Source organism: Emydura macquarii, unplaced genomic scaffold (genome assembly GCF_026122565.2).
Source record: "Emydura macquarii macquarii isolate MOO-44397 ecotype Brisbane River unplaced genomic scaffold, CSIRO-AGI_Emac_v2 contig_320, whole genome shotgun sequence".
In the NCBI taxonomy this organism is placed as follows: Eukaryota; Metazoa; Chordata; order Testudines; family Chelidae; genus Emydura; species Emydura macquarii.
In genome coordinates, this window is record NW_027130457.1 from 3,025,319 (window position 1) to 3,097,407 (window position 72,089).

General features: G+C 39.1%; 1 long non-coding RNA gene across 1 annotated transcript; it reads right to left on the reverse strand.

Annotated features, from left to right (window-relative positions):
- Positions 1 to 33,236: 33,236 nt before the first annotated feature.
- Positions 33,237 to 54,829, reverse strand: LOC137167176 (uncharacterized). Its single transcript, XR_010924039.1, has 3 exons — positions 54,657 to 54,829; positions 49,323 to 49,391; positions 33,237 to 33,574 (listed from the first exon to the last, which is right to left on the reverse strand). It is a non-coding gene; the product is annotated as an uncharacterized lncRNA (long non-coding RNA).
- Positions 54,830 to 72,089: the final 17,260 nt, after the last annotated feature.

Sequence of the window (72,089 nt, forward strand, 5' to 3'; positions counted from 1 at the left end):
GCACAACTCCCTTTCCCGCCTCCAACTAGGGGATATTCCCAGTCAAGTTAATATTTCCTGCTCTGAGAACTTTTTCTTGCATGTGAATATCTGTGCTTGTGATACTAATAAGAGTATGAAAGGTACTTAATTATCCTTAGTATTCTTTTCCCTGTCTCCAATTCACTGCAATAATCTGCCTTGTCAACCCTTTCCCAGAGTAAACAAGCTATCCGGATAGCCTTTCAGTGCCTTGCACAATGGAGCCCTAAACTCAGCTGAAGCCTCTAGGTGCTACTATAATGCCAGTAATGAAATATTAACATCCTTATTTCTATGTTTTCCCTTATTTAAAGGGCTATATTGGAAAGTGCTGATGAAGAAACAGAAGCCAACTCCTCTGACTATTATAATCTAAAGTTATCTGTGAAGCAATCAATCCATGACAACTGCAGTCATTAGACCCCAGCAAGGCAAACTGGTGCTAATTTAAAGATTCTCAGTTGTGGCAATCAACAGCTAACAGGAGCCAAGACAGTACAGCTACTGCTGGTGTACAGATAAGTAGTACAGAACTGCAGTAGGTTGCACTTTACTTGAGGCTGTTTGGGTCTCCCGAGATGCAGATCAGGTTGACGCAAAGCTGCAATATAAGCTTCAGGAGCAAGGCATCATAATGAGTTTGGATTTTCTTCAAAAATAGAAGCAGCTTCAAAAAATTCCACTTTGTTCTTGTAGTGTTTCTGTTAACAAATTATGTGGCTGTTCTGCATCTTAAATCTGTCTGAGTCATTTCTAGCAAGCCTATGCCCTGCCTCACAGATCAGCAGCAGTAGTCAAGCAGCTCTTTTTTTTCTACTTCACAATCAAGCTACACACTCTTTGTATCTCAAAATGCAACCAGTCCAAAATTGTTGTACTTCATCAACTCAGGCACTTCAGATATTCACATAGTCAACTAGAGGGAAGCAAGAAAGATTTTTGTTGTGTTTTATATCTTAGAGAATTCCCACTTCCCCATCCATGCACTACTCATCCGCACCTTTATAAAGAGCCTTCCATAAATACACTACACATTTATAAAGAGCCTTCCATAAGTAGTATCTGAAAGCAGACACAAGAAAATGAATAACAGAGCTAAATAGGAATGCGTGAAACGCTCGAGAGAACAAGGATGTCTTCAGCATGCTTTCCAACAGAGACACAGGGAATTCAATTGCCTCAAGCAAAACTGACAAGCTATCTCTAACCTGTATTTAGAAATTGTTATAAATCAGTACCCAAGGACCAGAGGTTACAAGCAGAACGAGACAAAGTTTAGTTAACAAGCAAGACCACGGACATATCAATTCTTAAGGGTTATCAAAGTTTAATTTTAAATTAAGTTCAGAGTTATAGGAGAAGCAAAGTGGCTGAAAAATGAGATATATGATACAGTTCTGCACTGATGAATACCTTTGCCACACCAATGTGTCATTGGGATTTCTTCTTGTTTGTTATGGGTTCACTCTTGCCAAGTGCCAAAAGCCCTTGACTCCTATTAAAGTCAGTGGGATTTGAGGGACTTAGCACCTGGCCTTATTGAGCTTTATGCTTTGCTGTGTATCAAGCTACTGAACTCTAGTTAAGGCTGAATATTGGCCCCTTGATTCCAGGTAAAGGTAATGCTCCCTAAGTTCCAGTACCATAGCGCTCATGCAATTCTCTCAGCATCTCTATCAATGAATCTAAATCTGCTATGCTAATTTTAAGACTTTCATGAATAGTACTCATCAGTCACACCACATTCTGTGGTCGCTTTTTGATTTAGGGAGGAAGTGTCAATTAAGCATTAGGATGAAGCCTGCAAATTTATTTTTACTTGTGTTTTAAACTGGGATTTGAACACAACTCTCTGGAAAATACAGATTTATGCATGGATTACCTCACTGGTCTATCAAACGTGGTATCCCGCCTCCAGCAGCGGCCAGTCCTTTATATTTGAAAGTTCATTAATACACTTTCTGTATGAGTGGAAATCAGTTCCTGACCACTAAGTGGCAATTGGTTCATTGCCTGAAACATGAAATATAATATAGCTGATCTTATTTGAACATGAGAAGGGAGAACATACTGCTCTAGGGAAAGCTAACAGAGTCTCTACCTGCCTCCAGACAAAAATGTAAATTCATATAACAACCTCCTGCAATGGTCTGTTTTATTAACAAAGTAATTCCAAAATTTAATTATGTGCATCCCCAAACTTAACCTTTCTTCCCAGGTTTTAGGGTGTGTATACACTGCAGTAAAACACCCCTCACTCTGGCTGGAGCGTGGGCTCTTGGACCCTGTGAGTGGGAGAGAGTTTCAACTTGAGCCCAAATGTCTACATTGCAACTTTATAGCTGCACAGCCCAAACTGCATGAGCCTGAATCAGCTGAGATGGGCCAGCTGCAGGTGTTTTACTGCAGTGCATGTATGCACTCCTATAGTCCCTTCCCTTGGAATTTGTACTCTCTCACGTCTTTGTTGCCTACGCTAGGGGTTAGTTCTACCTCCCTTATATTCAGAATGGAGTCCAACAAGCCACATCCCCCGCAATGAGTTAGCAGTAGTGATTCTGCAGCTCCTTCAGGGTTCCATCAGGGGCAACAAAAGATACCAGATATTATGTTTCAGCTAATTAATTTAGTAGTCTTAGATTTATGGGAGATAACTATGTGGGTCTCTTGACAGAATTATCTGACTATATCTCACTTAATCATTTCCTTGCCAATTTGCCTCGGGCACTGGTGCATCTAAGTCCCTCCTATCCTCTGTCTGTGGCATATAATAGTCTAATCTCCTGTGGGCTGTAACACTTCAGTCTCATTTCAGTTGTTAGTTTAGTATGCAGATGATGTGTGGTGTTGGTGGCCTGATATATACAGGAGGTCAGACTAGTTGATCCAGTGGTCCTTACCGGCCTTAAACTCTAACTATTGTAATAGGAGCAACTTCAGAACATAAAACCATGTGGAGTTGCCAATATGATGTACCAAACCAAAACCACAGTTATATATTTGATCTTTGGTCATTAGAATAACTTTTAAAGAAAGCCATAAGTGAAGCTAAAGTGGTCTTTACAACTGGAACCACCTTGCACCACCTAAAAAGATAGAGCTACATATAGACACAGAAGCCAAGTCATGAATCACATCTAACCTGAAGGTAACAGAAGTTAATTGTAAATCAGAGTGACAAAGTAGACATCATGTAATCAGGCTTAATAGAGTGATGGGCTGACATTAAAAAAAAAAAAAAAAAAGGTAAGTTGGGGTCTGAAAAAAAAAGGAAGGAGGGCTCATGCCTTAGAGTTGCTTAGCATATTTTGGCCCCAATCCAGCAAAGTACTTAATTTTCAGCACAAGTACTTCAGTGGGACTACTCACATTCCTAATTTTAAGCAAGTACTCATCAGGATTGTGTCCATAGTGCTCAGCACCTAGAGGGCTTGAATCCAGAGACAGCTCCTCTTGGCAATGAAACTCATTAAGTGTAGCTGGTTGAAGTGTTGTACTTTGATCCTGAAAAAAATATACCAACTCAGCTGCTTAATTTATATAAATTTGCCAGTGGGAATAGGAGGTGGTGAAGAACTAGTATTGTTTCAGGGATGTCCTCCCCAGACATTGTTTCTTTTTATAAAGAAACTACTAATTTGGGGCAATGTGGGTTTACTTCTGAAAGATTAAAAAAAAATCCTTTCCAGAGTGTTATGAAAACCAAAAAATTATCACTAGAACAGATAGTTTAGCAGTACATCCAGAGAGTCCGTGAATGCCATCAGTGAAATCACTCCAATAGCAGTCATTGTAATTTGAGGGCAGCATTTTAACGAGGGGCTCCAGAGGGCATCAAGAGCACATCAGTGTTCTAACAGCACTGAGCCAGACAAGCAGGGCCTATAGCAATACCCAGCATCCCACCCAAGCATACGTTTGGAGGAGGGAGAGAGTGTGTATCAATTCGGGCCAGGACCCCGGGAAATGTCTAACTTCTGCAGAAATTCCTGATAGGTTTATAAGTTGTGCAGGAGTCCTACAGCTAGCTCAGTTTCTTTTCTTGTGGTGCTTTTAAAGGACCCCAATTCAGGAAAGCACTGGGTAAACTTTAAAACGTGTTTCCGTCCAATTTTATCTGAGGGAACTAAACCATGAACTTAAATTGAAGCATATACTTAAGTGCCAACCTGAATAGAGATGCTTCCTGATACAGGACTTATATGCATATATCTCTTCCACACAGAAATTATCCCCCCCACCTCCTCCACACACACACTTTTTAACAAATAAGTGTTCATTTATTCATGCAACAAAATTCAATGTATTCCTATGCACTAGCTCTCCTGGAGACACTTAAACAAGTTCCTAAGTCAAGCTGACTAAGGAAAACAAATAGACAAAACATAACATTTCTTAAATTGAAACTGAGTTTTGTTGCTGCATAGCTTGATTTTTTGGGGGAAGGCGGGAGCTTTGTTTTTTAAAGGCACATACCTCATAAGTGACCTGTGATATCCATCTCAAACAGTCTCCTCTGGCAGAGTCCAAATATGCAAAATATCAGATAGAAGTTAGATGAGGAGGTAAAAATGGTTTCATAATAGAAAATGTCTTGCAACCTTATGAGGGTGCTGTTTGGCCTCCATAATCAAGGAGCATACAAATAAGGCATTATCAAAAGTGTCATATCTGGGAAGGTAAACACTGTAGGTGTGCAACTGAGTGATAATCGGATTATTGCTGTGAATAAAAGGAAGCATAGACGACTTCTATACAGCTCCTGTTACAGTCAGCATTATGGAGTTGTGTAAGTACATACCCTGTTGAATTGAAATGAAGTGATTAATTTTTAACTGTGCTGCTGTCATCTCCATTCATCCTGAATTATATCAAATCCCATGCTGAGTTATTTGCATTTTGGTGTTTTGATGTGCACAGATGTCTCAGACTTGTGGAAGGAATGGATTGAGGCGGCTCTATCTGAAGCACCAAGCCTGTTGCAGAGAAAGATCATTGCTGCCTATGAACATACTGTAGACGACATTGTGTTATGTGCACGAGGTTTAGATAATTTTCAGAAATCTGGGGCCTGGCTGGCTATACTAGTTCAAGCACTTCTATGATAAATAAATACTGTAAATTTACCATCATGTGACTCAATAAAAAGCTTTCCAAATAATTGATTTTTAGGTTCAACGGCAATTTAAAAAAATGTTTTCTGGGGACAAACCAAATATGAAATATTTCAAAATGTTCAGCAAATCAAAAAGCTGAAAAAAATAAGTTTCCAGTGAAACAAAATATTGTTTCAATTTTAATTTTTTAAAATATATTTTTGAATTTAAAAATAAATTTGAAGATGCTTTTTTTTAAAAGTCACTTTGAACTGAAATTGAAATATTTTGTTTAAAATAAAATGTTTCAATTTTTTTGGAATTTGTCCTCCACATAATATTTGTAAAAACTGATATTAATTAGTGAAATGTTTGTGTCGCTGAGTCTGCATAGTTTGCTGAAAAAAGTTGTGTCAAAAAATTTCACCCAGCTCTACTCTATACATCAGTTGGCTGAGTTTAGAGTATAAAAAAATTTAAGCTCTGTTCAAATACTGTGTGATCAAGACAAAGTGAATGTGTAACAATTAGGTGATCTCTGAAAATCCTTGCCACTTACATGAAGCAACATAATACTGAAAACTGCCACCATCAGCAAAGGGAGTGAGTTTGGGAGAGTTTTCATTGATTTTAAAACCCAAATGTTTAGTCACTATAGTCAATATTCAGCAATAGGAAGAATATTTTGAGCTATTTCTCTCAACTTGTTTAATATTGAGTTCCATGGCTTTTTATTTTACAGTCTCATACAGAATGGGAATAATAAGTGAAAGGAAAGATAAAGATTCAAATCTAGCAATAAACTGTTTCTCTCAAACATTAACCTTGAAACATTATAGGAAAGAAAGAATCCCCAATTCATAGTCCTGAACATGCAGGAAGAAAGACAACATCCAATGGATATTGTTTAATTAATTATTAATTCATCTGGGAGCTATCCCACTGGCAATAATTCATACAGTGCAGGTCATGATCTCTCCCTCATTTGTTTCCACCTATTTCTGAAGGGCTGCCAGCAACCAGCCCCTCCTGGTCACCCAATGTATCCTCTGCTGGTCCCAGCCCATTTCTGGCACCCCACTGCCCTCCCCCATATGAGAGTTAATGGTCTGGGAAAAGGGGACTGCCCCCCTGCTGCACCAGGCATTATGAGCTCCAACCCTGTTCTTCAGTTTCTTTAGGGGATGCTTTCCCCTAAGTCTATTTCCAACTCTGGAAACCCAACCTCGATGGAATGAGTACCAGCATTGTACACCTGTGTGCTGCTAAGTATCTCCTGATCTAGCTCCACTGGGTCCATGAACTGATCTGAGGAAGACAAGAACCCACCATGCCCCAGCCAATCTGATAGTGATGGAAAAATCCCTTTCTAGTCTCACGAAAGGTAACTAGTGCAATGCCCACAACAGACATAAAACCTAGTCCTACGTTAATCCAGGCATGAGAGATGGCTTCAGCCAGACAGGACAGAGTGTGTATCTATTTTATTTACCACGGACACATAATGAAGGGGCCAATGGCTTATCTGAGCCACACCAGCAAGCCATCGATTCAGGAGATACACCTTCTTCCCTGCCCCCACCTTCAGGTTAAGAGAGGAACTCTGAAAGTATCCTTTGTTCTCACTTGACCAGACCAAGGCCGCCATTGGGGCTGCAAGAGTTGTTAACCACAAGATCCTAAGAATAGTAGAGGACAGCTTTGCTTTGTCCAGGAAATTTAGTTTCCAATTTTAGTGCTGATCTTAAATGTCAAACAGAGTGTGGAAAACAGCATTAACATTAACAAATAAGGACCAACAATCAGACATGAGACTCAACAGCTACAATTCCCCAATTTTCCTTTCATGTGTCGGCTGTTGCATGATAAGAGTAAAGAGTGAGACAGCGAGAGCATTATCTCTTATAGCAAGTGTTGGAGAATTGGTCCTTTATTTACTAACTTGACTATTTAAAAAAAAAATCCTCATTATATATCTATGTGTGTTTATGTACATTATATCCTTTACGTGCATAAATGAAGTCTTTGAACTATATTGTATTTGTAAATCGTTACTTTTTCATTTTCCTGCCACAACAGCTTTGCTGCGTTCACAAATTTTGATTTCTAATCTTAACTATAAGTACTGGCATTGGTTGTGCGTCTGCCCTTTTGATTTCCTTCTATGGAGTCCCTCCTGTCACAGTACCTGAAGTAAATGAACATCTGGTCTCTTGTGGCCACCTTGAGGGCACCCCCATTTTAGTCTCAGGCCTCCATCTGTCACCTGTCTCAAGGCAGAGTCCCACAACTCTCTTCCTCTAGACCAGGACCTTAAACTGCAGAATCCTGCAATTCACTGTGATTATTTCAGCAGGTCTGATTTTAGTTTAGCATCTGAAGGCCTGTTCTCTCAGGGGTAGTGGCAGGGAAACCCAATGACCATCCAACTCTTATAAAGTAAACTATTCAGAACAAAAACATTACAAAAGGAAACATATATTGAAAACAATAAACAGATTATTTGCAGGTCATTCCAAATGGGATCCCTGATACTTTTATAGTATTTAAGGCTCTTGGTCACAATTTTATGTCAATTCCTGGATTGAGTGAGACCCTTCTCCCAGATCAGGGGTGTCTCTTTACATAGTTTTTGTAGTTGTTGTTGTTCTTTATTGGCCATGCTTCAGTAGTATATACTGTTCTGCAGGGGTAAAATTCTCACAGACTTTCTGCATTAGGGATGTGCATCAATTAATGGGGGGAGTGAGAATGTGACTTTAGTTCCTACAGGAAACTTTTTAGCTCACCCATTGAATCAGCAATGCAATCACTATCCAGCCCATAAAGATACGCATAACATTTATAAAGTTGATATAGAGTCTTTGAATATTTCATGTTTCTAAAGCAATGCATCTGTTACCCTTCACCCCGTTCATTTTTATCACAGAGCTCCTTGCACTCTTGAGGGGGTACCAAGTACCAGAACACAGAGATCCTTTATGAAATGGTGTAGTCTTTGTTTCTGCAAAAAAAGTCTTACCTGCTGAAAACCACTTCTAATATACTTCATTCATTCTCATAGCACATAGTCCAGAATGATATCATCTTTCATATTAGCATCTGACATTTTACAGTTTCAGTTAGCTCACTCATAAAGCCACTATGTTTTTTTTATTAATACAAGATTTCATGTATAGAACAAATCAATAGATATACTACCACTCCTATAACCCACTGTTGCAAACTTGGATATCACTCTTGATGAGAGTTTATATAGATTATTGTTGTATATTTGTTTCTGATCCTACCCACGACATCCTATGTGTTTTTCCAAGCTTAAAAGGCACATTGCTTGCCTTGAAGCTCTAATACAAAGAGGGGAAGGGCATTAGTATAAGACTCCCCAGCCCATAATGCCCCTCACAACAATGACCAATACTGCAGCACTTCCACCTCAGCTTCCACACAATGCTCTTTGGCCTCCTCCAGTCACAGATATGACTTGCTGCAGTGACTCAGCTCTCTAGCTAAGTCATTAACAATAGGCCATCCTTTCTGGGGAATTCAAGTGCAAAAAAAAACCCCCAAACAATATACAAGGCCTTTGTCCCAGTCTCAAATTGGGCCCAGACTCTCCTTCCCTAGGGGTCTGTCATCTTTCCTGTAATTAAACTACTCTTCTGCCCACTCTTGTCTCATGTTTCACTTTTTCCAGGCTCTTTTTCATTTCTCTCAGTCCACCTGGGCTCTTTTGGGCTTCTTCTTGGTTTTTTCCAGAGCAACCATTCCCAGGCTCTCTCATTAACGTCTCTCTGCCTTATGCTCTCCTCTGGCTCCTCATAAACATTTGCCCTCCTCTCCAACCAGTTTTCTACTTCTGGGCTTCCTTTTTCTTAAGTCCAACATCCAGTGCAGGTGTAGCAGTGCATGGCTAATCAAACAGGGCTGATTGACCCAAGGACTACAAAGAATGTTACAGCATTCATCTGTGAATATGGTGAAGAGACAATTATGGTCCTTTGCCTCCAATTTTTGCCAGCTAGGACAAGACTAGAAACCAAGAGACACTGTTTACATGTGTGCTCAAAATACCATTAGCTGAGAACATGTTTTTCAATCATAGAGTATTATACTATACCTATGGTGAAAAATGTCATATAACCACAAAAGTGTAATGTATAATAAAAAGATATATACAACACATGTTGTGTCCATTTTGCCAACTTTAAAAAGGAGGGGATAGAATGGTTACCAATGGAATAATTTTGCATCAAAAGATGGAAAGGCAAAATTTCACCCCCAACACTCCTTCCCTTTCCCCCACAGTCCCATAAGCATCTCAACATTTGCTTTGGTTCCGGTTATCCTACTTTAGTTTTCTTCAGGCTCCTTAGAAACCTTTGGCCAGAACCTTTGACCTGTTGTGCTCCTCAGCTTTGACATCAACTCTCTTTGGCTGATGCTTTGAGTCTTTGAGCTGCTATCACTAAATGTTACATTAAATATAATTTCTTAAGATCTAATATTTCCTGATCTTATTTTTCTTGTTGTTCATAGGTGTACTATACCATAAGCTATATACCAGAGACAAGTTAGTGTGGCTTTTTGAATTTATTAAGAGTCCGTATATATTTTCATTAACATTTAAAAAAAATTATAGGAAAAGAATTCTACAATTGGTATTGAAGCCAAAAATGTTTTACAGATGGTTTGTAAAAAAAAAAATAATACAGCAGATATTCATTAAGTATTCACAAAGAGATCACTTTTGCAAGTGGCAGTACTGTTGTATGCCTATACAATTATGTATTACAAAGAAATAACTCCTGGAAAAGGATACAAATCTGCTTAAGATAACTGTTAACTAAGATGCCTAAGATAACTAAGATAGGTATAGAATAGAGGGGATATAGTAAGAACATAAGAACAGCCATACTAGGTCAGACCAATGGTCCATCTAGCCCAGTATTCTGTCTTCTGACAATGGCCAATGCCAAGTACTTCAGAGGGAATGAACGGAACAGGTAATCAAATGATCCATCCCATCTGCCATTCCCAGGTTCTGGCAAACAGTAATTCCTGCCCATCCTGGCTAATACCCATTGATGGACCTATCCCCCATGAATTTATCTAGTTCTTTTTTGAACCTTGTTATAGTCTTGGCCTTCACAACATCATATAGCAAGGAGTTCCACAGGCTGACTGTGCGTTGTGTGAAGAAATACTTCCTTTGGTTCATTTAAAACCTGCTGCCTATTAATTTTATTTGGTGACCCCTGGTTCTCTCTGTTATGAAAAGGAGTAAATATCATTTCCTTATTCACTTTCTCCACACCAGTTATGATTGTACAGACCACTATCATATCCCCCCAGTCATCTCTTTTCCAAGCTGAAAAGTCCCACTCTTATTAATCTTTCCTCACATGGAAGTTTTTCCATACCCTTAATCATTTTTGTTGCCTTTTTCAGTACCTTTTCCAATTTAAATATATCTTTTTTGAGATGGGGCAACCAGATCAGCATGCAGTATTCAAGATGTGAGCTACCATGGATTTATAAAGAGTCAATGTGATATTTTCTGTCTGATTATCTATCCCTTTCCTAATGATTCCCAAAATTCTATTAGCTTTTTGACTGCCGCTGCTCATTGAGTGGATGTTTTCAGAGAACTAGCCACAATGACTCCAAGACCTCTTTCTTATGAGATAACAACTAACGTAGACCCCATCATTTTATATGTACAGTTAGGATTATGTTTTCCAAAGTGCATTACTTTGCATTTATTAACACTGAATAAACATTTTGTTGCCCAGTCATCTAGTTTAGTGAGATCTCTTTGTAACTCTTCTCAGTCTGCTTTGGACTTAACAATTTTTGGTAATTTTGTATCATCTGTAAATTTTGTCACCTTACTGTTAACCTCTTTTTCCAGATCATTTATGAATATATTGAACAATACTGATCCCAGTATAGACCCCTTGGGGACACCATTTACCTCTCTCTATTCTGAAAACTGACCATTTATTCCTATTATTTGTTTCCCATCTTTTAACCAGTTACTAGTCCAGGAAAGAGGAGGAGTCAAGTCACTTAGGGCTAGATTCACAAAGGAACATAGGCATGGTGATACTGAGCATTAAAATAGGCACTCTCAATTTTTGATGGTTGTGTATTATCATGAGTGTTAACCTCAGATGGGGAAGTAACATTGCTTCATTTTGTATAATGGGACATGGCACAAGGCAGAGAATGGGGACAAGGAAATATAAGTACATATATGAAAGCAGTAGATGTTCCAAGAGTCCAACAAATAACCAAACAAGTATGTATTGGTGTGTGTGTGTGTGTGTGTGTGAGCAGGGGGAAGTCTGGTGTTGGAAAGGGAATGCTCAGTTGCTTTTAGTGGAGAAAAGAGATCTGCTTTCATCTCTGTTCCCTCTACTTTAGCCCCTGCTGCCAGGAACTCCAGGCTGAAGGTGGTTCCAGGCTGTAAGGACCAGAACTAAAATACTTGCATGGAAAGCAAAAGATCATCTATGAGAAATTGGAAATGAAGAATTCATGGAGGGGCATTTCTGGGAAGGAATGTGATCCATTCCCAGACAGTTTGTAAAGTAAGCCAGAATTCCTAAGTGAATTGTTAGTACCACTCGAGTTTCTTCATGGCTTAAACATCTGCCAAAGTCCTTAATCAGCTTGTAAAGTTTGCAGAAACTCTTGTCACTGAAGAGTTCACAGACATCTTTAAAATCCTAAATGAATCTCAAGGGAAAAAAAACCAAAACCAACCCTACAACGTTGTTTTCGGGTTTTTTTAAAGCAAAACATTAAAATGTTCACGTTTTTTGAGAAAGCTACACTTTCTCTCCCCAAGGTTGTGGTTTGGGTTTTGTTGTTTTTTTTTATTTTTTTGGCCTAAGTGATAGATTTTTCATAATCAACTCCACACTAACAACATTTTCACAGACTGTCTGTGAAAATGTTAAGACCTGTAAAAGTTTTCTCTCATTCCTGAGAGATGCAGATGAGGTTTAATGAAATTCAATGTTGAATTGCTGAATCTGAAATATTGAACTAAACTGTACACAGTACTATTAGTGGTAGCTAATAAACTAATTAGCTACTATTGAACTTCTGAATCTCTTATCGACTAATTAAAGTATTCCTTAAGGTCCAAGTTTTCATGTAAAGAAGTTTAACTGAGGGGAATTGACCCAGAGAGATGCTATGAAATTAATTTACAGAGCGATTATCTTACTAGTAGTTCTTTTCTTTCCTGGATAGTTAAACATTTCTCTATAGTAGGCAATCTGGGAAATCTAATGTGTTTTCTTAACTTACCTCTAAGTTAAAATGGTAGATGTGAGGCCTGATCTACACTGACAGCGATAGTCAATGGGAGATATGCAAGCTACATATAAGCTCCCATCAACTTACTAACTTTTACTTACTGTGGCATCTCCACTGAGTTGCACCGACAGGAAATGCCCTCTGGTAAATGCAGCATTACTCTTCTTGCGGGGGTGGATATACTGTGTTGACTGGAGGGCACTTTTGGAATCGATTGGGTGGATCTCCACTGCCCTCTCAATTGATACCATCGATCCAGCAGTGCCGCCAGTGCCATTTCCAGTTTAGACATACCGTTATTTTCTAGCATAGTCAAGATATCACAATTCTCTATACAGATGTTAAACTGATTTTCAAGCGATAGGTAGAATATCACAACTCTCCTTACAAAAGATAAATTTGTTTTCAATCTACTAAATGGTCTTTTATTTTAATGGTTGTAATACATTCTTGGGAATAGAACACATGCTGTATTTGTACTTAATGCCTGAGGCAAGTATTATAGGTTCAATTCTTTAAGTATACTTATATAGGTAAATAAACCTTACCCATGAGTACCCCCACTGATCTACATACATAGTTACAGGATCAGGCCCCCAGTGTGGTGATATTGCTATCCACGACTTTTGAGGTGAAGATCAAGATATATTGAGTGTATAGGTGAATATCAACTGATGTGAAAATGACTTCAATATCTTCCATGAAGGACAGTGAATTTCAGTTTCACCAGAATAAAATGCTAATACATGTATGTTTACATACTGCAGTGTGGTGATAATCAGATCAAGATATATTAAGTGTATAGGTGGATGTGAAAAGACTTCAATATCTTCCATCAGTGAATTTCAGTTTTAAGTTCATAAGCAATCACTAGCAATATTTTTCCTCTTAAAATAAAAGTAAAAAAGGAAAATGAGATTAGATGTCCACAAACATTATTGTTCACCTCTTCAGATGTAACCAGTTGGCTGCTATAACTTCAATGAAAACATACAAGAAATATCTATTTGTGTATGCAATCTTATTTGTTAACATTGTTTCAGGTTTTAGCATTAATAATTTGTGAAGAGATTATCAATAATATATTGACTTGCTATGAGTTGAGCCAATCACCACCCAGGATTTCTTTAAGAATATAAAAAGCAAAATAATAGCGTTAATAGTTTGTATTGATGTAGAGCCTTACCACAATATGTACGATTCTGTAAACAACTAAGTCTTGGAACACACAACAGTGTGCAGCTAATGGAGCTAAGTAATAGTACATCCATTTTAATGATGGTGCAAATCAAGTGCACAAGTTTTAAATAGAGAGATATATGGTGAATCATTGACAGAGCAGAGAACAGAAAGTGCTAGATTCACAAAAGGATTTAGGTGCCTAAAACCAAGAATCAGGCCCCACTGGGATTCATATAAACCTTACTCTGCTGCTGCTGAACATCGTAGCCACCTAAACTCATTTGGTGCCTAAACTTTTGCAGCAGAAGTTCTTGAGGCACTGATGTTTCTGCTTCTCCACATGTGCACTGCTGCTTCCATTCAGGCGTCCAGCGGCCTAAACCCCAGTGCGATACAGGAATCATGAAAAGACAGGCATTCCTTCACCTAGCTTGCTTGCAGGGCCCAACTGGTGCTCGCTACTGGATTGAGCCACTCACACAAGCTCACACAAAACAGCCAGAGGAGGAGAGGGACAACTGTGCCCTCCCTCAAATGTATTGCACAGTTATTAGGGTACTCACCTGAAATATGGGAAAGCCCCAGTTCAAGTCCCTCCGTCCAGCTTAAAGGAAGAAAGAATTTGAATAGGGATGTGCGATCCTTCAGGCGAGTGCTGAAACCGCTGGGTTTTACGATAGTCTGATGTGTGTTTGGCAGGAATGTCCCTCAATCCCTCCTGTTGAAGATGTTTCTCTTTGTATAAATAATCATTGATTAAGAGAAGGCACACAGTGACTGTGTATCCTCATGGTTAGAGCACTCACCTGGGAGATAGGAGAGCCAGGATCCAGTCCCCCTACTCCAATTATTCTTTCGTGACTTAGTCACAGTGGAAAAGCTTCAACAGGAGAGCTTAAGAGAGAGAGAGTACCACATCAGATTCAGTGGTTAGTTCGGGTGCTCATCTGAGAGGTGGCAGGTCCCTATTCAAATCACTTCTTCCTATGAATTTGGAGGTTTCCTACACCCCAAATGAGTACACCAACACATGAGCTAAAAAATCTGAGGGAGGGCCTCCTACTCCCTCCTTGGCTCTTTGCAAAAACAGTATAAGTGCTTAACACAAAGAGAGGGAGTGTAGCTGAGAATACCAAGCAGAGGGAGTCAACTCCTGTACCCTTGTCTGATATCCTTTCTCCTAGATGGCAGCCTGCACATAGGCCATGCACACTTCACAAAGCAGATGCTGAGATAGGAATTACTGGCCCACCAATTCTTTTGTTGTGTGGGAGGGTTGGGCTACATTTCTTGGTGGTTGCTTTTTTTGCATTGATTTTTTTAATCAAACAGTTGAAGTGCCTAGAACCTGGGACAGACATCCATTTTCTTGTATTAAATCAAGATACATAAAATAAAAAGTTTCAACCTCTTTTAAGCCAGTTTATTTTATTTCTTAAATGTTCCATGGAAATAGTTCTCTTTTTTATTACATGACTTTGCCAAAATATTTGTTAGGATACCTCCAGGAAAGCAACATTGTATAGCACACAGCCATATTTTGATAAGGAAAAAAGGAGGGCTTCAGGAAATAAACCGTCACTTGGATTTTAGGTACCAAGCTGTCTAGTTGGCTACATTTCTGCAGTTAAAATATCTCCAGTACAACACTTGATAACCATAATTTATAAAATGTTTATATAATCTTCATTAGAGTATAGACTGGTGAAAACAGTACACTCAATGATAATATTCATGTCCTTTAGGAGTTCCTATATATGGATCTGTTTGTGTGGGTAAAAATAGAGCAATATTTCATTGCAGTATGAAAAAAAAAGTTTTTATTAAACCAAAGGTGAAAAGGTCTGGACAGTTCAGTGGGAAAGTGAAGCCCAATGAAATTACATTTCTACTTCTGTTTGTACATAGAAAAGTAAAAATGTCACTTTGGCGAAGTTAAAAATGGTCCCTTTTTTGTAGAAATGTTATCAAACCAGCAGAATAAAAAAGGTCAGGTTCATGACTGGATGCTTCACTGCATCTGTTTCCACATGGACTTGCCATTTTCTTGAAAATATCAGGAACATAGATCAAGGCACCATAGAAGTGAATTACTTGAGCCGATAAGAAAATCCCGTCTTAAATGAGTTTGAGGGTAGTTGCAGCACAGGTTAATTGTTTCATTATCAATAAAAAGGGCAGAAACAAACATTTTCTCCTGAAAGAGCGTTATCAACAGTACAGAAACAAAAAGGTGACTGGGAAGCCATATGTGGGAGTAGAGGAAGGACTGAAAAAAAGCAATCATAAAGCAGAGCTAAAGGCAGAAGGCTGTTTATAAAATCAACCCCTTTTGGCTTGTGAAGTTTAATTAGTGTGTTCAGACCTCATTAATTTTTCCATGTTAGTACTTTTCCTGAGGTAGGTCCTGGAGTCAATGTGAATTAAGGACATTCAGCTTCTAACAGGATTGGGGAATAGTTATATTCCATTGTGATAACAGTTATGCCAGCTCCAGACAACTAGAACAGGGGAGAAGGAGGAACATATTTCCCTTGATTATACTGCCATTTGACTTCATAAAAAGTGGTTTGTGGGTATGCCCAAAGTCAGCCATTTGCTTTAGCAGTTATGAATGCATATATATTTGCTACTGGCTGTATCAGAATTACAGTTAGAGATAAGACTGAAAAATGGTAATCGTTTGTCTAGGGGTATTGCACACACTATGACTCAAGCTATGCAAATACTTGAAAATAATGAAATTTTCATACGAGTCACACCTTATTTATGCGTTATTGTTTTTATTGGGTTGTTTGGGGAAAATAGCACTTTTTCTGTTATGAATTGCAGCTAGTTATCATATACCACACATTGTGGGCACTGACACAACTGCATATATTATAATAGCAAAAGGCTGTTTAAATTATGTTTTTTTTTTTTCCACACCTCACTAGATCTTACAAGTGCAACACACACTAGATAACTTCTTTGGCCCATCAATTATATTACTATATCAGCTTCTATGTTAATATTTTTAGCCGTCTATATTCAGCTACAAGTTCTATGAATTAAAAAAAAAAGTTTACTTTTTACTTAGTTTATTACAGTGATAAATATCAACATGAAATACTTAAACTACAAATTATGAAGCCTATTGTTAAGATTTTTAAAATGTAATATACTTGCTAAAAATGCTAAAGACATTTGTTTGACCTGAAGCATCTGTTTATTTTTATTATAACATTCTTGACTGTTCAAAATAAATAAGGTCCCCATGCAGCAAAGGATTTAGTGCCAGATTTTTAGAGGTATTTAGGCACCAAAAGATGCAAATAAGCACCTTAGTGCTTTTGAAAATCCCACTAAGTACCTAACTGCATTTTTAGGTGTCTAAATATCTTTAAAAATCAGGCCCTTATGGACTTGCTCAGAGTTAACTAATCTACTTTAGGATGGGATGAAGACTGGATGTCTTTTTATGTAGTCTGGCACAAGTTAGTGGTGCTCAATGCAGGAATTACTGAGTAAAATTTTATGTCCTGCTATGAAGGAGCTCAGACTAGATTATAGTGGTGTTCCTTTCTGACCTTAAAAATCCATGAAACTAGGATTTAGCCAGTAGGATAGGAGACTCCAGATGTTCATATAGCTAGCAGTCCTGGCAGCAACAATAGTGAGGACTGCTCATATCTCCTGCACCTGTAAGGAAGAATATTTTTTTTCCAGATATGGACTTTTCTAAGATCATCCATACCTCTGTCACTTTGAGATTAGGCTACAGTAATGTTGTACTAGAAGAATCAATTAGATTTACTGAGTGCCCTGAAGTCTAACTCTGGAACATGCACCAGGGGCATCATTTGCTATGAGGTAATAAGGGCAGTTATTTCCCCCACTGACCCACTAACATATAGGTCAATATGCTCCACTCCCTGTCCCTTACCCCTGACTTTGTTTAACATACATAGCATATTTTACATGCTAACAACTTTGCCCTACACCCCAGAATTTTTCTGAAGTGATGCCCCTGGCTTGCACCCTTGTTGAACCAAAGATGAGAGCCCTAGAGCAGATGGACACCTGCCTCCCAATCAGGTGCATAACTTTACTGTGGCGGGAATGAGGTTCTCTTCAACCACATCTCATTGAGAAGTGGATCAGGGCCAACCTCATGGGAAAGGACAGAGGAGCCTGAAAGGGGTAAGATTGACGTTTTTGGGGGTAAAGTTGGACATAAAAGGGACTTGGAAGGCAGCAGCATTAAGGGCAGTGGACTCATAATAATTAGTTTGAGGGTAGGGTGGGAGAAGAACTAAAGTTACAGAGGGGAGGGGAAGACATGGAATGGAAGAACGGAAGAGCCAGAAAGAATTTATTGGGATGGGAATGTAGGTGAAGTTTGATTCAGGCCCAGTGGTAGAAGCAGTAGCCATGGGGCATAAGGAGAAGAAAACTTCTGAGGGATCCCAGGTTACAGCAGGAGAAGCAGGTGAATTACTCATGGAAGGAATGATGCAAGCAGGAGCCATGACGGTATAGAGTGATTGAGAGCTTCCCTCGCCTCTTAGGACCTACTTTTATTATTGGGTTTTAAACTGTAGTGCCATAACTGGTTTAGAATTTGTTTATAATAGATTGCCTTTCCCATGCTTCAATACCTCCACAGTCATGATCAGGTGAGAGGCTTCTGCTGGAACTCCCCCAATGTAAAGAGGAGGGGCTATTGGCAAGACATTTTTTGCAAAGGGACTACAACTCTGGAACTGGCTTTGCCATTGGTCCACCAGAGTTCAGACTAACTTTCCAGGCATGATTTTATAGCCAATTTGTTTGTCCCAGGGCTGCCTGAGCCAATGTGAGTACTAGTGCACAGAACTAGATAAGTGGCAGAGGTTTTGACTGCCACACCACTAGGGCCAGGAGAGGAATAGTTTTCCCATCCCACAAGAATTTTTGACATTAAGTTTATCTCCATACCATATCATGATGAAAAGACAAAATATGAAAATTTGCACTAACTAAATAGCTAAATTAATTTTTGTCACAGGACAATTATTTTTTTCCCCTTCTTAAACAAAACATAAAAAAAAAAAAACACCCCTCTCACCCAATTAAAGAAACCTTGCTGTTTCACATGCAGTTTCAATGAATTTGCATTTTCTGCCAAAAATGTTTTATCAGAAAATTCCCAACCAGCTCTCCCCACCACCTACCCTGGAGGCAAGCACGAGAGATGCTCCAGCAATTAGAACCATATAGGCACTGGAGCACACAGTCAATTCATCCAGAAATGTCAGTCACATGCAGGAGTCACAAAACAAGAAACTTTACTCTCGGTTAAGCTGGGTTAATATATCTGAAGTTTATAAAGCAACAAACAGAATTAAACACAATTAACAGTTGCAAATAATTAATAACAAAAAGATACCCCATTGCTCTAGGTCAGCACAAAACCCCATGGGCTACCATGCATCACTAGGGCAAACACATCCAGAGACAAAGTCCCAAACAAACATTCTTAAGTCTTTGAGGCTGAGGTTCCTTCACTTAGGCTTCTTCCTACTTAGAGCTTCCTTTCTCCAAAGCAAATGACTCCTTACCAATGCCTAATTCAAGCCTCTTTTTTCTTGGGCCAGATTTCAGAAGCTTCCATTGCTCCCTTTGCAGCCTTTTTGTATAGCTCCTGTCTCTAGTTCCCCCAAGATGATCTGAATGGCTGAGGCTTCCTCTGAGACTCAGCTGTGCAGCAAGATCAATCTCAAATCTGTAGCAGCTCAGTCCCTCCAGCTGAAAAGACTGTAACACCCCTGCTAGGCAGGGCATAGCTTCCTTTGGGATTGGAACAGCAGAGACACCTTCTGAGGTAGCAGAGATCTCAACTGGAAATAGAGGGGCATGTGGAACACTGCCTTATATACTTTCCTTCCTTGTCCTAACCTTCACTGTGTGAAGGCTGCTGCATCTCAAAAAATAGGCCAGCTCACTTATGGCTATCATTCATTTAGAATAGAGACAGCTACATTGACTTCAAAGTTGGAAAAGGGAGTAGAAGAGAGCCATTCTATTGGGTGTTCACAATTGGAGTGTGCTAGGTTTCACATTCAAACTCTGCACAGGAACAATACAACCTGCCATAGAGTAGAGGAGGGGCATTTGCTTGTCCCGATAACACAATACTCCTTCCCTGCCATCTCAGGCAGAAGGCAGGATTGGGGAAGCCATATTGGAAGCCTCCTTACTTACCAGATGCCCTATTGCATTGTCACTGTTAAAGATGTGTCTGTTGTTATTTTTCATGATGGCGTGGAGGGACCCAGCATAAAATGTTAGGACATGTGGGCAAAGAATTGTTCACTGAGCATGCAAAAGGGCATCTGGTAAGAGTAGAAGGTCCCAGAAAGGCTTCCCCGTCCAGCAGCCTGACTGAAATTGCAGGGAAGAAAGGGCATGTGGGGATTAGGGTAACTAATACTCCTCCTTCACTCTATGACAGGTTGCTTCCCTTCCCTCCCCCCGTATGTGATTGTTATTCATCTGGGGAAGAATGATTTAGACATAGAAAAATGGGTTAATTTGATAAATAGGATAAAGAGGGAATTAGGCTCCCCTTTTTTCTGGAGTGGTCTTGATCTGCTCAGAGATGATTCTGAGATGGATTTGGTGAGGCTCACCAAACCTAACGAGATTGATCGGGCCAGGAAAGAAATGAACTGGGAAGTTGTTATGTGTGTTCAATGTCAGGAAGCACAGTAATTTCTCATGTTGGAATTAAGTATGCTTCCCCAAAACTGTTTTCAGAGGATCGAGTACATTCATCTGATCTGAAGGATCTCAAAAAATGAGTAGATTCCTTTTAAGTTGCCCGGCAGGGTGGGAGTGGACTCCAAGCTGACTGTTGTCTTCCCTGTGGCAGGTTCCAATGCAGGTGATGGATTAGAAGGGGTCCAAATGAGATTCCTGTAACACGGTGGCCTGTCTGGGCATTTGTCATGAGCACAGTAGTGAATGGTGAGTAGGTTGCCTCTGTGTTTCACAGCTTGATGCCCCCTCACCTCACTTCTCCTACCTCCATCGTGGAGGAGAGAGTCAGGTGTCTGGCTTCTGGAATAGAGGGGTATGACACACTGTACCCATGTACATCCTTATGGTGTGATTTGTGTATCATTTATGTTCACCCTTACAGTGTAACTGTGTATCGTCTAATGCAAAGTATGTTATGTCAGGCGTTTTCGGAATGCTCATGACACTAAACATTATTGTTCTAGCAGTATGTTTCCTGCAATGTCACATATGTATAGGTATGAAACTCTGCTATGTAATATTCCCAAATGTGTGTCTCACATGGCTTGAATAGATCCAGGCAATCACAAAGCTGAGTGAGGGTTCACACCTTGCTGACAGAATGCATACAGAAACAATGAACTGGCCTGAGCACCTGAGAAGGCAAAGCTCATTTGACTCAAATGGAGGAAATCATATCCATTGCTGGATATGGCTGTTGCCTGACTCCAGAGAGTGACAAGGAGTCAGAAGTGTTTTAGTCTCTGGAGCTCTTCCTTGTAATCCATCTATGAAGCAACATCAAGCAAATGAAGGACTGCCCAGAGCTGAAGGAGTCATCTCAGCCAGCCTGTGTGGTAAGATAACATCAAAGACTGAAAGGTTACTAAGTGTTTAGTTTAGGATCTGATTTGTTTTATTTGTTTTATTTCTTTCTGATCAATCTGAATCACATTATTTTGGCTTATAATCACTTAAAATCTTCCTGTACTTAATGAACTTATTTGTTTATTTTATCTGCAGCAGTGCATGTGGTTTGAATGTGTGTAGAGATGTCGTTTAAAGTGACAGAGCTGGTGCATATCAATTTCTTTGATAAATTGGCTAACCAATGAGCTTGCTGAGCCTAGCGGGCAGCACTGAACTCTGTAAAATGGCTGTTCCTAGGGTTGCATCTGGGACTGGGGATGTTGGTTGGGGAGTCACACCATTGCATAAACCCGTGAGTTACTGGCCAAAACCACTCATTGACTAGGTCAGGGACCGCTGCCTTGCAAGTGGCTAGGCGTGGGCTGACCCAGGAGTGGGGGTTCACACAGCAAGGCAACTTCAAGATGGCCCCAGGAGTGGGGGAATTGGGGTGACACAGCGATATACCAGTCCAGATTGTAGAGGGGAATGTCACAAAAGGCATGACCTTCACTCTCAGGTGTATAGTCCAGCTTGTTCATTGGTGCCAGTTAAGGTCTGCACTAGAACTGTCACGCTGGGTAGTTTGGTGTTTGGTAATAATTTTCAATAAAGTTGCAGCATCTGCATGTAATCAACTATCGTGTCTGTGACACACTGTTTCTACGTCCACATTAAGTGGCCCTTTTAATGTTCATTACACTATGTAAAGTCCATCTTTTTTCTTGCACACTTAGAGGTTGATTGATTTATGTAATATTGAGAATAGATATGGTGCTTTTGCCACATTATCATTGTGTTGGGTAATTTTTATTTGAAGTTATAGGGAAAGTTTGTTACATATGTAATATCTGCACTTTAATGTCTCCAAATGTTTCACTTTATAGACTCTTTCTAATCTACCCATACATTGTTATTTGCATAAAATGTCCAACTTGAACTAAGTATTTTTTATGCTCATAAAAAAAACATTGCAATCTGGTACTAACTAGAGCTAGATAATCAGAGAAACTGGAAGATTAAATATCTGATCTTTCTGAAAAAGACTATTCCATAAAAATATCAAGAATAGAAACTGCTCTGTATTATATTCCATGATGTAACCTGTGGATTCTGAAGATATAAAATGTGATATTTCTGCAAAAAGAAGTGTGCTGTGATTGTCGTGACATGATTCCATCTGCATCCCCAAATTACATACATATAACTGGATTATGATAACTACACATATGTTGTCTAATTCTAGAATTCTCTTGTGGTTTCTAGCTAAAGTTTATTTTTGCTATGCCTGATTTTTTTCCTCTCTTCGTAATGGGTGCGATAACACAGAAGAGATAGACTAAAATAGTGTTCCTGAGGCCACAGTGTAATTTACTTAGTAATAGAAATGGGAATAGAATTCAGTAGTCCTGATTCCCAGTTCACACATCCTGTCTTTTGTGAGAAAAATGTTTGCACTATCCAGACTGGTTAATAGGAACCAACAGCCTGATCCTGTGAGGTGCACAGTTCCTTTTGAAACCAACAGGAACTGAGGACACAACTCCTTGTAGAATCACCCCCTTCCCCAAATGCCAAAACAGTAGAAACTATGGAATCAATAGAGAAATGTTTGTTTAGGAATACATTTAACATTCAGCCTGAACATAATTTAATACTTTTAGTAATACTCATCACATTTTGGATTCTTTATTGAAGTTCCTTGCCATTCGTGTGAAAACTGAGAATAAATGTGTTTGAGCTCAATAACAGCACAGTCAGTGGAGGTAAGGCTAATCTGTGATCCACTCTCATGATTTCAGACTTTTGACTATAGAGCTAGATTTTATTTATTAACAGAGTTTTAATGCTGTTATACTAGGTGCCAAGCTGTTTAAAGTAGGTCACTAATGTGAGTACCAACCTTGGGGCAGATTGTTATAAACCAGGGCACAAACCTCAAACTGGTTCTGACTTGTATACTTAGATTTCACCAACCAAGTATCAACTGTGAACTCCTCAGGCACTGCAAGATGGAGTCAGAGACAGTCCCTTTGTGCACTCCACTCTATCTTGCCACCTAGGCAAGCCTGCTTTTGTAATAGACGGCTCCTTACACCAAAAATCACAACAATATTCAAGTTCTTTGCAGTCCCAAAGGACAAGTAACTCATCCCAGGGAATTGCACCCTAGACCTCACACCAAAAAACTGTGTGTGTCGCCAATCCTGTAATAAACTAACTAAAGATTTGTTAACTAAGAAAAAGAAATAAGATAATTATTTACAAGGTTAAAGCAGGTAAACATACACACACAAAAGAGCTACAGTCTTAGGTTCCAACAGGTACTAGAAACTGCTGTAATATTCAAGTTTTCCATTTCCTTTAGTACTAACCCAAGTTAAATGGCTTGGGGATCCCTCACTTACACTTAGAAATCAAAAGCAGCATAGTGATAGTTTCTTCTGGTCAGGGATTTTTATTCTCTTCCCCAGGGTTCAAACTAATGGGGCAATTGTTTGTGCCTGTCTCCTCTTCATGGGTGTCTGGGGTGGAGGAGGGAGGGAGCAATCAACAACATCTTTCTCCATTGATGTTTCACAATGCCTCGTTTGGTTTCAGTGAGCTTTCATTAATTAATGTTTCTTTCCTGTTTGGAGAGTTACACAGTTACAGAGGTTTACAATGCAAACATTCAATGTAACTTTTTACCATGGGTTACAGATGTTATACACATAGCATCACACAAGCATTTCATGAGCTCTAAAACACAGTATCATAAATGTAACATCTATTTTAACAATTCTAATACACAGGTGAGCCTGCCTGGTTTCCAGCTACGCATTTGTCAGTATTCACTGAGGCCTAGGGTCTATCAGCATCACACTGGGGGTGGGCAATCACATTATCTCATTGAAACTGTTGGGCAAAACAACTACTTCTATTCAGACTAAGTGAGGGAACAATTGACTGCCCCTTTGTTTTGTAATAGTTGAAACAATGGAAAACCACTTCCCAAGGACTAGACCACATGCAAGCCTGGGCAGTCTCTGGGCCATGTTGTCCAAACAGTTTGGGACTGATTTGTTTGCAGCTTTGTGTCTGTGCAGGTGGGAGAGAAACACCAGAGGAATATATAGAGAAGGAACAGGAAACCAAAGGGAGGCAGAGATAGGTAAATGTTATTATAACCATTATAGAAGGCACTTAAAGATCTCATCTGGAATATTGTGTCCAGTTCTGGTGTCCTGTGTTTAAGAAAGATGAATTCAAACTAAAACAGGTACAAAGAAGGGCTACTAGGATGATCAGAGGAATGGAGAACCTACCTTATGAGAGGAGTATTAAGGAGGTTGGCTTGTTTAGGCTAACAAAATAAAGGCTGGGGAGAGATGATTGCTCTCATAAATACATCAAAGGAAAAACCATCAAGGAGGGGGAGGAGTTATTCAAGTTAAGTGTCAATGTTATGGATATAATCTGGCCATCAAGAAGTTTAAGTTTGAAATTAGATGAAGATTTCTAACCATCAGAGGAGTGAAGGTGGATGAGCCTTCCTAAGGGCATAGTAAGGGGAAAAAAATATTGTTTCAAGACTGAGTTTGAAAAATTTATGGAGATTGCCTACAATGGCATATGGCCCATCCACAACTGCTATTGGCAAATATCTCCAATGGCCAGAGATGGGATAGTAGAGGAGGAAGAAGATTCAGAGTTACTACAGAGAATTTTTTCCCAGGTGTATGTGGGGGTTTCACCCACATGCCCAGGGTCTAACTGAGCATCATATTTGGGGAGGGGGAAGGATTTTTCCCTTAACTCAGATTGGAAGAGAACCTGGGTTTTCTTTTTCTTCCACTGGAGTATGGGATACACATCTCTTGCTGATTTTAACTAAAGTAAACGGTGGATTCTCTGTTACTTGAAGTCTTTAAATCAAGATTTGAGGACTTCAGTAACTCAGCCTGAAAAAAAGCTAAGAGAGTGATTTTGGGCAAGTGCTAGCTGGGAAGAGACTTGGACCTATGAGCAAAGACACTGTCTCCTGCTATTTGATTCCTACTGTGTATAGGAAACTAGGACTCTATGTACACTGTTTGCAAATAAACTGGACTGCATCAAATAAATAACAGACTTAATCATCAATCTCCTCCTAATGGAAATAATGCTCAAGACCCCACATTTTGGCCAAACTCTCAAGTCAAAAGGGGTAACAATACACTCTAAATAAGTTTAAACGACAATCTGAAAATCATTAATTTTTTCCAGTTATACTTGTCTCTGTCAAATAATGCAGAATTTTCCTGGTTGCAGACACGAAGGTTTGTGCCAAATGAGCAGAACAATGACTCATCCGGATTTCATTTTTACCTTGGTCAACATTAATCTCACAGACCTCTGCATAAATCAACATAGGATTATTATAACACTTCCTCTTCTAGTAAACTTTCTATTATTACTATGCAAAATTTTAATGAAAAAGTGAATTTTCATATGGAAAAATAGTTTGACCATATCTGAAAATGCAGCATGAATATTTAGATTAAATATAATTACTGTAGTTAATATACTCTATTTCATTATGATGACACCATTAAAAGGTACTATTTCATAAAACAAAGAAGGTTAGGCTAATATTAAACATTTTGAAAACCAACACAAAATAAAGGCATATCATAGTAAGATATGAGGTCACTGATAAATAAACATCACATAGACATATATTTTCAGCATTGGTAGAATATACTGGAGCTACCTTATGTATATAAGAGGATTTTAAGCATAAAATAAATTAATAGAGGGTTTTGGGTTTTTCTTTTTTGTTTTTTTTAGGAAAAAAAAAAATAAATCACTAATCTGATCCTTCAAATGCACAACTTTTAGAGAGCAGCATGCTATGCAGAAGTTTCAGTATTAATCAAAGACTGACTAATGACTAACTTCCTGGTGAAATTTATTCACATTAGCTATTGATCTCATAATTTAGAGAACAACCATTTGTTTTAATAGGTTTCTTATTGAACAGGTTATAAAGAGAACTCTGTCATTCTCCAGACCAACATTGGAATACATTCTCATGGTTGTTCAGAGAGCTTTTAGAATTACCTAACTGAAGCCCTAGAGAGAAGGCTAGAGAGAAAATGCATCTTGGGAAAAGTGAAATCCTAGGTTGTTAATCCAGTTATTGAACTAAATACTGTTTTTCATTTTCTAACAACTTCACTCCTCACTATGCATTGAGAAAGAGAGAATTATACTACCAGCACACTATCTTTCCAACACACAGAAGATCGAATAGATTTTAGTCAGTGGCCTACTAACACTCTATTTATATAAAATAAGAACACTGCAGGCAATAGCTAGTCAAACTTCCCCCCATACTTCCCAGGTAGAGCCTGATTCTGACCTCACTTAAACTGGAAAAAATCAGGAGTAAGTCCACTACAGACAATGGATTTACAGCACCATGAAATCAGAGTCAGGCCTAATGTGACTGCACCCTGACCTGAAGTGACCACCTCAGGGTTAGAGAGGATAATTCATTCTCCAGATCCATTCAGACCTTGGATTCTTTATCAGCAATTTTGCACTGGTTACTTCCCTCTTGAGAGCCACCTTCCAACCACAAACACATTAATCTTTTGCAAGAAAAATTGGAATGGTGTATGCATGATTCCAATAGAAAAATGTCAGGCTCTCAGCAGGATTCATCAAAACTATAATGAGTACAAATGTTTTATTTATAAAGTATCAGTATAAATAAGCCACCATTCATTAAATCTCTGCTTTTGAATTTTAACGAATATCTTTAGTGAAAATTACTAGTTTTCTATATTTATAGACAAATTGTACTTTATAAATATTGAATTCTATCATCTACATACTACGTTTCACTATTCCATATATATAAATATAGAAAATTGGTAATTATCATTAGAACTGGTCATTAAAAATTCAAAAGTAGACAAATGAATAGGAATGGCATTTATTCATTAAAATTCAGCTAATGAAATGCATGAAAGCAATAAAGGTTAAATGTATCTTGCATTTGTGTGGACTTGTCAAAACAGTGGGGAATGGGGTTAATTCACTGTGCTGTAAACTGGGGAAATCAAAACTGGTTACTGGGAAAACACTTTTGCAACATTTTTGCTCATAGGTAGCTAGACAAATTGGTTGATTGGGCCAAAAGAAATCTGATGAGATTCAACAAGGAGAAGTGCAGAGTCCCACATTTAGGACAGAAGAATCCCATGCACAACTACAGTTGGGGACCGACGAGCTAGGCAGCAGTTCTAAAGAAAAGGACCTGGGGATTACAGTGGATAAGAAGCTGAATATGAGTCAGCAGTGAGCCCTTGTTGCCAAGAAGACTAATAGCATATTGGGCTGCATTAGTAGGAGCATTGCCAGCAGATCGAAGGAAGTCATTATTCCCCTCCATTTGGCATTGGTGAGGCCACATTTGGAGCATTGTGTCCAGTTTTGGGCCCCACACTACAAAAAGGATATGGACAAGTTGGAGAGAGTCCAGCGGAAGTCAACAAAAATGACTAGGGGACTGGAGTACAAGACTTACGAGGAGAGGCTGAGGGAACTAGGCTTGTTAAGTCTGCAAAAGAGAAGAATGAGGGGGGAATTTGATAGCAGCCTTTAACTACCTGAAAGGGGGTTCCAGGGAGGATGGAGCTAGGCTGTTCTCAATGGTAGTGGATGACAGAACAAGGAGCAATGGTCTCAAGTTGCAGTGGGGGTGGTCTAGGTTGGATATTAGGAAAACGTTTTTCACTAGGAGGGTAGTGAAGCACTGGAATGGGTTACCTAGGGAGGTAGTGGAATCTCCATCTTTAGAGGTTTTTAAGCTGTGGCTTGACAAAGCCCTGGCTGGGATGATTTAGCTGAGGTTAGTCCTGCTTTGAGCAGGGGATTGGAGTGGATGACCTCCTGAAGTCCCTTCCAGCTCTAATCTTCTATGATCATCTGGTATACAGATATAATTATTTATGAAACACTATCTGCTGCATTCTTTCAGAGCTGTGACAATGCATAAATACAAAATAGATATGCTATAGTACATTGCACATGTTACATGGACTCATGGCCAGGGATGTGGCTATGTGTGGGCCTGGATGGGCCAGGGCCCATCCACTTTGAAAGCAGGCCCACCCAAGCTCCACTGAATCTACCTGCAGAACTGGAACTTTCTCAGCCAGCAGAAAAATCCAAACTTCCTGCTTCCAGTCACATGGCCAGAAGCAGGACATTCAGGTTTTTTGGCCGGCCCACTCCTGTCAGCCAAAAGCCCTGCCAGAAGATCATGTCTGGCTATGCCCCTGCTCATGGTTACATTTTAAATGTGGTGAGGTACATAATGTAAAGAAAAAAAGATCATCCTTGGAGGGGATAATTGCCCTCCTCCAATATAGCTGAATGGTTTTGTTACCTTCCCCTTTCCCCATCTGCTCGAATACCAATCCTACACTCCCAATTTATTAGCTAATGGAAACTTTCTGGGGATATAGGCCCTGAGCTGGCAGCACTAATATTTTTGGTAATTATACAGAGCCATAATCCTAATCCTGCACCTGGGTCAGTGTGCATTGACCAAGTAGGTAACTGTATTAAATAAAGAGTTATTGTAGTTAAAGAGCCTAGGATCATATCTAATTGGTATGCTGTCTTTGCCTGTATGAGTGTCAAAGTTGAAAAGTAGTCTGAGTCATTTTAATCCTACATCACTGATGGGGTGTTATTCATAATATCTTATTTGGAGAACCCCTCCCCAACTCTACGTGATCTCTCAAAGAAGCATCCTTGCTCGGATGGCCAACACGTTCCTATTAAAGGTTTTGGATTCTTATTTTAGCAATCCATGACTGAATTTTCTTATAGGAGAACATAGAAGCCTTATGGTTTACCTTGAAAAAAGGAGAATGGTTAAACAGAATGGCCCCGACGATATATTTTTGGCTCTTCATGTACAGTGTGTTGCTAACAAGATATCTGATTTCCTCTCTCACTTCCAGTTGGAATGGTTCAGGACCTAGGCACATCCTTGCCATGCAGCACAAACAACTGTGGAGGCTCCATGAGCAGGGACTGGCTTAGTTTTACTGGGTCCTCTGACCTGGTTACCCTACACTACAGTGAGTCTCAAGGGATATTTGAACCTTAGCACACAGGACACTTGGCCTAGGTATCAGGATCTGTAGATACACTCTCCCCACCATTATTCTTGGCCAATGCTATTTAATATTTTTGATCACTGACCCGGAAAAAAACAAAATTACTGATAAAAGTTACAGATAGCGTAAAGATTAGGAGAGTGGTAAATAATGAAGAGGACAGGCCATCAATACAGAACAATCTGGCTTGTTTCATAAATTGAGAACAAGCAAATAATATACATTTTAATGCAGCCACATGTACAGTTATACACCCAGGAACAAAAAATAATGTAGTCCATACTTATAGAATGCAGGACCATATCCTGGGAATCAGTGACTCATAGTGTATGTCTACACTGCCATAAAAGACCTGTGGCTGCCTCAGGTCAGCTGATCCGACACCAGATTCCACAAGTTTTTTATTGCAGTGTAGACATCAGCAAAGAGACTTGAGAAGCGTAGTGGATAATCAGATTAATATAAACCCACAATGTGACTTTGTGGCCAAAAGACTAATGCGATACTGAGAAGTATAAACAGGCTTGATCACAGTTTATAAATACCAACATGGGAAAAAAAATTGATAATGAGGTCTTCAATCTAGCAGACAAAGGTATAACAAGAAACAGTGGCTGGAAGTTGAAGCTGGACAAATTTAGAAGGGAAATAAGGTGCACATTTTTAAGTGACCTTAATTAACCATTTGAACAACTTATCACCTAATGTGATGGATTCTCCATCACTGGTAATTTTTAAATCAAGATTGGATGTTTTCTGAAAGATGTAAAAGTTTTAGATCAAACAGGATGAATTCAGGCAAATCCCATAGCTTGTGTTATACAAATTGGACTAGATTATCACAGTGATCTCTTCTACTCTTTGAATCTATGAATCCCACAGCTGTATGGTGGTACTTGTAAAGCTAAATGGTTTTCAGCAGCCTTGTGTGGCTCATTCTGGGTGAGGAGGGTTGATGAAAGAGAGATTTGGGGTACCCCAGCTGGATGCCCTCCTCATGGATAACTAGCAGCTCAGTTTGATTCTGACCTTTATTCCACTAGTGTTTATCAAAGGAACAGGATTATATATGCTCCATAGTGAATTCCCCGTGAGTTGGCCTACATGGCAACTCTCACACCAGTTTATCACATTCCCCCATCTTACCTCCATGAGTGAGACTATATCCTGTGCAAGTGAAATCTTCACACCCTTACTGCCTCCCCCCACCCCCCAAATATCCCATCATCCAAAACCATTTCCATCTATGTGTAATAATCTTGGGAATGAGGCCTGGACATTACTAATAAAGCCTTCGGCATTTTTCTGGCCTTGAGGTAGGTGTCTTGAAGCTAAGCCTCCTTTCCTGGTCCTCCTATCCTACATTTACTGTGCTACTGACCCTATTGCCCCATCATAGTTCTGCTTGTTTTTTTCAATAGGTTTGAAGGATGAGGGGTGAAGGGCACCAAAGAGCCTCTCTCTCACTCAGGATACCTCTACACCACAAATAAAGGAGTGATTGTAGCACAGATAGGCATCCCATGGTAGATTTAATCTAGCTGGTAGAGGTAACTATAATAATGAAAATGTGGCACCTTGGATTTAAGAGCTGGCTAGCTGCCACTGTACAAGACAGCCAGGTATGTGCTTTTGTTGCTACACAATAGGAAGGGAACAGAAAGAGCCAGTAGTTCCTTCCCCAGTGATTTAGGAAACTGGCAACATTGTTCAAGAGGTTGTTAACCTCCACCATGGGTCTGGTTACCACATGTATGTGGATCACTATTTATGAAGCATCTCACTTTTTAGGAGACACTTTGAAGGTATTTTGGGAGCAGTGATACAATCCAGACAAAGGGGAAAAGATGCCCTCAGCACTTGGTTCAGTAGTCCTTCAGGTCCAGGCAAGATGACCGCCCTTCAAATCCAAGCCCTTTTGGCACCGAAACGTGTGGACTAAAAGCCCATATATTTCCTCACCATTGTACATATAAGGGCATCATAGAAGACCCAGTCTAAAGGAAGCAAGAGACTCAAAACAAGGCTGTTCATGCTTGATTTTAAGAGATACGTGAGAGGTGTGGCCAAACCTGATCAAATGCTGATATCTTATACTGCCACCAGGAACATCTTTTCTTGGCACAAGAAACTGGCCCTTCTCATAGCACAGTGAGTGGCTCCCACCACTAATATTATCCGCTTACAGACAACCAAATGAATTCCTCCAACCTTCCTCAACTTCTGGCTCTTGATTATATCAAGCCAGCTAGCAACTCTAACAAAAGAAGGAACCATTGAGATTGAAGAACAGCTCACCCAGTACATCTGAATAATATCACCGACACAATACAAGCAAAGCATGCAGAAAAGAAAAACATCTCCTCCAGTTCTGGGAGAACACTTTATCCAGTTCTCTGAAATCCAAATAATCAGTTTGAATTTGGACTTATCATTAAGGTGTTGTTTTTTTAATTGGCATTTCACAAAGCTACACCTGAGGTGATTAGGCTTAGGAGCATGAGGTAAATTATGGTGCAGCACAACTTCAAAGTATATTATAAATCAGATTATATATATATTATGAAAAATTAACACATGCCCATTGCATTCTACAGTATATTCCTAATTTTGTTATGCAATCTCTGTCGGTGTCATAAACTTTGCATGCGCTACGAAGTGTGCTCCTAAGCAAAGTTGGAGCAGCAAACTTACCACACATTATTCGTCTTACTATTGATATATTTACTAGCCACATATTTTATAGCCACTTGTGAATTCATGCTTTGTCCATTGTTAACCTCTATTTCCTTACTTCCATTCTCTTTCATTGTTCATGCAAGGCCTACACTGAATTTTGAACCCCACTGAAAGCTTTTTTTGTTATTATTTTCAGGAACAGTTTGCCTAAAATGTAATAGTCACCATTGGAAGACATGCAAGCTGCCTTAAACAGGATTTTTAAAACTAGATAAAGTAATAGTACATGTTCAGTAGTGGACTATCCTGGATCAGTCTGGAGATTGAGTGAATGACCAGTCTACTTTATGATGGAAAGACTAAATGACCAAATTCTTATGTGTGTAAATCTTATGTAAGTATGATGCTTATAGATGTGTTAATCATAGACCTTTAAGCGTATAGTATTTAGTGCATGGCTACAAGACATCAAATCAAAGGCCCAGTAAGTCAAAGTGTGATATTGGAAAACAACATCTGAGATAGGCTAACAGTATTTCACTCAAATTTTCTAATTTCATTTCATCATAACTAGAAAAATATTTTACTTGCGAGTATGATGTTTCTCTGCAGATGTTTTTTTCCCCTTCAATTTCTTTTCCCTTCTAGTTTCAAGTTTAATAAATGAGTCATATTCAAATTTCATTTACAACAGGCAGGGTTTGTTGCAAAGCAGAGAGGGAGAAGCGAATCATCTGCATTTTAAAATAGAAGTATTTTCTATATTTGGAAACAGCATCAAAGTAGAACAACTTCTCTCCCCAGGAGCCAGGGATAAAGTACTGATTTGTTCTTTTGAAGAAGCTGTGTAATGAGTTGGACTACAAGGGAGAGGAAAATGAGTGCAGCATAAAATGTCTTCTAATTGTTACATTCCTCTGTCAATTTTTTGCTTCATATCAAGTTCTACTCTTCCAATAAACTGCTGCTTTACAGTGAACTCAAAATATAGGCAAGAGATGTTCTTGCTGATGGCATTGGATCATAAGCTACCAGGTTCCCAAGTGAGCTAAGAGATAATGGGGAGAGTTGTTCCGTTTTATAAGGGAATAATCCAGTTTTTTAGTATTTATTTATTGAACATATAAAACTAATGGGCTGCAGGCTGAGCCATTTTCATTAACATGGAACTACAGCATAGTTGGGTCAACTTGCAATTAAAGTTAAATTACTGATATAGATTCCACAATGTTTCCCTAACACCACCTTGCTTTAAAATGTTATAGTGCTGTCTCATCCTTGTTTCTTCCATTTCTTCATCCTGTGGTTGGGGGACAGGAAGTTGGAGGGAGGAAGGCGCTGGAAGTCAGGAGTTTTTACAGGAGTAGCCTTAAGGTTGTATTGTGAGGTCTCTGATGTTTGTACATTTTATGCTAGTAGAGGCTGTACCTATAGATAGAGGGGCAGAAGAGATGCACTGTTAGATCACTTTACTTTTCATTTTCCTACTTCTAAAGTTTGGTGTTAGGTATGTTAAGTGTAGAGCAGCTTTACAGATAAACAATGTCTATCACTGATGTATAAAATGTATATAAAGGATTCATCTTCACATTAATGATCCTTTTCCTTTCATCTTGGTGCTCACTGCTCCAGCAAACACATGTTTTTTGACCCTCTTGGTAAGCTTTTGTCATCTCAAGTAACACATATTTGGCACTTTCTAGTATAATCTGAACTGTATAACAAAGTGTTTAATCAATGTCAAGAAAAATCTAGCATCATCCTCTTTGCATGACAAAAAATTATTATTGGCATGGACCATCTCATACCTTGCACTTGGATGAGTGGAGAGCACATGGAGTCATTAGATCCCAGCTGGGGAAGCATGGAAGGTGGAATGTCGCTTCTCCTTTCAATGGTCTATGTAGAGGCCTGTTTATTGAGTTCACACGCCATTGGTGAGGACAGCATGATATTGTGAAAAACAGGGCAATATTCTGGATAAACCTTATGGAATTAAGTTAAATACCTTTTGGGTCCCTTGTATTAAAAATGAAGCTTTTTATGTGTTATCAGCTTGTATGGAACTTGTCTAGGAGACGTGTTAGGAACTTCAAAGGACTTTTTGAAACAATGTGAACTTTTAAAATTAAGTGGGTTTCCCTTGGAATCTCTAGGAGGAGTGGGTATGCTACTGGAACTCCCCCAGGTAGGTAAAAACTCAGATATTTGAAGCTTCATCCCAAAGAGGGCACATTTTCTGCTTCATTACCAATTCATGGTTTCTACAAAGACCTGAAACTGGATAAAAGATTCACTCACAGATTCATAAGAGTTTTGTTCTAGGCAAAGGGTGTTATAAATTTGAAACTACAGGAAAACATCTGTGTGAGGTCTGAAGGATTAATTACCAACCAGAACCTTTGTTGGAGTGTGAGAGCAGATCTCTGGTAAATTTATTCACATGTATGTATGTTCTTTTATTGTTTTAATAGGTTTTTTCCCCTATAATGCTTTTACCTAAAGACTAAATGATCTTGCTTAGACAGAACTGTGTGGCAATTTAACTGTGGCAATTACTCTGTATAGCATCTCTGAGGGGAGAAGGGAAGCAGGAGAGCCTAGCCAGACTAGGGGGTGAAGTTTTCTGGGGAATTGTAAATTGGGTTTATAAAAGGAAGCTAGATTTAACAAAAGATATGGAGTTGTTACAGCCACTTAATTTGTTATCAAGACAATTTACCAATAAAAAACCAAACAAACCCACACACCACATTCATGAAGAGTTACCTTGAAACTGTTAACATTATTTTAAAGAAGAATATTTTGTAACATGAAAATTTCATATTCCTTCTTCCACAAACTGGCCACACAACATAAAGCCCATATTTAGACAAACCTGGAACACATCTGAAACACCTATCTGTCAATGGCTTTTCTAAAGTGACAGAGCAAACCTAGTGACTCTTTAGTTCTTTGCTCTAAAGGCTTGTCAACATGGGCGTTATTCTGGAATAGCTATTCCCAATTAATTCCATTTGTGCACATTCTTATTCTGGAATAAGAGTACTGTAGGAAAGTAAAGAATTAAAAGCTGGACAAGTAATCAGGCCTAAGCTACAGGGAATGGAGTCATAGCACAAGCAAAACCTTGTTTGTTTCTTAGTGTGAATTTTAGCTAGAGTCTGTTATCTCTCTCCTTTCCCTCCCTTCCTAGCCATTTGCGCAAGGAATGAGACTAACAAATAACTATTCTCCCTTTTGTTCAAGAGCTTTGGTGGGAATACAGCATTATCTTCTTTCCCTCCCTTGCATACAGTATATTTTAAAGAATGTTAGTAAGTTTCAAGGTAATGTGCCTGCACTCTGTGCAATAATCCTGTAAACAACAAACAGGCACGGGTATAATTGTAGTTATTATGTAGTTATTAATATTCATTTTATAGGTGTCAATGTAACCAAGTAAGGGTCTATGGGAAGTTGCTGAAAATATATACATTACGGTTATGGATAAAAGAATTGTAAAGTAACCCCCTCGTTGCCACTCGCAGAGTCGAGGTGGAATGAGCAGGCAATAAAGGGTTCTGTCTCCCCAATCCACCCCCGGGACAACCTGTTTGATTTTTTCTAATAAGTACCTTATTCAAATTTTTTTTAGTTCAGTGGATTAAACTAGTTCACTTTTTCCAGAATGAGAGTATCCAGACATGAGTTAACTGGGAATAGTTAATTGCTTTATAATCACACCCGACTATATTCCAGATTAATTTTCATGTGCAGACAAGCCCTAAGATTTTCACTTTTGAATCTGCTTTCAACCCTTCTTCTACCTGACCTAACCTCAGTGTGACGTCAATGGAAAGACTAAGGAAGCAGCAACACATGGTTTGGTATCCTTCACAAAACAAGAAGAAACAAACAAACAAACAAACAATGTTAATCCCACTTTTGATTACATGCATTTTATATTGTAAAAATAATATTGTTAGTGTCAAATTTTGCTAGCACCATTTGGGTTTATCACAAACCTAATCTCGGTTTTAGTGCTTAAATCACTAATAAAAATCATTTATCCAGCAGAGTATTGGAGGCAATAAAGCAATCCATTAAATAATCTCCAATAGCACCTCTCTAGGTTTAATATTTAATCTGTAAAATGGACATCATACTAAATTACTTATTAGTGCTCAGGATACTTGGATTAATTAGTCTATTGGACCAGGAAAAAAATCTATGTATTTGTTATTCATCATCATCATCAACTATATGCCTGACCTATGTTGCTAAATACTAATCTGTGAGAACAAGGCTCTTTATTCTTTGTACTCTGTAAGAATTCAATTATAAAACAGTACAGGAATAAATATTCAACAGCTATGATCATCCAAATGTGCTTTGCCAATTAAGTGTTATCCACTCTGCAAAAGACTTTCGTGTTTGCTGTCCTGAATTCTATCAGAGCTGCCCCCTGCTAGACAGAGACATGCTGCTTGCTCCATTAAAACACTTCCCGATTAAGCTAGTTTTCTATTTGATTAAAAAATAGGAAACAACAAATGTTACTTGGATGCTTATACACCAATATATTTCCAGACTTTGTTCAAAACAACCCCATTGATTTTAATGGGACTGCTTTCAGGACTAGGGACTGCATACAAACCAAGCAAGGCTTGGTTACTAGTGCATAAATACTATGTTAACTGTGCTGTACGGGAATCAGAGAAGACAAATACAATAAATGTTCACTCATTACTAGCTGGATCTGAAGTCACAAATACATCTTTAACAGTAAAATGTCTGATGGGCTCCCTCCTAACATCAGAGAAAGCAAACTAAGGGGCTTATAAGTGTATATTTCAGCGGCATCATTGGACATATTGACACAGTTTGTGAAGCTCTTTCTGTAGGACTCAATCTTTTTTATCTATCCCATTATATAAATTTCAGTTAGAACACCTTCCGCACTGGTTGTTGTCTCTCTTCCATTCTTCTTCCACTACTCACTGTGTGCACTGTCAGTCTTTCATTGTAATCTTATCCTTGCTGTTGTGCACTTAACTCTTTCTCCACAATGAGAAACTGTAACCTACTGACTTTACTGCTGTCTGATGGCTCAAAAGTTATTCCCAGGATGATTCTTTTTAAGAAAAACACTCAGCCTTGCTTCTGAAATATTACAATGCAGCACAAAAGGACCTGGCAATCAATTGTTGCAAATTTTGCGAGTAATAATCAAAGGGAAGCTTTCCCACTGCTCTAAAAATGTGACGCTTTAAAGGATTAATTGAGGCCTAAGTTGAGGCCTTGTCAGAAGCTTCAGAGAACATGGAAAGAATAGTTTGTTTTTTATTTTGTTTCTAAAGTTAAATTGATGATCTTTGTTTTAGATCTTTATTGTAAATCTCACATGAACCATTTTAAAGACATATATTATTGGAGTGAGGATTCTTGTTAGTGTTGTGGCTTATATGCATTCACTTGTGCCAGAATTGATGGGGAATCAAATTATATTGTCCATGAGACAGACTGTCACTTTTAAGGTGGCACATCATACACGCTTGCCGCCAACACAGAAAGGCAGGGACATCGCCTCACCTCCTCTCCACCTCACTTTGTCCTTTTTGGAAGTAGTTAATACTGCTAACCAAGAGTGCAAAGACTCAAACTGTAGCTGACTCCTGCATAGGAGGGGAGATTAGAGGGAAGTTTTTTTTCCACTTCCTTCCCTTTATGAACTCACAGTCTGATTATTTATGAAGTATCATGGTATTAGCTGCCAAAACAGTAGATTCACAATGCTCAGATTAAAGTCATTGTTTTCTGCAGTATTTGAGCACCTCACAATCCCCAGTGTCTTTATTCTCACTTCACCTTTGGAGGTGGACCTTTTTGATTTGGGCCTAAATGACTTGCCCAAGGTCACACAGGAAGTCTGTGGTAGAGCAAAGAATTGAACATGGGTCTACCAACCCCCATGCTAATGCCCTAACCGTGAGCCATCCTTCCTTTCACAGCAAACGGAATTATCAGGGCAAATGCAGACTACAAAGTTGTAGAATTGTTAGCAGAGTTTTGTGTACACTATCGTTTTTCCTCTAAAGTTTTCCACTGTTGCTACTACTGGTTCAACTCTGCTGGTGGCAACAACGGTAGGATCACTAGCACAGACAAAGCATTGAAACCCACAACATTTTAAGGGCCACATTGGGTAAATCTACTCTGCAAAGGATTAAATGATGCTATGCTTAAAATGCCAGTGACCAATCCCAATCCCATCTACAAGAGTAATCCAAGTACTGCTACCTCAAACTGAGCTGAACTGATAGGAGGAATGGAGGTAAATTTTTTGCCAAAAGGCATCATTTACACCATCTAAAAAGTTTACCTGCAATAACATGTTTATTTCTGCCCATTTCTTCAGTAACAGAAAGTAGCTGAACAATCTTTGATCTGCACTAAATAAATCAAAGCACAGAAATTGAAAATAAGACCCAGAGGGAAAATGTAGTGCAGATATGAAGCAGCAGAGAGTAATGACAGTTAGACAAGGGACAGAAACAAATTGCTTTAAGGAGTAATTGAGTCAACTTAATATTTTCATAGCAAGATGAGTTATCTAACTTGGAATGTAAAAAGGAGAATGTATCCTTTTTTGAGAGGAGTTGAACTCAGTGAGCCAGAATTCTACATCCTACCCTTTCATATATTAATTTCTGATTAACTCTACTAGAAAGCTAATTATTTTGAGTTATTAACACAAATCTTCCAGGGCTTGATTCAGCATCCATTGAAGGTCAATGGGAGTGGGTCCATTGGCTTGAATAAGCATTAAATCAGGCCTCAAAAAGACAAAACTTGGTTAAGTATTTACCTTTTTTTACTTTTGGTAATAATGAATAATGTTTTGTCAGACATAATGACTTCGCCACTCTGTCAGGATTGCTAATTCCAGATTTCCCAGGTGAAATCCTGGCCTTATTCAAGTCAATAAGAGTTTTGCTACTGACTTGAATGAGGCCAGGATTTCACCCCTAATTCTTAGTTTTAAATAAAACTGGAGCTTATCCATGACAGACAACCTAAATAGCAAATTATGTACAATAGATAGTTCTTCAAACTAACATTATAAGGCAGAGATATAGTACAATGTGTGCTTAACAACATTATCTGTCCTCATTTTCTGACAGAGCATGGAAACTAAGAACAACAATTCTTAAAAAAAAACAAAAACAAAAACAAAAAACAGAATCAGCAAATCCTATTTAAAGTGTATTATACGCTTTAGATTCAGCATTTCTTTTGGCTGTAAGTTAGAGTCTGTCAAGCTGATTTTGACATATTGATAATTACCTCGGAGATATTATATAAAAGTACTTTAAAACTTTCTGGATAACAACCTGACAAAACTATTACTTCTTTACATATCCTTCTCTAGACAGTGTAAATATTTAAAGTTATTGAAGATACCAATTTTATAATGAATATTGTACTCAGTATTTTAGTTAAAAATCAACCAGTGCGCTGTAAGTGAATGCAGAAATTTTAGTTGATTAATTTTTTTTAAAAATGACCTCTAATTGACAATCACAATTCATTATTAAAATTAATACTGGTAAGACTTGCATATCACTCATGAACATTTTATGCAGAAACCACTACCTGAGATAATTAATGCTTAATCACTTATCTCACATTACTCATAAATTTTTCATTGAGGTCACTTAAAATGAAAACTTTGTCTCTAAAATGTATCCTTCAAACAGAATCATGAGAAACATATGTGATAGATTTATATCTTTGCCTGCAGTCAAGTAATGCTGTTTAGAAACAAATATTTGATGCTGGTGTGGCAATCAAAATGATGGTGGAGCTCTGCAAGCCACAATGAGACTTGAAGTCTGAGACTCACAGCTTTGTTCCCAGGCTCCCAGGCTGGGAATGTTGTAGAGGGAACATGTACATCCCCAATAGGGTACTGGAAAAAAAAATCACTTGATGCTCTGTGGTAAAGCCAGTGTTTTTTACTCAAGGGCTACGAAGGGAGCAGCATCTGGCTCTCTTATCTGAAAGTTGGGGACATTTGGATTTTAAGAGAAGCTTGGAGAACTCCTCTTTTCTGGGAACTAGATTAAAGGGAAGTCAGAGTTCCAAATCAGTGAAGTAGTAACTGAATGATGCTTTCTCCTACTGAAAATGTTGCACACGCATATACAAAACTATGGAATTAATAAGGCATGCGCTTAACCTTACTTTTCAATTGCATTCCATCACTTCTCTTCTTAACTTTCTTTTTTTATATAGTGTCCAGTAAGATTATAAACTATTTGGTGCAGGAACCTGTCGTTCTATAAATGACCTGGCACACTGTTGGTGTTACCAAATACATTATTAATAAATTCTGTCACAGAAAAGCTACAAAACAGTGACAAAATTAGAAGATAAAATATAGGGCTAAGTACTGTTGGCCTTTCTCCTGTGTGTATTCCCAGAGGTCCCCAAGCAGTGTTCATACTGTCACCACCACATGGCAGCTCACCTGCTGCTGTGGAGAAGGGGTCTACGGAAGTCCCAACTCACGAAAAAGCTCTGACCAATGAAGCTTCTGATTGGAGGAGGTGACCAGCTCCACTAATTGGCTGGGATGCACTATGCAAGGTGGAGATATGCACAGGAATTTGTCTGAGGAACTAGGTGAATTCCTGGCTGCCAACTATAGACTCTGGCTATTTGCCTAACTCCTAAGCCCTGCCTCTCTTGTCCCAGACCCATGTCTCTACCTGATTACTGCTTTGTTCCAGGTTCCTGATCCTATGTCCTTCCACAGATGCTGTCCAGGGTTCTCACCTTTAGTTTGGCACCTGTCTCTGTCTCTGACCCAGGTATGGTTCTAAGCTACTGACTAATCATGAGACCTGACCACCCACACTCCAGTCACTACAAGTGCCTATGCTGTTAAGAATTGTGATGTTAATAGACAATTCTATTTTAAAATAATAGGCGGCATACTGCTGTCACAGAACTTGTTGAGAATTACTTGGTGAATTTTTAAAACTTACTGCGAGGCACTGTGAAATCTGGTTACATACTCCCTGAATAATTACTTGGTTGAAGTTTTAGGTAAAGTAAAGAGTTCCCCTTTTCCCCTTCCTTCAGAGATCAAGTTTTGTATGATGGAACTTTGAGAATAATGAGGAAAAAATGTGTCTGTGAAGTGTCTTTTATACTACCTCCTTTCAAGCAGCTCACAGCATATAGAGCTATATTAATGTCTCACAGCACAGTGGCTATTTAATAATGAAAATATTGATTATACAATCAGAGCATGACATTTGAAATAGCATCTTAATTTCATTCCCAAAAAGAGTAAGGTGAACATCCTCTGGCATGTTTATAAGTTTTCAAATGAACCAATTATCTATGAGTTAACCCCATGGCTCTGAGAATTTATAGATCAGGATCATGCTCTATCAGATGAAAGTTTGTCGCTTTACAGACACAAAAACATATTATATATATATATATATATATATATATATATATATATATACACATATATATATATATATAGTTAGTTAGATTTTCTGAAAATAGTCATGGAGACAAATCCCCAGAAGGGAATTTTGAGTTCCTTAGGATGAAGTCCCCTGAATTACACTGAGATTTCGTAAAAATTAGCAAGCTTCCTTCTTTTAAGTGTCCTAAGAGTCTCTATAAATTACTGTGACATTTGAAAAGAAAATACTTTTCTTGTAAAATTAGACTTAGACAGCTAAAATATAGCTGTCCGTGTGTATTATACCTTAAAGCTTGGAACCAAAATGTTGTTTGAGCACGCATTTCCAAGCTATATTCTTTTGCAGTGACAGATACAGAGCAGCTACTGGATTTTTGTGTCAATATACCTTTCCTTTGAGCTTTATGTATTTTCTTCTTTTGAGAAATCTTCTACCTAGGGGCAATTTGGAAACTAATATGGATAGTTCAAGTTATGCCTATTGTGTATTAATCATTTTTGTTGGGGCCTAAAGTTTTTTAGTCATAGATAAATACTCATATAGATTTCCTGACTTGAATGGACACAAAAGGCCAACTTGCCTCTTCCTGTGATAATGATGAATGAGGTATTTAATAAGGGGAAATAACATTCTACAAGATTTCCCTAAGAGTTCTTCCCTGCTGGCACCAATGCAGGAGGGAAAGTGGATTTTCCCACCATCATGGAATAAACCATGAGGCTAGTCCCACCAAGCTTAGTGAAGCTTCAAGAATCTCTGTGGATCCTATGAAATCCATAGGATTCCAAGACTCCCTGCATGGTAGCCCTTTGCCTCCACACCGACTCCTCAGGACATGAAACGCTCAGCTGGACAGACAGACAGGTTAGGGTCTGCATGGTTGTTAGTTAAGTTGAGCCGTGGACTGCCTCTGAGACTCTACCCTTAATGAGACATCCTGCCATGGAGGGGCTGTGCTGTGCCACTGAAAAATTCTGAAGTGATAAAAGAGCTTGCTATGAAAAATAAAGACAGTGACCATGTGCCTGTTTGGACATAGTGGGGTATTTAGAGTAGAGTTGTGGAAAGTATTAAAGAAGAATGCTGTGACTAGGAGGGTTTTTAACCTTTATACTGTATTTTATTCAGTCTTCTTGAGTGTTAAGTCCTTTTATTTAAGGTTCAACCCTTGAAAGGGGACTGTGTAGCTCCACCTTGTACAATGACTCACCAGTCTTTGGAAAGATGAATGTTATACCAGTATCCCTTGCCTACACCATAATTTATTGGGTAAATAGAAAGCATGGACAAAATATAGTTCCTCTACCAGACATGGGCTATGTTTCCTGCAGGATTTTCCCTCACCGCTTAGCCCCTCGCCTTGATCCAGGCATTTCCACAGAAGCCTTTGACTCCCTGACATTCTCACTCCTTCTACCATCCACCTAGGAGTCAACTAATATCTGGATTATTTCCCTTGTTTCAGGCCCTAATACAGGAACCTACCTGGTGTTCTGGACCACAACTGAACTCTTGCTGGCATTTACTAAGGCCAGGTGGTACTTCAAGTTATCACTTGATACCTAACCCCACAGTCTCAGCTAGGAGGAAATTGACAGTGAATGAATTTGTTGGCTCTCTAGCCAGGTCCTTAGCTGCCTGTGTTGCTTCTGCTCTGCAGGTGAGGCCTGTGCTTCAAGATGGCCCAGGTGCTGCACAGAGAGCTTAAAGAGGCCTTGAGGAGAAGGTGATTGGAGGAAGCCCAATAAAATTGGAGGAGGAGGAGTGGCAGGCTTCTTTAGGATCACTGCTAGTTTTTGGAGTAGGAGAGTACGAGGCCTCTTTAGTACGGATTGCTGAGCAGCCAGAGGGATCTTTGGTAGTAGCTGTTAGGGGAATAGAAGCAGGGATAGCTGGCTGTAGCCTTTATTGACAATCCCTTTTAAACTCCAGTATTAGACAAAAGTCTAAGCACGGCTATTCCAGTATTTAAAACAGGAGGGCTAACCCCACCATGTGGGCTAGCATTTGTTTCTTATATACTGCTCAAGTCTCCAGCAATTACATTTTATCAGATGCACCTTTATTAAAAGTCTTGTCACATAGAAAACCCCATTTAATACAACTGCCACATAAATTGCAATGGTTGGGGGAGGGGAAGTGTCCAGCACCAACATTTCAAATTCTTTCATACTCGCATATCCATATGAAATCCTGAAGAAGAGTAGAGGTGGCCAGCTTCAGTTGAGGGTCAGGAAACAATGACCTCCAGGAAGCTAGAACCTCCAGCCATCTGCCAGGCTCTATGTATAAGAAGTTATTCATATGCCCACTAAAGATCGTTAATGAGTTGAACCCTTTATGTCCATCTTGGGAAGTGTCACCCCCATACTACTGAGGGACTCTTCACATGATAAGTTTAAAAACTATCCAAGTGACCTAACACTTATGTGACCTGTGTTTGCCTTAAGGAAGTCTCTAACATATCACCTGGGCTACCAACAGTCATCTTGTCATGTCCTCTGGTCTCTCAGATATTTTGTCCAAACTCAGCAGTTATTTTTTCAAAACATCAGAAGAGACACAAACTCAGCAGATTAATTTACTTACGCTAATTTAGTCTAAATCTAAAGACTAATTTAGCTAAACTAAATATTTTTCAGGCCTAAACAGTTTTTGTTCATTTCAGCTTTAAACCGTAAGCATTTTTTTTTTAAACCTAGTACCTATCAGGTATTAGTCTTTTATATCCAGTTCTTATAATAAATTAGTTACAAGGTAGGTGGGGTAGAAGCATCCAAGGTTGCTTCAGTTCTGCAGGCAACCATGAAGGACTGTGGACTGGTGACTGCAAGTAATCCAGACATTAGATTGGCAAATGGAGGACAAACGGGGAACCCACTAGCAAAGCTGGAGCATGGATTGGTGGCTGTTGAAACTGCTGGGGAGGGAAGTAGCTGTGAAGGCAGCTCTTCTACTAGTTGCTGATATCAGGAGGGGACAACACCACTAACAGTTCAACATAGCCCAGGCAGATACCAGTCTAGTAGAGACATTAATGGTGTGTGCTGCCAATAGCAACAGAGGGATGGAATATGGAGCCAGCTACGTGAGGCAGCAGAAACAATGCCCCAAACATGAGGGGAGGAGGTGTTGATAAAGGGTCAGAACTCAGCTGCTCCTGATATGGAGCAGATGGAACAAACTCTCTTGGACAGACATGGTAGGGTTGTCCCTATTGGGACTCCCAGTACGCAATTCTGAGGCTGGTGAATGATGTGGAAGTACAGGAAATATAGAACGGGGGAGGATGCTGGTACAATCTCAGCCTGGATCTTTGGTGGGACTGAGAAGCAAAAGAGAGGTCTAGTGGCCTCTCCTTTGCGAGCCCTACAGCTGTAGGAACCAGAAAAGATACTGAGGTAGGGTGGGGGTGGATTATGTGGGAGCAGAGATTGAGGGAGAAACTTCCACCTCAGAGCACTACTGCTTTATCCTCTGTCACTTTTTATCCTTTAAGGGGAGATGGCTATGCAGCAGGTGGCTTGACGTGACCAAGGGAGAATCAGATGAGGAAGGAGAGTACAGCAGACTTGGAAGAAGTCGTCAAACTCTGCTATTCTGCATTGCTTACCAAGAATCTCTGGAGGGTCTGGCCAAACCAATGCAGACATTGATAGGAAGTGCAGCGGTCCCAGTTAGCATGGGCACAGCAGATATTTTACCCAAACAAGAAACTCAGCAAGAGACCAGTGAGAGGAGCAGAACCTGCTGGATGCACAGCTATCCAGGAAGGAAAAGCAAGTGCCCTCTGATTTAGATACTGGACCAGTGTTGGCTTGCAAAATAACCTTTTGTCTCTTACGTTGCCACTGTGGGAACCAGCTAGCAAGGTTGAAAGAAATGGATCTGTGCTTTCAGCCAGATTAGTAAGTCATCTGATGAGTATACACAATGATGCAGAATAGTGAGGGACTGGCAGCAGGTAGTAGTAATTTCCTTAATACAACTGAGTTTTAAGAAGATCACCATTGTATTCTGTAATCAAGTGCTCTTTGAGCTGATCTTGGACTGGCTAACCCAGACAGGTGACTATGTTGGGCTCAGGTGAGAAAATCCTGAGTTGACTAGTGATTTGGACAGGATGCTTGTCCAGCTCCTTGGTACAACCACCAGATTTTGCAATTGCCCAGCTCTTTCATGATAGCAAAAGAATGTGGGTATGTTCATTATTTTTGGACTGCCCCACATTTGTCATATCTGGGCCTTCTGATAATTTTTCTGTGTCTTGTCATCTGGTACAATGTTACTGCCAGGGGAAGATTGATTATTTAGGAGCCATGTGTGCATGTTACACCAGATGTGCACAATGGTGGTACAGGGAGAAGGCATGTGCCATGGGAGCACACGAAGGAGGGGAGGATGCTGGTAGTGGGAAAAAGAGAGGGGAATGGCAGTATGGAAGTCCATTGGTTACAAGATGTGGCATTGAAAATGAGAGTAGGAAGGGAAGAGGAACAGTGCTACTGTGATGGCACAGTGCCCTGTAGCTGTTAGAGGAGGTAGAGAAGAACTTGACAAAGATGCTGTCCTTCTTGAAGTAGGTGGAGATGCATAGACAAAGGTGGTAGGGGGTAGGTGCTGGAAATTGCAGAAAGTGCCACAACAGCAGAAGCTGAGACAGCAGAAGAAAAAGCGAGCATGTAAGGGTGACCCTGCCACCGGAGTAGAAAAGTCTTAGGGTCTGGCACGGTTGGTCAAAGAATGAGGAGGGGAAAAGGGTTGCAGGCTTTGAGATTTCCGGTATGGTTGAGAACAAGATTCCTAAAGTCTCATATCTTTTGGTAAGGGAGGTGGAGACTGAAAAGGAAGGGATGGACCTCTCTCCATGTCTAATGACTGCTATAGTTGGGCCGGGGGGAGAGGGAGAGGCATCTGCATCACAGGATTCTGACCTACTCAGGTGGCCCTTCAGTCCTCTGTAGCTTCTGCCCCTTCTTATTCTCCCTCTTCAAATCTAACTTTGGGCAATAGGTTTGCTCCTTTCAAGCCAAGGAGGGAGCTAAGGTGGCTATGGCTGCCAATGGTGCAAAGATTCTAACCATGACGACACATCAACAGGTCAAATCCAGAGTTCAGGGGCATGAACTGGACGGTGATGAGATCAGTAAAAGCCTTCAAGCTGAATCAGCTCTAGGCAAGGCCTTACCACTGACGGAGGAGGGCATGATTTCCTTCTCTCTCTCTGGCCTCCTGCTTTTGCTTGGGATGGGAGATGGGCCAGAGGTATCAGGTCCCTCTGGCTCAAAACAGTCCTTGTAGAAGATTTCTTCAGGTTACGTCTAGATTGTCTACCTCACAAGATCAGTCAGTGATGACCAATCGTGTGAGGTAGACAGACAGGTAGGAGTCCTGCTGTAGGTACGGACCATGAATTAGGGTTTGAAGAACCACCATGTTTTACCAAGACTGGACCCCTGGCTGTGCAGGGGAGCACAGGAGGATGTAGAAAGAAAGAAAAAAAGGGGAAAGAAAGGGAAGTGAAGAGGTAAGGAAAACGTAGTCCTTTACCAGTGGCATACATGTCTCTGAATTCTGGTATAAACCTATTTCATGTATTGGGGTAGCTCCAACAGTTTTTAACTCTGTCCTAATATTTTCTTTGATGGGGACAGAGGTGCCTTATGATTATAGATGTCTCCCCATACTGAAACCCAGCTGAGGGGATAATGGTTTTACTTTGCTTGTATGTGTGGTGAATAGTTCTGCATTCCTTAAGTTTGTGTTGCTCATTCTGTTTTGTAATAACTTTGTGAACCTATGGGAGTTTTGGCACTGTTGTGTGTAAGTGCCTTTGTGAATAAATGTAACAAATTCTAATAAAAGAACTTAGCTAAGAACCAGATGATTGGCCACAGGAGGGGTTGCCCTCCCAACGCCTCTTTAAAAGGCCAGGTACCTCCTGTCAGACTCTTCTGTCCCTGATGTCTTCTGTTTAATTCAGTGGGTCTCAGAGTAGGGGAAGAATTTGCTGGCATAGATGGCTAGGGGCCTGGCCTTGTGTAAGCTGATTTATCAACTGCAGCCATCTGAGATAATGATAACTCTAGTATAGATAGTGTGGCTACCAAGCTGCTGATTGCATTGAAAAGGCTGTCTCACTCCACCTGGGACCAAAAACTGTATCTGTACTTTGTTTCAGAGACTATAATTAGAAAGTACTGAGTGATACTGCAGTAAGGATATTAATTAATAAAGCTATTTTTGCTAAATAACTCAGTAAACATATGCTGGATATACTTACATTCCCATGAGGAAATGTAAAACACTGTTTAAGACAGTGAAATTACCATAATTGACAGAACACAGATGCTCTTTAATAATCGAGTAGATTGCACCCTCACTGAAAATTGCACTGAAAATGCTCATTAATTCTATTTTAAGGCATAGTGTCTTATAGACCTATAGATCAGATAATTAGTATTGAAAGCCAGGTAAGCAGAATGGTTAACCATTCAAATTCTCATAACTGCTAGAGCAGACACAACAGCTGAAGGTTTGACAACAAAGTGACTGTCTTCCACTCATCAAGAAATTATGTAGTCAAAAGGGTGGAGGCAAAACTAAGTTCTCATGTGTTTCTGAAGGATTTTTAGCTTTTTCCTCTCAGAGGAGATCAGTTATTTAAGTAGACTAATTACCATAATACAACAATAGTGCCACCCCCACACATTCAAAAAGTCAGGCTCCCCTTGAAACTCATGTCGTGCTTAAAAAGAAAATGAGATTTTGACAAATATGTTTTGAGTTGTTTCATTCTCCTTCTGGTTTTTGAGCCTTTGCAGACATGAGACCCAACATTTTTCCCACAACCATGAGGCCTAGAAACTTAAGTTTTACTTCATTTTTTTTAAAATGTGGAGGTTCTCCCATAACATGACTAGTAGTTGGAGCTTTAGGACAAAACCCCAAATATTGGGAGATGATTTTATTGAGTGAGTGCTTGCAACTGCTATAATCCCCCAAATATCACAACACACCAAAAACACATTATCTAGCATTAAGATTGTTGGGGTTTTCATTTGAACTATGTAGTCACCTAAAAAAAAAAAGTGTTGATGGGATGGGGGGGGGGGAGGGGAATATGCAAATGAAGGTTGCTTTAATATACAAACACCACACTGTCCAAATGGACTATGGCCCATTTTCCAACAATAGTTGGGCACCTAACTCCCATTGAGGAACTGGGCTGCTCAGATTACCCATCTCCACAAGAAACTTCCTTGCCTCTTAGTATATACCAAGTGCAATAGCACACAGTACATTTTCCTCTAAATAATGTTCAAATGTACATCCTCAACTATAGTTTCATACTTCCCCCCCATGTAGAAATAAGACTTTGCTAGTACACAGGTACAGAATGTGGATGAAATCTGGACCAACTGAAGTCAAACGGAGATTTGTCTTTCAATTCAAGTGATCAGGATTTCACCTTGGGTGTTCATCTAGCAGTGGTCAGAATAAAGCTTGTATGCATTTGGGTGTCATTTAATATAATTTTGCATTTATATTGTGGAGAGGGAGGAGGGTAACCTGGAAGTCTTGCAGTCAGTGGGGCTTTTTCCCTTCTGGCAGCCCTTCAAACTGCCTGGAATCTCACCTCAAGTTGACTTCTATGTTAAATATCAACAACCAAAACTTACCTAGAATTTTTGTTGATGTGTGAGCTGGAACAGAATACAGCTTCTTCTCTTAGAGTTTTCTTGACTCTTCTGTACCAACAGGGAGAAACGGTGAAAATGTTATTTTATTGAGTAAATCAATCAGTTATGATTCTGAATCACACGGGAGATCTGTTGAGTAAGAAAGTAATTTCTTTTTTTTTTCCTAAACCTGTCACTCATGAATGCTAGATTTTATTTTATTTTGTAAGAAATGTTGCCAATGGATCTCTCAAGTTCCATGAAGTGGAGCTACTTGAATTGACAGCACCTGAACATTTTTCCCCTTTAATGAGGCCAGGGGATTCCTGAATTCATTATAGATAGAGCTACAAGTAGTTTTTCCCATCAATTGTTTGAAAAAAAGATTGCATTTTCAATTAAGTACTTTCTTGTGAAAAATGTTGATGTTTCATTGGAAAGCTAGATACTGGAAAACCAAACACTGACTCAAAAGCAACATATTTTGATTTGGAAAAAGGTGCCACAGTGCCTCATGGGAGTAGTAATTCTGTTGCCCCATATCCCTATTTGCTTCTGTGGGAGAGGCTCTTGGGCCAGACTTCAACCTCCATGATTCACCCTAGCCAAGGAATCCCATGATACACTATTTGCCCTGTTCAAGAGGTAAGACTGTGGTGCTTCATGGGAGACAGTCTGACCAGCTCTAATTAAAATGAAACCCTGTCCCATTTGACCGAGACCTCCCGAGTACTCAAGAATTTAGTTTTAGCTGACATTTTATGTATTACAAAATGAGAGTTTAATGCTTCCTATCGATAACAGATGGCTCTCTCTCTGTCCTGTGTGCATCACCAAGATGTATTAGAAATGTATTAAAGTGTACAACTCATGGTTTATCTATTCAGAGTCAGCAGGAAATTCTTAATGTTTTTCATACAATAATGTCTGAAACCTCTTTCTATATTTGTAATTAATGAAAATTGTCCTTGTGATACAATCTCATTCTGAAAACAAGTTGATGGAATTTCAGATGGTAGTTCCTAGGTTTTTCCAAAAGATAATTAAGAGGAAATTAAATAATGTGGAACTATGAGTGGACACCACTAAAATACCCAATTATATTCAATTTTCAAACAGACTTTTACATTTTTCACTGTTACTAAATTAGCCAGCCTCACCCTAACCATTAGCAAAAAGTACTTAAAATTATACCAGTAATTATCCATCTTAAACAGGAAAATGGTCAAAAAGCTGCTATTTTAGTGTAGCCAGAATTTAGCTTCTTACTCCAGGGAGTTTCAGAGCTAAAGATGTTCCAAAATTGGTGACAAGATTTTTTTTTCACCATTTTTAAACAAGGAAAACATATTTCCCCTGAACATTTTCCTCAGACTCCAAATTAGCTGAGCTGTCTGGTTCAAGCTTTCTAAACACTTTCAACTTCAGGCAAAAGCCAAGCCCAGACAGTTTGATCCTGAAGTGTGAATTTTGGAAAGTTACAAGCAACTGAAAATTAAATTTTTGCGGCCTTGGTTACAGTGATCACTGCTGCCACTTCTAACATTAATCATATTGTGATATGCCAATATGGAGTTAAGCACACTGTTCCAGTAAGCTGCTATTCCCCCAACTATCTCACCGGTTGAAGGATATTTGAGAAGATCTGTTTTAGTATGCTGGTGTTTTCTACTCAAATGAATAACATTTCTGAAGACAAACAATTAGCTATAGTTGTCTGTCATAGATATTACTAGGTATTCTGCAGCATCCTTTTTTAACATCCCATTCTTCACATGCCATAGCCTTCCTTGGGCAACATTTCATTGAATTTTTTCTTCAAAAACAGAATATCCCTTAAGAGACTCAAAATCAAATTTGGATAAACGTACATTTGTGAACAACTTAAACTTTCAACCTGATCCTGAGGCAACTGCCTGCTCTCTGAGGTCTCCAAAACAGTGCATTGTGGAGTATTCAGTAACCACATACTGACTGCTGTGTATTGAAGAACGACAAAAACAAACAACTTTTAATCAAACAAAAGTTTCCAAGGGTATCAGTGATCAAGACAGTCAATATCAACTTTAAATTCGCACCTCCTCAATGCTCATCTAGAACTCAAAGAGTCAAATCCTACCCTGACCTACATGCCACTCATCTTTGATTTCAGAGAATGTATGTTGTTAGGGAAGGATTTCATCCCAGGTACAGAGTATTCCAGGATTTCTAAATAGCTTTCAACAACCTCAGGCTCTGCTAGTCAGCTGGAGCACAGCCGATACATAGGGTCAAATTCAGAAAGGACTTCAGTGTTAGTTGTATGCTGTTAAATGGGTATGAGTTTCAGTGGGAGTGTGAAAGTAACTTACACTTAGAAGCAAAGGGACAAAATTACATCAAGTTAAAGGGCCAACAGGTTGGTGTTTTAAAAAAAAAAAAAAAAAAAAAAAAAAAAAAAAAGTTGCTTTTTCTGCATATATATTTGTATAACTTTCATTTAGCATGCAAGTTAGCCTTTATAAATTTATGCCTACATAATTTAGACCAGCTTTCTATCGCTAATTTATGCCACTTCTGAACTTGGCCCAGAGTCTCCATCTGGCCCATGTGCCTCCATTACAGTTGATGGTTCACAATATTTTGCAAAGGTAACTAAACTAAACCCCATTTATTTCAGTGATTTGAGAGGTTTCCAAATTAGCTGGGGGACATGGCCGAACTTTTTACAAATACTAAATTTGTTTTGGTGGTGGTTGTAGACCCACTGGAGAATTTCAGATTTGAAAACACACAGTTCTGTTTGGTAACGTGCCACATGTCAAGACAACATAATCTGTGGACACTTCAGTAAAGTAAATGAACACATTTCATGTAAAACCAACAAGAGATCTGTGGCACTTTAAAGACTAACACATTTAATATTTATATTATTTGTTAGTCTTTAAAGTGCCACAGATCTCTTGCTGTTTTTGCTGTATACAGACTAACACGGCTACCCCCCGGAACATTTCATGTACTGTTTCCTGTTTTCAGTTAATTTGTCAAAATACTCAAGTACAAAGTAGTACTATTTTTCTTTGTAGTTTGGCAATTGATTTCCAAATATCCAAGGCTGTCAGAATAGCCTTATTTTAGTGTACCTGGATATTATAAATTGTTTAAGTGAAAATTAGACAATGTATTATCTGCATCAACTAGCTAGAATTCTATGACCTTATCTAGTCTTACCTCAAAAACTTGTAGATCAGGTGCCCCAGATACCGCCCCCCACCCCAAAGCAATCTCTTCCAATTATCTTTCTGTCACAGTGCTACATTTAGCTGTTTTGTTTTTTACTTTAGCCCATTGCTCCCAGTTGGTGTCCAATGTAAATGGAAATGGAGGAATTTTCTGCTAAAACGTTTGATGCGTAACCGTGGATTGTGGTCTCAGCCTCCTAATTAAATCAGAATAGGAAACATCCAGAATAGGAACAGTGTTCAGTGAGCTCTCCCTTTCTCTAGGACTTCTGCATATTATCCTGGCTGGAGCTGAATAGGAGAAGAAATGGCTTATTCAGCTTGAACCTGAGGCTTCAACCATGAAGGGTGGTTGATGCAAAAACCCGAAGATATTTTGTATATTTTTATTAGAATTGTTGGGACACATTTTAGTTCTGTGCATACAAGGTTCTCATTGTTCACATACTTCTCCACACTAAGGTTAATTTATTATTAGCAGCATATTGTTTATATGTTGAATAATAAAATATGGCTAGACATGGAGCCAAAGCAGAGATTCATCACTTTATTCCTCCTTTTGTGTAAAATAAACAAATCAGGCCACTGTTGTAGCCTGATTTCTTCCATGCTGAACAGCTGGAGAGAGATCTTTAAGCAAGTTTTAAAAAGATTTGCATAAAGCTAAGTAATGCATTGAAACTGGAATTAGAATACAAGAAAAACATTTTATCTTTTTTACATGGTGCAAAATAAAGATTTAGCCCTTTTACAATTCTACATGTTATCACATTTGGAACCTATTACTAACAATGTGGAAAGGGCCTATGGGTCTTTAGTGTCCCTTTGTGACAATGGTGTGCTTCACAGACTTAAAAGAAAAGAAAAAACAAACAAGAATTCCCTAGTATATCCTTTCTCATGGAAGCAAAATTACCTGCTTGAATTCACTGAGGAATTCTTTTGCAACAAGATGCAAAAGACTGTTATTTTAGCAGAGATTCAGCAGAGGCTGCTGAAATTGGGAAATTCTCAATCTATTCTTTAAAGTGCATGTAGCTCCCATGACAAGGTGAGTGAAACTATAATACCGAGTACAGAAAAAATGGTATGTTCCACAACCATTTCAATAAGACATTTTTAAAACAAAAAAGATCCATTAGCTTTAGTCAACACATTGTTACAAACAATTAGCTTCAAAGCAAAAATTAAAATTGAATTATGCACAGACTTGTATACTAGACTACCCCCACTAACAGCCTACAGGGGCATACAGCACAGAAACAATGTCAATGATCTGATCTAAAGTGATAATCTCCCTTTGATACTTCCTGGTTCACTGGATACACTTTAGACTGAAAGATCGAAAATAAAGCCAAATAAATTTAAAAAAAAAAAAAAAAAAACACGGTATTTGTTGTGTCAGGGTGTCACATTCTGGATCCTTTTCAGAGAACCAAGAACCATTGAGGTGATTTCACAGAGAAAGAAACTTTGAAAAAAAGAGAGGAGTTAAATGTGGAGCTGAGCAGATACAAAAAAAACCCATTAGCCTCAAGTGGTTGCTACTTTCACATAAGTTTTGCCCTGCCTTTTGCCCTGCAGAAATCAGCAAGTGATAAAAGAAAAGATACCAAAACAATCATTTTCCATTTATATTGTACCACCTTTTCTGACATTTTAAAGCTACAGCCTTAGTGCTTGGAGCTGTACCACTAGTATCAAAGCTAGTCACAGTTCCTTCTCTGTTCCCCCTTCTACTCCCAAGGGGTAATAATTTACTACTGTGAATCTTGGCAGCTGCACTAGCTAACCCATTGGACTGGGCCCATTCCTCATCCAGCCCCCATCCACCTGTGCAGCAAGCAAACCTAATTCTTCCACCACTGCTCTTCCCCCTATGCCTACAGCTGATCTACTTTAAGGCTGTGCAGGTGAATTTGTGAGAGAGGAAGATGGACTGGGTCTTTATTCTCCCTTTACCATTCCAGGGTTGTCCACAAACAGCAAGGAAAATTAATGCAAATAAACTGAATTACTAAGAGGTAGCAGGGAATGATTCCCTCTCAGGGCACATCAGGATCTCACCCTCAAGAAGAGACCTTCTAACAGAAGTTATCTGGGAAGTTCCTACCTTCAAGCAGCCCTTTCCTCAGGAGTTGAAGATCTTTTCTCTTCCTTAGTTTATCAACAAGAGAGTTGGTCTGCTCCCATTTGAAGCTCTTCCTCCAGCCTGTGCATGCCTTTCAGATGTGCTGGGGTGGAGCTGGCTGAACACAAGGCAACTTCTTAACCTTCTTAACCCTTTGCTGTCCAGTATAGGGTTGGCATATCCCATCACACACCCACATTAGCATTTTGCTACTAAGGAAATGGGCAGAATAACCTTACACATAATACCAGAGTTGGGCTTTCTTAAACAAATTTCCATGAAAGGAACAGTGCCCTGCTCTCTAAAAGGTAAATTACAATGATCATGTGACCTTGCAGGCTTATTAAAAGAACTTATTTTCTGACAACATTCTATAATGAACATCAAGGAGAATAGTGGAATCTCTCAGTGAGATAGCAGCAGGCTCCATGGAGATATTAACTCCAACTATGACAGCTGTATCATTTTGAATAAGTTCTCCTTAATGCTCATTTTAAATTTTCTTGAAATATTATGACAAAGTGGATTATATTTTTACTTTATAAAATGTATTGCTTCCCTTTCCAACAACTCTGCTGATTCTCTGCAATACCTTCCCTTCCCTTTTCTGGCAACTGACTATAGCCAAGTATAGGTTCACCTGCTTTTGGTACTAAACCTAAAGTGCTACTGGAAACTGTCCCCATGAACCCTTCTGTGTTCCTGCAAATTAGGCCTTGTCTATATGGGAAAGTGTTTTTCTGGTACAACCTAAAATGTGAATTTAAACTGATATATTTACCCTGGTATAATCCCTCCACACCCCAAGTGTGATTCACAGTCCTTGGTTGAGGGAAGGAGAAGAACTGGGTTCCTTGGGAGGTTGTGGGAAGATAAATAGAAAAGTAAATTGAGAAGGGGGGGGGAAGAGAGAGACTGAGGTAAAATTAAGGAGATCTTTCAATTTTGATTGGAAAAAATGCCCTGAAGCAGGTGATGGAGGAAGGAGAGATGGGGTGGCCAGACAGCTGAAAAAAATGTCAGGAAAAAGGTTGTGAAGAAGCCAGGGAAAACAGAAGGGGAGAAAAGGAGGCAGAAAACTGAAGGGAGGGGGCTAGAAAATTGGAGAAGGCACAGTGAGACAGGGGTTGGAGCATGAGGGGAAGATACCAGCACATTAGGAGAAAAGGGAACAAGTAGGAAGAGGGAGAGGGAAAACACTGTAGATGAATAACTGAAGAGTCTAGAAGCTAGATTCTGACCTACACCTCTCCAAGTCAGTAATGGTGCTATATAGTAGAATTTTGTTTTTTTCAGGGGAGCATGGGGGAGAGGGACAAGAGGGGCTGGTCAAATGGGGAAGGAGAAAAACCAGTCTCATGTTTCAGAGAAACAATCCTGTGATTGAAAATTCAGGACATGACTGTGTGATTAAGCTACAAGTACACACTGAGATCATTGTGAAGCTGCACTTCCACAGCAAGAGTTCCTGGAAACATTGTGCTTTAGCAGTACAACACATCTCTCTCCGTTCCTGGAAAAGCAAGAGAAGCAAGGCTGCTCCACCATCCTATTGTAGAGTTCAGCATGTACTCTGCCATCACACCAACTCTGGTGAGCAGTGCAAACAAACAGAGGAACCATAGTTCCACCCCTCAATACAGAGCCAGGGACTTGAGAGGTGGCTTTGAGCAGTTCTTGCACTCATAGGAGTCCCTCTTCCCATTTCCCATTCATCTTATTCCTTCAAAATATTCCTTCAAGTTAACACAACATACAACCATATGGCACATACACATTAACTGTGTAGTCATGCTGATATCAGTTAAAACAAATCAGCAGTGAAACGGTTACTTATGTTGGCCAGTTCACTTGTCAGAATTAGTCTTCAGTGTTATCACTGAAATTAATAGCACAGTTCATATTTCAGTCTGCAGGTCTGAAAATGGAGGCTGGCAACACTGACCAGATACAGCTAAGAGCATGTTTTTGGTTTTGGGTATTTGGTTGCTTGCTTGGTTTTTTTTTTATATATAAACAGGTTACTTTAATTCTTCAGATAACATCAAGAACACCTAAAATCCATGATGAACCCTGAACCAGCAGAATGTGCAAAAACAAACTCTGCACCCAGGGATTTCTAGTGCTCCAGGATATGTACCATAACACAGTGGAGTCCTCTCAGATAAATAGCAACTAATAGAATAGATGTCTTTGTAAAATGAGATTATGCATTTGACAATTTTCTACTGTGTATTCATTTTTCACATAGCAATTATTTGCCACTATAAAAATGAGAATTACAGAAAAGTGGTTTTAAATTGCACTGCATGGAACAAAATGCTAATTTCAAGCGATAAACACATGCAAGAATTGTAAATAAATTAGTTTTATCTGTGAAATAAAATGTGTGTCAATTTTTTGTCTCTTACATTGCTGTCTATGGAAAAGAGGCCACAACTGATGTGTGCAAACCCTGGTCTTTTCTTTTCTTTCTTTCTGGAATGATTATTTGAGAAGAATAGGCAAAATGAAGTATGGAATACAATTAAGTATGGGTCCTTGAGGTGCAATCACTGAAAAATTCAGATGAATCAAAGTGAGTGAACAAAATGCTACATAAAGAATAAACATGAAAAACAGTGTTTGGCTCTGTATACGACTGTCACATAAGAGCTTCAGACACTTAGTTCAGAAATGTCTAGGGCCCAGAGATACCTGCAGTATAATCAGCCATCTTAATTATGTATGCTATAGGGTTAGCAGGCTGCTAGGAACAATAGCTCTATGGCTCCTTTCAGAAGTTAAGTAGGAGAACTGAAGGTGTGTTCCTACCAGCTGTCAGACTAGTTTTAGGTGTTGCTCTCTCTCCCTTCTCTTATGGGAGAGTAGAGAAAACGGAAGGGCTCCTGACCATTCACCTAAGTGTTCCATGTAGTACTCAAAGCTCTAGCAGCTTTAGTTTCCTAAATGTACAAATTATGTTAAATGTGCTATATAATTGCAGATATGTGACAAGGATTGCAAGTGTGAGAATAACATTGAATAAAGAAAATGGGCCATTCTATTCTGAAAATCAGCAGGGTCAAGATTGGATGGTTAGGCCCAAGATAAACAGAGTGCTGAAGGATTTATTGTAGAGGTTTGTTATCCTGGATCTGATGTGAAAAGCTTTAATCAAACATCTGGGACTCCAGTGAGGAACCCAATAGGAGTTGACAACATGGATCTGACCCAACACATTGAAGTAATTGCAATGAAGTTAAGATTGCAAACACTTAATATACTGTCACATTGTTATAGCAAATCCTTCCTTTGAACCAGACATGTCTTTCTAGTTATTACTTCAGATATATGGCAATTTTTATATTATCCCCAACTAAAAAAAAATCAATGAGTATAAAGTATGGCCTTGTTAAATCACTCTGTTTCCCAAGACATTGCACACCATACACTTAAGTGGTATTTGGTGAATTTAAAAATGTGGTAAATATAAAGACCTTTTAACCTTCAGGAGAAACTTTAAATATCAGTACAAAAGACACAGAAGATGAACCATTAAGTGAGTCAATATAATGCTTGTTCTAAGACCAAATTGTAAGAGATTTGTTACAATTACGGTGCTAAAATTCTAAGTGAAATTGGCTAGAACTACTGAGGAAATCATCATAGAGAACTTTCATGAGGCAAAAGGAGGATAAAACAAAATCTTTGTTTGTGTAAATCAGTTTTTTATAGAAGATATTATTAAACCAATGTAGTAACACCGTGTTATTAAGTCATTTTGGCTGGCACTACAGTGAAGTTACTTATGGGCAATTGAGGATTTTATTTTAGTTTGAGGGTACATGATTTCTAGATGTAAGGCACTTCCTTCACGTATATGAGTAAATGATATTGCCCTTCAGGCCTGGGCAAGGGATGATAAGGGATCTATTACCGCAGCAATAGGGAACACTTCTTTAGCTGAAAGGGTGGAAGCCTGTTTTTTGGAGCTAAAGGACTTGGGTTTAGTCCAGTCTTTCTATGTGGAAGTGGTTGATTTATAGAATAGTGTTTGTTGTCTGTGAACACAGGTTTTTCATATTGTATCCCTAGTAGTCAAAACTGATAGCTCTGCATGGTGACTGCAATCTTAACTGAATGCTTGTGGGCAGAATGTTTGCAATTGTCAGTGGGAATGCTGAATTTCTTGAGGTCTTGTTTGCCTTTGTTGCTGTATCAGACATTTGGCCTTCATCTGCATCATGGGCAGTTCTTTAATTGGTCATCTGAATCTCTGAAAGACCAGTTTTCCCACTTAGGAACACTTACCAAATACTGCAAAATATGGAACAGATAAAATAGTTCTTGTTTTACTTTCATGACGCAAAAACATTTATAGATGAAAAAATCTCTTGGATATTAGTCATTTCTAAAGATGAAATTCATAATTATTTATTTGGAAAGAAAGATTTTTCTGCCTTATTGGAAGTGTAAGTTGAAAAAGCTGGTGGAGCAGTCAGGTTTGTTTTCTAAATATAATAGATGGTCTGACATTTTAATCAGTTTAGAATTCATTTGTACACTGCCAACTTTGGTATTTGATGGGAATTTTTCCTTAGTAGAGAGTTCCTCATCAGACTATATCTATTCATTCACTATGTACTTTGCACAGTTGAGCTGTGTGGACATATACAAAATTTCTGTATACAATGCTTGAGAAAGTTGTATGTGACTTTGATAAGAAATGCTTCTAATACTGTAGTCCTTGAAAATCAAATGTCAAGGTACACAGTTAATTTGATCTGAGTTATTGATCTGTAAAATACTTGAAATCTCACCATAAACAAAACCCATCATCCATGCACATGACACAGTGGGAAGGTAAGTTTACTACCAACAACGCAAACTACATTGCCCTGACCATGGCTGACTGAATTCAAATTGAAGCTCCATTTAAGGGGTAAGCTTAAAGAAATACCTGCATTACTCTAATGCTCTCAGACTTTGCCTTCACATACACAGATACCATGGGGCTTGGCAAAGTTTACTGTGATAGTTTGCTAAGGAACAGTTTCATACAGTTTAGGACCAAAATTTAACCTCCCATAATATTTTTATTCAAAGATTCCAAGATTCATAGATTCCAAAGCCAGAAGAGACCATTCTGATTTAGTCTGACCTCCTATTAAATACAGACCATAGAACTTTTCCAAAATAATTCTTAGAGTTCTTCTTCTAGAAAAAAAATAAACACCCAATCTTAATTTAAAAATTGTCAGTGTTGGAGAATCCACCTCGATCCTTGTTAAATTGTTTCCATGATTAATTATCCTCACCATTATATATTTATGCCTTATTTCCAATCTGAATTTGTCTGGTTTAAACTTCTAGCCACTGGATGATGTTATACCCTTTTCCGCTAGATTGATTATTAAATATTATAGACTAAACAATTAAGGTTGCTGAAGTAAAACCAGCTGCCCACAGTTGTGTTCATGTACTTTTTTTTTTCTTATTGTGTATATCTAGAGAGACAAAAAGCAGAGGGAGCATTTGAGAGGGTATATAGACCCCACACAGATGAGGAAGGTGCCAGAGAGGCCCTGGTGGTAGGGTTAATGCCATCTCTCCAGCCCTGTCAATCATGCATGATTGGGAGGAGGCCTTTAAAAGGAAGGAAACTGAAGTTAGCAAGAGGGGGAGAAGCAGGGTTGCCCTAAGCAGCAACTGCAGGAGTGACTCCTGAAGCCATGAGGGAACCCCTAGCCAGGAGACCTACATCCAGACTCTGAGGAGATTACAGCTTATTCCGAGAGTAAGATGGACAGGCTGAGCCTAACTCAGAGGCCTAGACAGTGATTTCTCCAAACCCCACTATGCTGGATTGCTGGCAGCACTGTAGACTCACTGTCACCTCCCCCACTTTTGCTAGTGTTACAGGGAAGATTATCTCTGAATGTGTTGGGGTTTGTTGTTACACTTATGAATGAAATAAACAGCAGGATTTTATTCAGGGGGACAAGGCAATACGCTGTGTTTACTGCGAATACAGAAGTTTTAAAAAGCTTACACACAAATGTTCTGTAGGTGGAGTATAATTAACAGCCTATGAATTGCTCAAGCCAACCCACTGGCCAGGTGGGCTGAACACAAGGGTGGAGCCGGGCTCTGTCGGTCGCAAATCTGATGCTCCTAGATGTTTGCAGAACAAACCCAAAGTCTCCATTTCTTCACCCCATTTTTATAGAGATCTGTCTCCATACAGATTTATGGGTCTTGCAGTGTCATGCTGCTTTTGCATCCTGGTGTGATCATCAATCACCCATCTACTGTTGCAAGCATGACCATGTCCTTGTTATTTCTTACACTTTGTCTTGTTCCTGTCCTTGGGGTGGACTCCTCTGTAGACACAGGGAAGGACATTGGAGGAACAACATTCCTTCAGTGTGTCCATGGAGATGTAGGACCCTACTCCAAACAGCAAGTACAATTGTAAGTGAGGGGACACTCAGCAAACATATGGTGGGCTTAACATCCATGTTAGTCTACCCAGTTATACTGGGCAGGGTGAGATTCAATGAGGTCCTGGTGGAGAAACCTCTGGAACTAAGTCACTCTGCTATAGAACTTGTGGGTGGGGGTGAGTGAACACAACACGACTGGAGAAGGACTGTCAATCCAAAGGGCTCAACTGTCATCCTACCCAATCCCTCCCCCTTAAGTCAAGGCCTATATTACTCATGTAGATATCTTTGCCTGAGACTTGTGCAGGAACAAGCAGACTCCACCCTTTCTCATGCATATGACCAATCAGCCATGGTAAGCAGCAAAGTAATAGACCCCCAGAGAGAGAAACAACGGCCTTGGTTAAAATTATGGGGAGAATGGCTTTATCACCTAGAGCAAGCAAAACAGTCTGGGAAACTAGGGCCCAACTGTTAGTTTCCAAAAACATAGGTGGAAGATACTCCACTTGGCCCATGGAGGTCCCCTTGCAGGATGATGGGGGAGAAAGAAAACCTTTGATTGTCTTGCAGTCTATCTTTACTGGCCTGGGGTATTCAGGGATGTTACACACTACTGTGCTTCTTCCCCAGATTGCTAACTCTCAGAGGCTAAAGGTGTCAAACGGGCCACCTCTTGTCCCACTGCCCCTAGTAACCACCCCACTTTGAAAGGATAGGATTAGATCTAGTTTTCCCCTTTGGAAAAAAAGAGTTTAGTGGGTCACCAATACATCTTGGTAATAGATGATTATTTTATGTGAAAGCCATTACCCTGTGATTTACCAATACAAACATGATAGCAAGCAAGTTAATCAAACTCTTTGCCAGGGTAAGCCTGCCATGGGAAATCTTCAGGTGAATACTTCACTGGAGGTTTAAGAGCTGGTTATACAAATGCCTGTCAGGGATGGTTTAGGTATTTGTGGTCCTACCTCAGCAGAAGGGACTAGATGACCTCTCAAGGTCCCTTCCAGAACTACATTTCTATGCTTCTATATGTATAGGAATTCCAGTAAGAATGGCTGCAGAGTAAAAAGGGAATTCCTACTGCTGTTCAATACACAGAACAGAATTTAATGCCTGATGCCACCTCAGTCAAAGCACTGAACACTTACTCCACCACAGAGTACTAGAAGATCAAGAACTAAATCAAAATGAAAACCACCCCCTCCTCTACATCGTTTCCCAGGCTCAGTAACTTAACCCCCTGACTAGTGGAGCAAAACAATCAAAACCTCAACGCTCAGTATGCTAGACTGGAAATTCAAACATCAATATACAAGTTCCTGAGAAGGACAAATGGAAAAAGCAACAAGCTGGAATGCCACCAATCCCTGCAGAGAACTATTACAGTGGCAGACTACCTTACTATAGTGAAATGCATAACATTAAGGCAGATTCTCACCAAGTACAGAATCAATAACCTTCAGCTGGGTGTGGAAATCAGGAGGCACAAGACAGTCACCCTAGAGGGGAGTGATGGTGCAGCCAATGTGACACAGGAGAGATTGAGTCAGACACATGTTGGCTAAATAAATGTCCCAAGTATGGAGCATGAAGCCAACATAAAAATAGCTAGTTGTGACTCTAGGCACCCCTGTATTCACCCTCACTGTACTTCAATTATTTTTTTTACAAAATATGCCTTGTGAGGTATCATTAGAAAACTACTACCACACTGGTCAATACCACCATTGTACAACATGAGTAACAATGATGCATGTGAAATTATGGATACTCACTAATATTATACTTTAAAGTCAGTGACTTAAAGACATTAAACAAAGGTTATCAAGATAAGGGAGAGAGGCCGACACCTCAAACCAGATGTGGCCCAGCTTCAATGGCCTATTTATTGTATCAGAGGTTGCAGCAGGAAGAAATAATCTGCATTGTATCAACTACTGGCAGGGAAGGAACTAGCATGAAGCCTTATCTTCCAGACCTCCTGGAACCTTTACTCATCATGAACTAATGAACTTTATCAGAAGAATACATTTTAAAGGTTCACTGAACCATAAAGAGAGGGGAAGCAAACCCCAAAGGTATTCTTCACTTCAAGGAGACAAAGAAATTGAGCAATGTGATCTCTGATGGGTCCCGGCCAAACCAGACAGTGAAGAGCTGGGAGGATGATTGGGGGTGAGAGAAAAAACATCTTGAGCAAAGGCTGTCTTCCTAGATTACATTTTAGACTTTTAGATGTATGTTTTCACTCTCATTTATTTGAAATGATTTCTGCCTCTCTCTTTACTTAGTGTCACTTAATCCACTCTTTTGTGGAGAAACTTGTTTTAACTTCATTAGAACTCGGTAAATTCAGTACAGTTCATGCTTCTAGTAAGTGGACTGGTTGGAATGTTATATATGTTGGAATGTCTCTGTACAGGCAGCAAGCCCAATATTTTATTTTATTTTTCTGTGAGGGTACAGTGAGAGGGACTGCACCCTGCAGGAGGACAATTTGTGGGCAAATTCAGGGCTGGGAGGCTGCTAAGGAATAATCACATTGGGCAAAGCCAGAGCTTTTGGACAGCTGTTGGGATCAAAACTGTGAACCACAGCTGCACAGGAACAAGACACCGAGGATTACAAGGCAGATATTGACTGAATTAGTTACTGGCCTCAGTGAATCCCAACCTGGCACACCAATACTGACCCAACTTCCATCTCTTTGTTACAGCCAGTCCTTCACCACGGAGTATGTTCAGTTTACAGTTAGTCAGAACTCAATTTCCATTCCACAAGGAATTCTGAGGCTTTGCAATTTTTTTTTTCCGTTCCTTTGTTTTCCATTCATTTATTCACTGGAAAAAAAGTCAAAATTTAGAAGTTTTCCATAAAATGAAATTTCTGAATTTTGGGGTGGGGGGTAAGGGGGAGAGTGTCCATTTTGACCTTTTCAGAATGGTTTGGTTTGATTTTTTTCTAAATGAAGTTTTGTTGGAATCACATTACTGCACAACATTTTGATCTTGACCAACTAGCATTTTCCAAAGAGAAGACATTCTACTGGAAAATGTTTCGATGAGCTCTAGTTCACTGTGCATATACCTCTGCACTTTCTCCTGCTGTCTGGTTTGGTCTTTCCTTACCTTGAGCAGCACTGAGCGTTGGCATCAGTAGCAACAGTGAAAGTGATGGAGTCGATAGAGACTGAAATGTTATGTACAGCACCTTCATATTAAGATCAATATAGGTAGTGATTGGAGGTGGGCTGACAATGTCACTTAACCCCCCAATTTGCTATAGTACTTCCACCATTGCTAGTACTGCTGGTGTTTAACCAGCACTAGACAAATTGTGCAAAAATTGCTAGTGGAGCCTGAGATTGATTTGTTGACTATGCTTTATTAGACTATGGCTAATATTGAGTTGGTGAGGTGACATTTCTCACACACTAAAAAATGGAAACATTGAAATCAGACTTGTACTGGCAGCTTGTTTAAGAGGTAGTTTGTGAGCAAGTGAAATAGACAGTCCAAATGGACCTAGACTCTACAAAATTTCCAAACAAAAATTGTCTTCTATTTTCTGTTTTTTTTCCTCCACAATATTTTGATTAATTAACTTAACCCAAAGAACTAAATTTGCTGCAGCCAAGATTCCTAACAACCTACACTTTTGTGGAGGTTCAGAATCCAAAGATCTATGAAAAATAGGGCATTCCCAAGAGAAAAATTTGCCATGGTCTATTTCTTCTCTCACAAAACCATTGATTTCTTGGGTCTAATCATGTGAGTTAATGAGCACTCCTAAAAACTCCATGTGAGTGAGAATGGTTATATAGCAAGCCTGCAGGATTGAGCCTTTATTGTGGCATAATATTCCACTTTTGCCGTTGCAGTACTGTGTCCACTAAGGCATTAGCAACTGGATAGCTCCAACAGAACTTTATAGCAGTGACAACTGAAAAACCTGAGAAAACAAAACAGCACATATACCCTAGATTTAGGTATGCATCTTCAGAAAACTGCCAGCTATACTACATATGTGCTTTTCATAGGGCAAAACATAGTGAATTCAAAAACATGACCAAGTTACATATTTGGTTCTCACAATTCAGTACTTAAATTGAATCTTTATGGCACGTGTGTGGCCATCTCTACCTCAAGCATAAGGCTCTAGGTTTCTATGACTTTGCCATCACAACAGGGATCATATTTTGACAGAGTTCTGGAGTAAATTTTTCTGAATTTTTGAAACACCATGGATCTCTGTTATCCAAAGTATTACAAATGTGTCTTCTTTCCACCTCCCTGTTTATATTGAAAAAAAGTTTATTTTGTCATTGCAAGGACTGTGTTATTTCTTTGTTTATTTTTTTAAGTTAATGGTGGAATTCTCCTTAGTTCTTCTTAAAGCATCTCTGGGGAAACACAGAATGAGTCAGTAGATGAGGTTTTTTACTGCAGTAGTATCCAAGCTCTTTGCAACAAAACTTAGTGAAGGTTTAAGTAAAAAAAAAGATACATTTATTTAGTGTCCTTCTAGCTGAAGTGTGATAAGACCCCTCACAGAAGCTGTGGGAATAATTTCACCCACCATTAAGTGCCATTTTCTCTTCTTTGGGGCCAAAATATGCTGAGTGAGCAACATTACAGAACAGTGTTTTTAGAAGGCAAGGGAAGAATATTTCATTCAATTCTAAAGGAATTTGGTAGATAAAATGTAACTACCTGACTTGTAATTTGGCCCAGATCCCTGTATTCATGAAAGAAAGACTAAATTTCCTAGGAATGGACACTCTGGGCAAGTATGAGGACTCCTACATTTACAGTGTTTGCATTTTGTAATTAGGCAACTGTGGAACCGGCAACTGAATGTTATAGAACACATAATCATACCGACCAGACAAAAAGAAAGTTTAAATATACATTTTAGGACATCTAACTATTTTTCCATGCAAGTCTACAAGCACCTGGTGTCTAGATCAAACATTTAACTAAATACCTTGTGAGAGAGCACATGAACCCTTCAGACACTTTCTCTGTATGAGAAGCAGGGAATTAATGTCCTCTATGCTAAGAGCAACCATTTAAAATTAAACTAAATGGAAACTGAACTTCTCACTGAAAAGGTGGTAAAGACAAAAATAAATATTAGCTCAGAAAGAAAAGTCTCGATCTTGTCTGAAATTGTAGCCTTGGTTTGCAGCATACATAAAAAATTCACTAGACTTTTGACACTTCCATCTGCCCAGAAGGGTACTGAGAGGGTTGTTCACCTCTAAATTGTGCTCCAATATTGCACAATTCATTTGAGGAACAGAGAAGAGTGTTTTGACTGAACAACAGTGCTATAAAGTGATTAAAGTGATGGAACAGATAGAGATGTGACTCTGAATGTGATTTTTGATTATATACCCTGTGGCAACAATTTTTACTCATTCATGTTACTCTAAAGAACTGACTCAGTCAGAATAGCAACTGCCAAGCTATCATCCAGTCAGTACTGAACTACAGCAATGAGGATTTCTACCCTATTTATTTTACCTCTAGCCTGTTTTAATAAGCATACTTCTGAGCAGCATGAAAACACTACATCAATGCAGCATTACTCCACCTGGCGGAGGTGAATTAATAGCGTTAATTTCAAGGTCGATTGAGTTGGTCTCCACTTCCACTCAATCGATCCGGATAAATTGATCTGGCGGCAGAGAATTTGCTGCCCTCAGTCTAGACATAGCCTATAGCTATCTCAGGACATATAAGAAGAAATAGTTAGATGTACATAATACAGTTCATATTGACCATGTTTGCTCTTAGATATAGTAATAATAACTACAGATGTGACACTGTTTCTGCATGCACAGCCCCCAAGAAAAAACTCATTATTAGGATTAAATTCCTGCTTTCACAAGTCAGTATTTCTCCATATCCTTTCTTTTCTTGGCTCCATTTTGGCAATTCTTTCAGATATGTCCTTATAGCAGCTGCAATCCTTGCAAGTAAAGGCATTTGGGAAACATACTTTTCATTGTACTCAAATGGTTGGGAGGATCTTCTTTCACTAAGTTTCAAGGCAATCTTACTGCCTTTATAGGAGGGCATCTACAGCATCTCTTAAAGGAGAGAATATGCTGCATAAATATACTAGAAATAGGAAAAATGGAGCAGTGAGAATTTGGGATCTTTTTCCCAAAGAGTTACTGAAACTGCTAGAGATGGACACAAGTGATATCAACGGTTTCCATGTTGGGTTTAAATTTCCATTATAAGAAATTCTCAGTTTTGTAGGTGAACATTGCAATTACATTTTATTGCTAAAAATGTAATCAGAGAATGCTCTAGATCTTTTATTTGCTCCTGGGAGTTTGTGAGAAAGGTTCTTGCAAGAAACAGATCAAATTTGATTTTCATTTAGTGCTCTCAGTAATTGGTTGCAGTGATAATCAGGAAACTTACATTCTGTTATATTTCATTGAACATGCAAAGGTACAAATGCTTTAAGGATTCCGATTCTGCTTAACCACTAACTATTCACCTGTTACTTAAAAACTTGGGTTTGTTTCTCACCTATGCTCACTCCAACTGAAATAAGAAATGCTACAAATTCTCAGCAACTCTAAAAATCAATGCAATGGTATCTCATTTTGGATACCAGGAAACAGAGGTATTCAAAGTCAATGGATATTTTTGAAAATGTAGTTGTGTTTACTCCTGTTGCAGTGAATGAGTGTTGCCATTGACTTCAAGAATGTAGGATAGAGCCCTTCTTCCCTGTCCCACCAATTCTTACTAAAGTGCAAGAAATAATTTTTAAAAATCCAAACTACTCTTAAAGTTTCCATATAATCTTCAGTTCTAACAATTGTCAGTAGAACAAAGCACTGTCTGTAATCTATCTTAAACTAATTAAGCAAGGGGCATCTTTGAGCAAAAATCCCATTTCAAACCTTAGAATAATTTCCCATGTTTTTCTTCTTTTGTTCTATTTCGTATTAATTATATCTGTTCCAGTAGTTTCCCTATTCAAAAAGATATCAGGCCTGTGACTGAGAAACTCTATAACTTTCCTTGTTGCCGTGGATTTGGAATATCTAGCAGACCATAGTCCTTGTCTACACTTATGGCAGTGTATAGGATATGTGTAGCTATACATGACCGTGAAAGGCATTAACCTGATATCTATACTGTCTCCTTTCCCTCCTTCACCTGTTTCTTGTTTTCTTAAGTTTATTAGATGCTCAGGACTGTGATCGTTCTTATATGCTACAACATCACTGAGTACAATGAAGTCTGATTCTTGATGGGTACACAGCAATATAATCTATACTTCAGTTAATACAAAACATAGCAAAAGGAGCTAGTTTTATTACCTTTGCCAGTTCTATTAACAAACAGAATAAAGCACCTCAATCCAACTACTCATAAAGGACTCGGGGAGAAAATAACTGCTCTCTTCTCCTGAAAGATCATATACTTTCTTCGTAAATAGAATATAATAGTTTCTAGGTATCTTTGTTGATGGGCACCTTAGAAATGTATTAATGAAACAGTACATAATTCATTGTAATTAATAAAGCCTGTGAGAACTGCTTCCCAACTGAATATTCAAGAGGAAGAAGAATTAAATAACTTAACCAGTAGCTTACTACTTGTTCCTGCCTCTCTTTTTTCTTATTCTCTTTTTCTTCATTTCCTTTTTTTTATTGTCTTTGGTTTGTGTTGTCCTACACCTAAAACCCCCAAAATCACCCAGTCCATCATGCTTTCAATTCCCTCCTCAATCCACTACACCCTAAAAGGACTATAAAACTCAAAGATGTTAGGCAACCATCAATCCACTAGATCATGGTGAATGTGTCAGAGGTATGGTAATATAAACAGTAAGTATAAATTTTAATTTGCCATATTTTAAATAAGTTTATATTCATGGATTTAACAGGTAGTGTTGAAGCAACTTTGCTTTTTAGTTGAATAGCGTGAAATAACATTTCACCCAGCTCCCCAGTGTCCCAGACATGGCATATTTTCTGCAATTTCTTACTTTGGTCATGAGGCCCAGTAAAAGCTCAAACATGAGATATGTGAATGGGTAGGGAACACATTATCTAAATCAGAGGACAATGGATCATAAGTTATGATCAGGAAGGTATCAGGCCCTAGTAATCAAAGAGCCATTTAGGAGTCTCAAATGTTGACCCAGATAAGGGGGATTGAGATCATTTTTGGTGGCGTCATTGTCTCCTGCTATTTCCTTAAAATTACTTGTTTGGGAAAAAAACACACAAACTAGTTGACATGACAAAGAACTGGTACCTTAGAAGGGAGGGCCCCAGGAGTGAACCAAATGTCTTAATAACCTCACTCAGTATGGACTGAACTATGTAACTGGGATGAGAAACCTATGATCCCTAATTCAATCAGAAGAGGACTAGGGAGGTTCTGTGGGAAGATATGGACCCCGAAGTTTCAACCTCAAAAGACCAGGTTTCTGGGGTTTGAGGGACTGACTTCTACCAGAGCCCTTGTTAGAGTTGTGGGGTGATCTCTGGTATGCTTATTAGCATGTGTAGGTTCTTTTAATGTTTTTAATATGTTCTCTGTAATGCTTTCACCTTAAGAATAAATGTGCTTGCTTATAAAAAGAGTGGAGTGATAAGTTATAGCAGCTGTTAATTACAGGTATTCATAGCATTTGAAGGGAAAGCAAAGCACAGACACTAGGCAGTCTGGCTTTTGGGGGATATCACAGTAGAGACAAAGCTGTGCAATGGTGAAACCCTGGTCATAAGGGAGAGACATGCGGAGAGAGGAGATGACTGTGGAACTGGGAGCCTAGAGTGGCAGGCCCACAAGTGGGAAATACAGGTGCAGTTTCTCTAAACACTCAATATCCACAATTAGGCCCAGATTTCCAAAATACTTTAGCTCCAATTCAGTCACCTTTACATGGCATGTTGAGCTCTTCTAGAAAATGTGGCCTGGAATGTGGTTGCTGAGCTCTTTCAAAAAAATCTTAGCTTTAAGGTTTTATAGGTACAAACCAACAAGTTACACTGTATGAAAACTAACATAGGCGCTAGAAACCTCAGTACCATGGTGTTACATATTCTTTGTGAGTTATCCCACTTGAGAGCAGCTGCACTCTTCAACTTCTGAATGGATTAAGATGACCTTGTGGGGTTTTTCACTTTACAGTCCTGCACCCTTTTAACAGAAAAGATACTCAAGAATCTCAATAAAATGGGCTTACAGTTTGTGAGGACTATGTCCCTTTGTGTGTTTATGTGAGAGGTCAGTCAAAATCCATGCTAGAATATGCAAGAAGACAGCCAAAGTGCATGTAAATTAATTCCCTGTCCCTCTGTTGACACAACTGAGGTCCTTAATATTCATTCAAAATTAAGCATTCAATAGCTCAGTACTGAAAATTTCTGCCTCAGCCTTCTCCACACAAACACACACCTCTTAATTAGATACTGCAGAATAAGAGTTGAAACTTTTAATTTAGAATAAGTCACTTAAAAGAAAACACTACAGGTGTTATTGTTCAAATACCAAATAATCCAAAAAAAATATTGTATTACTAACAGTACCATCATTTGGCAATATATACAATTCAAGCCTACTTAAAATTATACTGATCCATATCATACTTCACTCTTTGGGCTGACGTTGACACAAAAACCAAAGAAGAGATCTGCCAAAAGAATCTGACACAATATGGTCCATTAATATTCATCTGATGTATGTGATGGTATCATTACATTTAATGTCTCCATTGATCAGACACCTGTTATCATTTGTATATTAAATTATGCCTTAATACTTTGGTTTTTGAAGACAGCACAGGACATATCTGAAGCATTTATTAACTTACAGTACTGTCAGTTATTGATCAAACTGTACTCATACTGAATTTTATGACAAATATTTAGATCAAATCTATAAAGCAATTAAAAATATAACTCATGCTTATTATTTCCTCCTCACAGGTTTATAATCAGTTTTCCATCTGCAATCCAGCTAAATTACCTTGACAGCTTCTCTTTCCCTTTAAGATGCACTGAGCTGTAATCAGCAAAGGACAATATATTATCATGGAAAGCTTCAGATAAATGAGCTTTATAATGTATACATTATATTCTGCTCACTGGATGTTATGTGCTTGCTTAAAAAAATAATCACCTAAACAAAACAAAAAAACCTTGCCAGAGTTTAGTAAAGGGCAAGTGTAGAAAAACAAAAGGATTTATTCCTTGTCTAGACTAATACGAGTGGGAAAATGAGATTCCACTGTAAGAATTCTGTACCATCTACTGTAAATTGTGTTTATGATGAAAACAAGAGCTTTTATACTTCTGCTAAATTATTTTATTCTTGTTTTACATTTTCCTACCACCACAGAAATCAGAGCTGACTCTTAGCTGCAGCATGCAACTGTCTATTCAGCTCAGCATTAATCGAGCTCTACATTCCAACATGGAGAATTAGCACTTACCTACACAGTGGGTTTAATCAGCAGCATAATAATAAACATCAGGTAATTCACAATATGCAAGCTGCACCAATAGTTTGCACAAAAGATGCCTGTGCTGTCTTTCAATTTGCATCGTATTACACTTAGTGGTAGCTTGCTGTTCACTAAGCTTTTGGTGTTCTGGGAGGGTATTCCATGGTCCTTTGCTTCTTTGCTAAGAAGGGTGCACTCTGGGATTTTTCTTGATGTACCTTGTGGGATGTATAGTGGATGTTTCTGCTCTCTCCACATCACAGTTCCTTTCTAGGTGGGCTAGCACCATTTCTGAATTACCGTTCGTGGAACCAGCAGTTCTCTAAACCACTGTGCTGACAGTCAGGAATGTGCAGAAGCTGCTTGCTTGATGCATTTGGCTTTGAACTCTGCCTGCCGCACCATGGAGAGACGATGTGGTGGCAACATGAGCTCCTCCAACAGTAGTACAGCTTCAGCAGCAGAGGAAACATGACTCAGACCA